This window comes from Emydura macquarii, unplaced genomic scaffold (assembly GCF_026122565.2).
Source record: "Emydura macquarii macquarii isolate MOO-44397 ecotype Brisbane River unplaced genomic scaffold, CSIRO-AGI_Emac_v2 contig_561, whole genome shotgun sequence".
NCBI classification, from domain to species: domain Eukaryota; kingdom Metazoa; phylum Chordata; order Testudines; family Chelidae; genus Emydura; species Emydura macquarii.
Genome location: NW_027130698.1, coordinates 3,380,005 through 3,439,347, shown reverse-complemented (window position 1 = coordinate 3,439,347; position 59,343 = coordinate 3,380,005). Strand labels below are relative to the sequence as shown.

General features: G+C 43.2%; 2 protein-coding genes across 4 annotated transcripts; one reads left to right on the top strand and one right to left on the bottom strand.

The window, feature by feature from the left end:
• Window positions 1-1,523: 1,523 nt before the first annotated feature.
• On the bottom strand, window positions 1,524-12,150 carry CEBPG (CCAAT enhancer binding protein gamma). Of its 3 annotated transcripts, none has more exons than XM_067540052.1 (2): window positions 12,068-12,150; window positions 1,524-3,926 (listed from the first exon to the last, which is right to left on the bottom strand). In XM_067540052.1, exon 2 carries the CDS (start codon window positions 3,810-3,812, stop codon window positions 3,360-3,362), a length of 453 nt encoding a protein of 150 aa, XP_067396153.1. In that variant the 5' UTR covers window positions 3,813-3,926; window positions 12,068-12,150; the 3' UTR covers window positions 1,524-3,359. The 3 variants fall into 3 exon arrangements, with proteins under 3 accessions (XP_067396153.1, XP_067396155.1, XP_067396154.1); XM_067540054.1 differs by lacking the exon at window positions 12,068-12,150 and adding an exon at window positions 11,219-11,285; XM_067540053.1 differs by lacking the exon at window positions 12,068-12,150 and adding an exon at window positions 4,818-4,831.
• Window positions 12,151-32,286: 20,136 nt separating this feature from the next.
• CEBPA (CCAAT enhancer binding protein alpha) lies at window positions 32,287-35,660 on the top strand. Its single transcript, XM_067540051.1, has one exon. The coding sequence runs from the start codon at window positions 33,044-33,046 to the stop codon at window positions 34,028-34,030; it is 987 nt and encodes a 328-aa protein (XP_067396152.1). The 5' UTR covers window positions 32,287-33,043; the 3' UTR covers window positions 34,031-35,660.
• The last annotated feature ends 23,683 nt before the right edge of the window (window positions 35,661-59,343 follow it).

The window sequence follows — 59,343 nt, the reverse complement described above, 5'->3', positions numbered from 1 at the left end:
ATGCTGCCTTACAGTGCCAGCGTGGCTTTATTGTAATTGAGAATCAGGCATCAGGTATTTAGAAGCTGGCCAAGAGAGTGCCACCAATTCTCTGTTGTTAAAGGAGACCCAATATGGAGCCTAAACAGGTCCAATCCTTTGGACTATTGCATTGCTGTTTAATGGGATGTTCCACAAATCAGCCATACCAATTGAGGCTGGCGGGAGTGCTTTGCTGCCTGACCCCATTTCTCAGCAAATACTACTAATGTGAATTACCTTCAGCATTTGTGGCTTTTCCATTGCATAGACACAAATAACCAGGAAATACTCCCACACCACATTCATCCCATTGATTTGTTTTCATAATAGCATTAAGACTCTGGTTGCAGTGCAGTTTCAGGGAATGTGGATGTTGAACTTAAAACTCTAGCAGCTTTTATAAGCGAAACTTCAGATCAAGTTTTTTACAGTTTCACATAAGAGTTTTTAATAGAAGATAGACAAGAAATGGGGACAGGCTCCCTGTGTCTCTTCATAAACCACTGCTAATGGCCAGTGGAGCACTGATGTTCTAAATATATCCCAGAAATAAGTCCAGCCCCCACTACAGCAGAGATCTCCAATGGCCTTCTAGCCACTTGTAGCAGCTTGAGTTGAACAACCCTCTTTGCTGTAAATCTCTACCATTCTATTCTTAGCTCAGGCTAATAATCCTACCATTCTTTCCAGAAGCACTAAGCCTCAGGGGGTCATGTGAAGTACAGGTGGTGGAAGCCAATGGGAATGCACATGGCACTTTTAAAAAAAAATCAGGCCCTTAGTCTCTCTACCTCACACTCCCCATTTGTAACCAAGGGATACATATCCCCATGTGTAAGAAGCTTTGGGATTCCCACATAAGCTCCATTCCAGACTCTTTCCAACTATGTATGTTATTTAAATGTAAAGCTATGAAAATAAGTTGCTGAGTTTCTTTATAAAAATACATTTAGGAAAAGACAATGTGGCTAAACTGTTCCAATGTAACCATAATGTGCAAACAAGGTTAGCTGTTTCTACTCAGACCATTTGTGGTCTAGTTTATTCACATAGGCAGTGATCCTCGTTTATGATATGCCAGGAAAGGATCCCAAGGAAGTCACTCGGGCCATGCCTATAGCTGACAGCAGCAAATTCGCTGCTGCCAGATCGATCTTTCTGGATCGATTGAGCGGTCAGTGTAGACCCGCTCAATCAATCAAGAAGTCGATGCTGGTAAACCACCCCCTCAAGAAGCATAGCGCTGCGTCGATGGGAACAGCAGCACAGTGTAGACAGCGCGCAGAAGGGAAGCAGAGCAGTCGACGTGAGTTACGCAAGCTACTCTGCATAATTTGCGTAACTCCCATCAACTGCCACTGAATCTCCAGGTAAGTGTAGACCAAGTGACAGACTCTGCATAGGCATAAGGTAGAGGGTCCCACTTGGGCCTTTGAGAAACCACACAAGCTGCAATATGCTTTTGCTTCTATTAAGCATGAGGGCAAAGAAGAAGCAGCACAAGCAAGGCAAAACATTTTTATTAGCTTCTGATATTTCAATGCAACCTAGTTTAAGCTGTGACTAGAACCAGAAAATTTCTCTCTGTAAAAGGACTTCCATAAACTAGGACAATCTGTAAAAGTCTTCCATGATTGATGACCTTTGCAGTAAAAGTTTAAATTCAAAATGGATTTTTTTTGAAAGTTTTATTTTCTAACTTAGCATCTTAACCAAGATTTTACCCAAGTTCTCCTCCTAAATACATACACAATAATACCCACAAGCGTACTAGAAAGTCAAGTATGGAAACAAATAGTGTGGGAGGGAAATTAAAACAAAGTAGTAGTTCACTAGCCGGACACACAGGTTATATGTAACATACCATAAATGGAATAATTAAAAATGAAAATAAATTAAGGTTACATCAAACTTCCTGCATCACTTTTCTAGTTTACCTCCTCAGTATAATACATACTGCTGTGTTATGGGTCATGGTAAGGGATCACCACATTTCAGGAAAAAACATTGTTTAGAAAGAAACTGTTGTGTCAAAATAAAACACAATTCAAGATATTCCCTCACATGGCTATGGTGTTTAGGAATCCTGCTGCATTAGTTATTCAAACTAGGGGCATTTCTTTTTTTAATTACTTTGGATTTCTGTATATCACTTGCTAAACTAAACAGCCCTATAACTGGTATTGTATGGGAGTAAGGAGCAAGTAGTCTATATATTGTGACTGAACATATGTTCTACATCTGCCCTTTCATAGCTTTAATCAATGCATGTACATTAGATTCTCTCTGATACCTGCACCTTGGCAGCAACTGATTCTGATGAGCAATTTATTTTACAGAACTTAAAACATTTTCAGAAAACCAAAACATGATGCTATTAACGACCCAAAGTCACCACATGAATAAACTAGCATGTTAAACGTAGGCTTAAAAGGGGTTATAAAAATACAATGTTGTTCTACTTTACCTCCTATACATGATGCTTCTGGATAGCCATTTACAGGTTGTGAGCCAATTTTCTGTGTATGTCAGTCATAATACATTACTATTTCTCACAAAAAATGTAGTAGTCTTTAGAAAACATTAGTAAGCACCCTGGCTCACCATTACTAGGCACTGTTAGTAGGCACTCCCCCTTGACTAAGAGATCTAAATTATCTTGGATAGGTAAAGCCCTGCAAATCTGCGGACTATGTTTGTGGATCGCAGATGGATGCGGATCCAAGTTTTATATCTAGAGCCCTGAAAATCTGCACATATCTATGGACCATGCTTGTGGATCGGATGCAGATACAAATTTTGTATCCATGCAGGGCTCTATGGTTCGGGCTTGTACTACACATTTGAAGTAGCCCATCAAATCAGAAAGCAAACTTCTGTCATGGCCTTTGAAGTTTTGTAATACACAATGTAGAAAACAGACTGCATAAGAAATACATTTTAAAGAGTATTTAACAGACATTTCATCCAATTATCAGTCAGCACAACAGTAAAGCCTCCCAGCTGTACTCCTTATAATATGCAAAATATAAAATGTACATTGCTGTAGAAATTCAATTTCACTGATATTAAGCTCCTGGTTTTGTCCATTTAGATCATTTTTACTTGTTTAGCCAAACCTTTTAGAGCAGAAAATATTTAACACTTTAAAACATATTAAAAACAGTTTACATTTGTATCAAACCTTCAGTGTTAAACTTAAGAGGAGAAAAAAATACCCACAAGATGATCATTAAAAAGTTAGAACAGAGTTCCTTCTCTGTTACTGAATGAATAGTGCAGAGAGGGATGCAACTCTAATGTTCAGTCCATGAGGTTGTGAAGTTTGGGAATCATGTCTACTGTCCAGTGTTATCTGGGTTTGTGGTGGTGTTTTCAGTGCCAATAGGTTGCACATTGTCTGCAAGATTGTGTGCATGCTCAAGAAACAAATCTTTAAGTACACTAAGCTCCTTTGTCAGGAGCTTAATTTTTGCCTCCAAACGTTCATTTTCTTCTTTAAGCTGGTTGACCCTTTGCAGAGTATCTTGTGCTTTCTGCTTGCTTTTTAATCGGCTCTTTTTCACTGCCATGTTGTTGCGCTCTCTGCGTTGGCGATATTCATCACTGTTTCTATCCACAGAGGAATTCTTTTTGCTCTGTTTGCTTGGAGGCACAGCTTTGCCTCCACCACCAGGACTAACTGGCACCAGCTGAGGAACTTGTTGCAAACCGCTTGTGTGTGCTTGTGTGTGAATCACACTTATTCCGTTTGCTTCTGTAGTGGTGTTCTGCTGTGATGTTTTGCTCATTTGGACAGACTCTTCTTTAACACCACAATATGATTTGTTATAGATGGTGAAAACTGTTAATAGTTTATATAATATGTTGCCAGCAAATCTTCGTGGATTCAGGGCACGTTGAACCTAACAGAAAAATAAATTCTATGAAACATTTAAAATGCCATGTTCAGCTACGATCTTACACCTCACTGGCATTAGCATACACCACTGATGATAACCCTGGCAGTAACAGCTTATGCTGGAAACAGAAAAACTGACATTGTTGAGAAATCTCAGAAGTCTCAGAGAATCATTTGGGTTGGAAGGGATTGTTAGTGGGTCATCTAGTCAGCCTCCTAGCATCATGCTTGGATTAATTCAGTTATTCCAAAGCCATCCCTGATGGATGGGTGTCTAGCCACCCTTGAATATCTCCAGTTTCACAACCCCTATCTTGGCAACTAGTTTTAGTGTCTAACTTTTCCTCCACTTGCATAGTTTCTCTTAATTTTCAGACTGAATTTCACTGCTGCAGCTTAAACTTATTAATAGTCTTGACTCTTGACCCAATAGTAATCATAGATCTTGACCTCTTTACACTATCCCTATACGTATGTGGAGACAAGTTTCACATTAGCCTCCGTTTCTCTAGGCTGAATATGTCTTACAGTATTTTCCAAATCTTTTATCTGCCCCCTTTTGAGCTTGTTTCACTTGGATCTGGTTTTTGTTTTTTAAAGATATGATGCCCCAACCTGAAATCAGTGTTCCAACTAAGGCCTAACAATGCTCGAGTGGAATAACTACTTCATTTAAGGTATTTAGGTAAATAAAAAATATTTACTATCTATTAAACTTACAAAGTTAATTACTGTTTGTTCTGTCTGAATGTATACTTTCCAATATGAGGCATTCCCATTTCAGTGCACAATACTATGACAAGATGAAGTAGCAGCCAAAATGATTAATGGGAAAGCGTTAGCTTAACATGCTAATTGTTCTTTAAGGAGATTAAATAGCCCTGCCAAGGAATACCTGCAATATATTTTGATCACAAACTGTCATCATGAAGGATATCAACATATTGGTTGTAGTTATGGTTGAGAAGGTCCAGAGCCCCTATTTTCAGACTCTCATAACTTTCCAAACAATTACCCTTTGAGCTAGAATTTCTCTGCTTGTCCTCAGACCAAAAGTGATTTTTTTCCTTCAATCATGTGGATAAATTTCACTGGTCAACCTATAATAAAACCATTTGTATATCAATAGGGAGGGAGTTCCTCATTTAAGAAATATGTAAGATGGTTTTTTAGCAATAAATCAAGTGACTCTATAAAGAAAGATGAAAAAGCCTTCAAGCTTGTTAATAACTTAGGACCCTGACCCTGCAAATAGTTATTAACAAGGTGCTTAAGTGTTTACACCATTAACTTCAAGGGGAGCAAAGTTAGACTAACAGAGCACTTTCGGAAATCTAACTCAAACTATCATAACGTTGTGTGTGTAACTGGAGCATCGCACATTGAAATACACAGCCGCACTTAGTTGAATGATTATGCATTCAAATAAATGCAAGAAGGGTTAAGGTGATAAAGGAGTCTGTACTGTGATGTCACCAGAAACTTAGACAGTATTAAAGTAGTAGTTTCCTAATCAATACTGTATATTTATTACAAGAATCCATTAAGAAAATTCTCTCTTACTTCCTCTTCTGACTTCCACTTTAGATAAAGAACTGCTTTCCTGCCATCCAAGAAGCTTAACAGATGCCTGAAAAATCTGTAAGTTGCCACATAAACAATCTCACACATCATTTACAAGCATTAGAAGACCTCATTCACCCTGTCTCTCTAATATCCTGGGACGGAGAGGGTTGTAACTACACTACGTTTTCAAGCATTGTTTTTTAAAATGCACACAGCAGCTCAGTATAAATTCCAAATGACTTCATCAAAACTCTATTCACATAAAAGTTGCATAATTTCTCTTATGTCCTCTACCCCCTTCATAAAGCAACCCAGGACTCATGAAGAGTGAAAGAAAGTAAGAAAGAAGTGTCACAATCAGTAGTGCCCACCAAAGAGGCCACATGTAAAGCAGATGTGTGAGAAATCGAGCCAAACAGATTGTGTACAAGATGCGCACACACCATGTGAAGGCTGTGACAGATAGTGACATTAACAGAACCACTTCAACTACAAATAAGTTGAGGCAAATGAGCCTGCAAACACAACCTGTGTAATTAAAAAGCATTTGATACCCACAAGTACTAATTAAGAGGTCACAAGCAGGAGGATTGGTTTCTCTTCATGTTGGATTAAGGGAAAATACATTATTTGCATAAAGTGATCCTGCACTGACAAGACCTGATTGAGTAGGGCCTCACACAATAGATGGATTATCTGACTCCTGCACACAGATAACAGATCAACACAGATGGTTGTAAATGAGACACTGGGCTTATTAATGTCTGCTGTAAGAGCAAAGACAAATGTGTATCTTCAGGGTTATGGTTAGTATATACAGAGGACAGTTCCCTGATTGTGCTGTCCCTGTTTTATCTTAGCTGGCTTAGTTCAGTCACTAGTAAGTCATGTATGTCAATTTTCACATAAGAAAATGAAGGGAATGTGCAACTTCACACTAAGATAAAAGGATTAATTTAAGAAATCCTTTTACTGACTAGGATAATAATTATAATATTTAGCTCTGGTACAGCTCTTTTCATCCATAGATCTCAAAGCACTTTATAATGTCAGTATTATCCCATTTCACAGGTGGGGAAACTCAGTCACAGAAAAGGGAAGTGACTTGCCTAAGGTCACCCAGTAAGCCAGTGGCAGAGCTAGGAACAGAACCCAGGTCTCTTAAGACCCAGTCCAGTGCTCTATCCACTATGCGGAGCTAAAAGTAAAATTATATTCTAAAAGTTGGTAGGGCCAAATGTTAGCCTACTCTACTGATTTGTTTAGCAGATGTTTAATGTATGTTAATGTTCCCTTCACCCAACACAAATGCTTCAATGCTCAAATAAATGCTACCAGCATCGCAAACCTATAATAATAAATCAATGGGTACACAACTAAAGCAGGGAAATGTCAATAAAAAAATCAGTTTCAGTTTCAAGTTTCTCAGGGGTCATTAAAGGGTTTTTTTAATTATGAAAAATACCCTGAAAATGTCATTAAGGGCTATACAGACAATTTCTATGCATAGTGGCCATTATCTTCTGCAAAGCTAATATTTTAATATAAATGTACTTTACAGTGCTAATTTTAGAACGCTTTCTAGGCAAGCTGCTAGATTTTCTTTCACAACTTGTGGGTGTAAGAGAGAGAGAGACTGTGGGTGCAACTGACAAGTAAAAATCAGAGTAAAGCTGAATAAGTCAGCAATGTCCGATCATTTGAGTGTTTCTCTCAAAACTTCTTCCATAATAAATATGCCTTTGCACACTGTCAAAGCTTCAGAGAGGAAATACTGAAAAGCAATTTCCTTCAAATGACAGACGTGCACTAATTATGGTGCATTTATCTGCTACCAAGAAATCTTTATAGTGAAAGTAGTATTTCAAGGCAGAAGGAGCTTATGTAAACTGGCCACCGTCTATTCAGCTGTATGTGCCATCTAGGCATTGTATTTAATATGTTCATAAATGCAGCTCTTAAAGCAACCTTTGGTAGTTCATGCTGTACTGAGCTCTTAAGTCCTGACTGCCCTAACTATGCACATGGACAGACTCGCAGCAAATCAGCTGCATGTGCAAGTACTACATTTGCATGAACTGCACATGGATGTTTATTGAAGTCAGGGTCATAGCATTTGTTTTTTCTTAATGTTTGGTTTGTGCCATTTACTATCCCACCCTCAGAATTGTATACCTCTCAAACAGAGCCCATGTGAATCTTCTAATTACACTCAATTTATTTCTTTTGTTATGTCGGAGACATAACTTCATTACATGAGGCCCCTCATTAACTATGTTTGGACAAGTCCAGTTAGATAACATTTAACAAAACTTACAGTAACTGCTTTTGGTACTTGACAGGACTCTGAAGAGGAGGTGGGACTTAGGACAGCCCCATGCCCAACAAGCACCACATCCAGAGTTTAACAAGTCTCTTCACATTGCCAAGTGTCATGTGTTGTACTGAAACTACAGTAAGTATTTAATGTGAATTTAACATTAGCTTAAGAAGGGGCAGGAAAAGACCAATTTTCCCCCTCTACTCAAATGGTTTTGCAAAAATTAATGTGACAACTGAAGGATCAAGGGGAATGTTCATAGAGTGTGGCACCTTCTGCCTCCAACTTCAGATAGCAATCATAGGTTGTTACCATCTAATGCTTGTTTGGAGTCCAGCTCTTCCTGGAGAGACATCCACATCACAAAAAACTCCACCTTAGTTAGCACCACTTGTCCTTTCAGCCCTTGACTTCTCTGCTGAAACTGTCAAACGAACTATTTTGTCCCATAAGATCATCTGTCCAGGTCAGAGTGCAGGGCTGTTGGCTGGGAAGTCTGCACTGATGCTGCCTGTACTGTACCTATTCTGGAACAGAGGACTTTAATTTCCCAGGCTGTCAGTCTACCATTTTCCACAAGCAGTAATTTCACAGGAAATAACTCTTTAATAAGCTATTCAAACAACAGTGTGGAGGATATGTAGTAACAACTCAGTGAGCATTGTTGTAGGTCCACAGCCATCAGCTAGTAAGCACCCAATTTCTGCAGAACCCTGAATGTTACCCAGTGGAGGCCACAATGCAAATACCTGCAAGTTTAAGCAACTATCATACCAGAATGTGAACATTGTTCTAGCTATCAGCACTGTATGTGAATGTGTATATTGCTGTAAATGTAAGATATTGTTTGTGAGGATGCAACTAACTCAGTGGTACTAAGGAGTACGTTACTGAATGTAACCGATTTAGGTTCTAAATATGCATTACCTTAAATCAGATAAAGAATACATTCAAAATCTGGAAAACAGACTTTTAAAAAAAAAAAAAATATATATGCTCACTCTAACTCCCAATGAGCATTCAACTAGAATACAAAGATATGACTTCTATGATCCTAGTCATATTAATTTCCTTAGAAGCAGAGGTAAAGGGGCAAATTATATTTGTCACAGTAAAGAATAAGGTCTATACAAAATATTCCTCCTCTAGCCTAAGCTTCTAAGATACTGTTATAAATAGCGGAGGGTAAAACATTAATCATTTCAAAGTTCTTAAGGATGTCCTTCTACTAAGTCAATATACTGTTTTGGAAGCTTCTGTTATGGGCTGTTTAGAATTTTGAGATTACAAATAAAATGTTCATTTGGCTCATTTCTTGAGTAACAATTCTTACCACTTGTTCAATAGTTTTATAAGCATTAGTTTTGGTCCTTACCTCTTTTCTGAGAGGTAACAGAGTTGGCTATGATCATCTAGATAGAATGCATTTACTGTATGATTTTAAGTCAACTGTCTTGTTTGTATTATCCAAAAAGTAACAAACTGAAAGGTGCTGAGTTTTTCTGACTTCCTTCTGACTTCAGTGGGACTGCTCACTGGAGCTAAAGCTGCAAGATTGTAGTCAGTGCAGATAATGGTATATAAATAACAGAATAAAGCTCCAAACCAACATTTGCTGCAGACCTCAGTAAAAACTCAATCCTGCAAGGTGCTGAGCACTCTCAACTAACAAGACCAATATGGTTCAAAACAGGACCCTAAATCCACTATCCATTAATGGTTGTCACAAAATAAATCCAAAGAAAATATTCCTCTTCCATGTTTTCGTATATACTATTTCCTATATATTGTATATACTGGTTTTTCTATATGTCATGGGAAAACAGTGTAATAAGAATCTAATCACCACCTTTAATTATAAAGAAACGTAACTAAGTAATTTAAATGTCTTAAATATAATAAAATAAAAATCAGACAGGAGCTGTCATGTAAGTTTTGTGGTGTAGGACAAGATACAGGAATCAGTCAGATTCTAAGATGTCATGGGAAAGGTACAGAATTTCAAACTTGCAAAGTAATTCCTACTCTGGTTTTAAAATGTTGATTACTTTAATATTTAACCAATTTAAACAAAGTTTTGTTTTAAAATATTTGACCAATTTTTTAAAATCATGTCAATAGTTGTTCCAATCAATGTGGAATAATTTTCCATTTAACAGTTTTAAGGAACTTTGATAAGGCATTTCCTGGTAGCTTCCAGAATTCAGTACCAAAAAGCAAAGTCAGGTATATTCAATACAAATAATTTATTTTTAAAAATATTTGTGTAGGGATATAAAGATTTGTCTGGGAACAGCAAGGGTTTTAAGAAGATAGTCAAAACTTCCTTGGAGAGTCCAAACTGCATTTATTTAATTCAAGATCAGTATTAGCCCCCTAAAATCTTGAAAAATCTGAACTGGAAATTTCTGGGGAGGAGGGGTTGAGTTTTCTTTTCAGCAGAGAGGAGGACATCAAAAGTACCACAAACAAAGGATAATGGCAAACGAAAATATTTACTCTTAACCAGCATCATAAGATTATTGAAATATTTTTAAAATTCAATTTACTTTTCAATATTTATACAATTACCTCTGGCTCAGACAATAGTCAATTTCATTTTCAATTATAGTCGGTTTCATTTTCAAGTTCCCAACATGCAAGTTTTAAAAAGTTCCCTCTATTGTTTACATCAACTCTTTAGTTTTCCACTGGAATTTTTTTAAATTCACAAAAACATTTGGAAAACTTTCTAATGATCTAAATATCTGCCTACATTTGAGTGAATTATGTTCCTGTAAAAATGTACAGAACTACCCTATTCTAACATTATATTGTATCCCTTTTGTTCATGTTACTTGTGATGTCAGTGAAGAGAAACCAGATGTCTGCAGCTCAGAATTCTCAGGACCTTAAGGAGGTAATTTTGCTGAAATACAGCAGTACACATTTCCAAACACCCATCTACAGGCTGTTTCCCCCTTTTATAATCTTGCAAAAAAAGTTTTAATCTTTTGACAAAACCATTGCTCTTCACCTTTAATAAATACCCAAATCTCTACTACCATTGTAAATTATGAAAACCTTAAAAACATGAATTTTAAAAAGTACCTTTTTTACACACAAAAAGGTACTTTAAAAAAAAATTCTTTTACATTTTTAAGGTTATGTGTGACTTCCCTGTTGCACTGCATAGTGTTGTTTACAACAATGGTTCCCACCAGGAAGTTAGACTGGTACAGCTCCCAACAGGAAAAGAGGGCTCCATGCTGAACCCTGAGGTTTATATTCTTATTCAGAATATATTTAGATCTAAGGTAGTAAAGGAAAGCGCCAATAATCGTTTAACACAGTAGCTAATGCATCAGGCTACGCATAAATAGGGACAGTCAATATTTTTTTATTCTTAACATGCTCTGCTCCTAGCCCACCTTGCTGACGTCTTTGAGGGACTGGATCTTCCATTTCCAAAGGCCAATAAAAGCTTGTGTACAGCAACTACAAATTTTACAAACAAACTTTCTGGAAAGATTATTCGACTTCGTGTCCAAGGCCCCAACCGTCCTCTTACTGTTGATCCCTATGGCAGTATTTACACTTCTCCTATCATGGGGGTGTATGTCTGTGAGTCGTCTCCACTCTCCCCGCCCTTCTCTTAGGGCTGCCCCGGGGGGGAGGGGAGTGGGGCGCTTGGTGTGTGTGTGTCCCTCTCCCGGCCGGAAGGAAGGTGTGGCTGGGGGCTCGGGGAGCAGAGGCTTGTCTCCCTCTCCCCGTCCGTGCCAAGCATGACTTCATCAGCCCGGCGGGGAGGAGAGTTGCCTGGAGATTGCATCATACGCTCTGCACGCGCAACAGCAACAACACAGCAGCGTAACCGTGAGGAAAGTCCCGGCCGGGCCGCGCGGCCCCCTACACTCGCCCTTCTCCAACAGCCTCTCTGGGGAGCGGACCCCCGCCACCGCACCCCCGCCAGGGCCCCGCCCCCCAGCCCCCGCCCCCACACCCCTCCCCCAGTTCTCCCCAGACCCCCCGTAACCTCCCACAACTCCCCTCGGGGGCCCCCTGCACCCCTCACCCTTCCTCCACAGCAGCCCCACAGCCTCCTCCTCCTCCCGCGCCGCCGCCTCGCTTCGGCCTGTGCCCGGTGTAATCTCCCCACCCACCCCGAGGGCACCGCGCTTGGCCGGCTCCTCTCTCCAAGTCCCGGGACCGTCACCGCACCGGAGGAGGAGGGGCTCGCGCGCGCTCGCTCTCTCTCCCCCCGGCCGCGCGCGCCTCACCTGGCCAGGGTATCGATGGGGGGGAGGGGGGCGCGGGCTGGGCCCGAGTCTCTGTCTTTAAAGAGGGAGAGTGACGGCGAGCGGCGGTTGCGAAACCTTCGGCCCAGCGGGCGGCGTCCTAGTCAACCAGGGGCCGGCCCGGCCTGCCGCAGGGATGATGCAATAGCCGCTCCGATTGGCAGTCCCCACAGCCAATCAGACACCCCGCTTCACTCTTAAAGAGAGAGGCCGGCGCTGTTTGGGGTTGGGAAATCCCCCTGGGCTGGGCAGGCTCGGCTGCCGCCCCTCCCCCAGCCCAAACCCCGGGAAAGCTTTTCCTCATGACGGGGAAGATCTGTTACCCCACTAGGCCCCCCCCCTCCCCGAGACTGGGGGGTAAAATCTGTTACTCCAATAGCCTCCCATTCACTGCCTGAGACTGGGGGGCTAGACCCTGTTACCCCACTAGCTTCCCACCCAGACAGTGCCTGAGACTGGGGGGTAAAATCTGTTACCCCAATAGCCCCCCCCACAGACACTCAAACATTGTCTGAGACTGGGGGAGGGGGTTAAAAACTGTTACTCCACTAGCTCCAGCATCTTTGTCGCACCCGTCCTGAAGTATTTGCATCATCTCCCAGGGCTACATGTCAGTTCCCATGCCCTGGCTGCAGTTAGGTAGATACATTGTAAGGTGTTAATTAAAGGCCTTGAGAACATTTCAGTCAATGTGAAACAAAAAACTTTACCTGCCCCTCCTACCCTCCCCCGCACACACCCCCAAGGAAATGAATTTTATGTTTTGGTGTGCATACCTTGTCTGCCTACATGCATATCTGCCACACTGCTTTCCTAAAAACAAACCAGGCTGGCCTCAGTCATGAGACATTTTAGTGGCAACACTGAAAGGAAACCCAGGTAACATTATTGCTCTTCTGAAAACTGGGCAACAGGTGAGCTCCCTCTTAGCATTGCATGGGAGGAACCTGGTTACTTCTCAAATGTAGATCGATTCTTATTATTGATCTGAAAGTGAAAACAGATCATCTAATGCCTCTCTGGAAATGTCCTTACTGCTAACACAGCCCCTTGTCTCAAAGGAAGATGGAGTTCTTACCCATGTTCCTACCAAAATGCCATGACCAAAGAGTGAGCATTCTTTTTAACCTCCACCACAATCTCAGGGAAAGGGTGGGGTCTATGGGATAAGCACTTCTACCCTCTCTTCCAATTCCAGGCAGTGTGGGTGAATAGAGGGAGACTGGGCTTTTAGCACCCTTCCCCCCTTTCCCCCCCACACACACACTGAGTCCCAGGCTGAGTGCGCAGGGTTATTGGAATAACAGATTTTATCACACACACCGCCAAGTCTCAGGCAGGGTGTGGGTGGGCTATTGGGATAACAGCTTTTACAGCCCCAGATACAGCCCAAATATCTTGAATTCTGTGCACACAAATGCACATGTAAAGATATGTACTTATTTGCATATCTAATTTGCATGTGCATTATTATGATTCTGGCTATTTGTATTAGTAGTCATAGGAAATGCATGCAGCAGTTTTGCAAACTTAGGCCTATAAATTAATTTTTTTAATGTAGCTTGCATGTATGAAGCATTAAGTTGTGACCAAATTTAGGTGTTCAAATTCATGCGTGAGCAAAGACCTATTCTTCATGCAAAAATCTGTAAGACAGTTTAGTGACCCTATACCTGCCTGCACAATATTTTTGTGTACACAAAGGAAATGTGATAATAATAGCATTTGTATGCACAGTTGCAATATTCAGTGGCACAAATATAATAATTTGGTGTTGCCAGATAAATAAAAGATTTTGGGCCTCTGGTCTTGTGTCTTTTTTTAAACCTTGTAGAAATAAAAACAGATCTTGAGGAAAATTCGGAGGATTAGTCTGGACAAATTATTTTACTCAATCCACTGCTACCTGGGACTATTTCCTCACCAATTGCCAAACATTTGTTTTAACATCTTTCACTTTAATTTTGTTATTTCCCAGTTGAAACTGATTGACGTTTTCTCTGATGGTATCTATAGCCTGCAGCTTTTCACTAGTATTTAATTCATATTACACCAATTGTATAAACAAAAATTCTGTAAATATGTAAATAAAGACTATGAATATGAAGCATTAGCCTCATAATACTTGAATAATGTGTGCTTCTAATAATGACTTCCTGGGAGCTCAATGCGCCTTAAATTTAGTAATCCTCACCTCAGATTTCCCTTATAAGTAAAATTTAAACTAAACTCATCATTTTAGGGCCTGATCCTGCAAACATTTACCCACATACATAACCTTATTCATATAACTAGTGTACAATGCTAACAACTCAATGGAACTACTTATGTGAATAAAATGATCTTGCAAACACTTAAGCACGCATGTAAACTCCTCACTTCAGTGAGAACCAGACTAGGTAGGCCTTCAGGAAAGAAAGAGAACTGAAAAAATCTACCATCTAATAGTGAAAGAAAAATGGATGAATGTTGTCTAGATATGCCCCTCCTTCTTAGTATAAGCGCAACATGCTTCAAGTGGCACGTGACCAGAATTCATCACCGAATTTGGTCTGCTGGTTGGATCATTAACATCCCCAGCTCAGGCTGGGTACTGATGGGGAGTGCAACGTGAACGCTGATCCATGCCACCCAAATATGACACTGATGTACACACCTTAACATCTTACTATCAGGTAACTAGTCCTTGTGCAATAATTCTTGAATTTAAGTGTCACCAAAACTGCCAAATCCTTGATAGGATAAAATCCGTTTCGATTTGTTTGGTTCTAGGTAGGATCCCATAGCAGTGTTCCAGTTATAATATTGTGCATATTGTAATAATCTATATAGTAATATTAAAGGGCAGTTGTCATTACTTAAACAGCCACACTCTCCCTTAAGCCTTACACATACTTTTAAGAAGGTTCACCACCTATCTCCTAAAGTGTGAAGTCCTTATTTTAATAATTTTGAGTTTTTTGTGTGGTCACAGTTTTATGCTCATTATTTGTACCTTCTTCTGCAAATGTTTTTTGTTCATAAATAAAAACAGTATATGCCTTCACTTTTCCTTATATTTTCAGATCTAATTAGTCTATATTTAGCAATTAGACTTTAGTCTTGCATGTTTCTGTTAAAGTTTACTTTCATGCTGGCTTTTTCATAAATAGAATGCTAACACCAGGTCACAAGATGCATATTTTTTCTGTAGAGGAACACACATTTTCTTGAGATGAGACAAGAATTGCAGTTAGGACACAAGTGATTTTTGATATTATTGTGAAATTTATTATATAAGGGTCAATATATTCAAACCTGTGTGGGTAAAGTTAGGCACTAATATATGGCCTGATTTTGTCAGGAATGCTAAGCACCCACAAATCCCGCTGACCTCAGCAGAGGCAGCAGATGCTCAAAACCTCTGAATACCAGGGAACTTATATTTAAACAACTGAATATTGATACAGGCATCTAATTTGAGGCACTCAACTTTGAAAAGTTTGGCTCAAGTTCCTCTGTATCCCTTTCTGTATTCTTTAAGGAGAACAGCTTGATCTGGAAGAAAGATATTTGTGAATCACATTGCTCATAGGTGACTAAATTTCTGTAGGCAACTCTCTGAGACAGCCTTATCTAAAGACAATATTGCCATGTTCTAGCAAGGTTTTAAACTGAATATTAAACTGTGGCTGCCTTTAAACTCTTTCCAGTTTTGCCTTAGATAACTAGGGGGTCAATTCTGCTCTATTAAAATAATTTGAAGTTTTGCTGTTGATTTCAGTGGGAACTGGGTCAAAGCCCTATCTAATCTAACCTCCATATTTGTAGTGTGCACTATGTTTAATATTAGGGTTTTTAGTTATGTAAGGCAAATGAAAAGGGTTTTTTCTAAAGGTGGCCAGGGATAAATAATAGGTTTCTCACTGCCATATGTCATGCTCTCATTCTTCCAATGTGACAGGAAAGGCGAGGCTGAAGAACTACACATGAGGAAAAAGGAAGTAGGTGCACAGCCTGAAAGAAAAATACTATGTATCACAGATATACTTGATTTAAATGGAACTCATTAGATCCAAAACAAGTCTGAACGAGAATAAGGGGCGGGCACATGGGAATAAAAGGTGAGTTCTCAAGTACCCAGGTTTAGTAACTGCCACACCTGTCCTATATTCCCAAAAGCACAAATGAGGCTTGCAAGGATTGAGATAGCTTAGCATTTGAATGCATAGGGCCATGGCTCTTTTCCAAGGAGTGATCAGCCACTGCAGGAAAATCCCCACCCATAATTACTAGGGCATTCATAATATTTTTCATGGGAAGTATTTTTATTGAAACATTTTGTCTGATTCAGATACAGCTGATATTAAACAGAGTTGATGATTTTAGGGATAAATCTCCAGTCAGTTGAAAAGCTTTTAGGTGGATCAGAACAACAACTTGAACAAGTTAGCTATAAAAACAGTAATGAAATATGAGAGGCCCTGTTTATTCTGGTTCAGTCCCTTGGTGTGGGAGGGACAAGGACAAATACTACTTAATTCTTGATTTCCATTCTCCATTCCATCAATGGTTTTATTGTACCCCTGCAATAGTCTTTAAAATAACACACAAATCCAATATGCAGCTGCTTGAAAAAAGAAACCACAATCTAGTCACTCCTGGGGGTAGCCTGCCTGATTGTTTAGCCCCCCTGAACAGCGAAATAAGTAGAAAATGAGTTATTTATACTTGAATGATATAAATTATACAGGAGGGAAATTTGAGAAAGTGTATTGTGAATAACAGAAAATCTGTCATTGGGCTCAGTCCTGTTGCTACTAAAGTCAACTGGGGTTTTGCTTTTGACTTCAGTGGGAGCAAGATCAGGACTTTTGTTAACCACATATGGTACATTTCCTCTCTGGCATAGAAATTATAAGTAACTCCTTATCTTTATGTAAAAATGAGAGCTAGCACAAGAGGTCAGCCCTGTTCTGACTAAAGTAAATATCAAAACTCATTGATTTAATTGGGAGGCAGGCCCCCATTTTTGATACTTTTGATATGGAAACAAGGCTAAAATGATTGCAGAATGCAACTACAGGTGGCTGTTTTAACTGTGTGCTTTCTGTCAGGACGTGGTTTTTCTCAGTAGAACGAGGATAGTACACTAACACATGCAGCAATTTGAATGTCTCTGTCCCCTATGATTACTCAGCTGTTTTTTCCTGCACATTATAGGTAGGTGCATAAGGAAGCAGGTGTTTTCTAGTCTGATTTTGTGGTCTGTAGCAGACACCAACTAATACCCTCATATTGTGCTTTAGCCAGGCATTTGACCAGGAATAAAAATGTGGCCGCTTTTGAAGGGGCTCCCTCCCCATGCACCCTGAGGAGCTGGCGCTGTTCCCCCCTTCCCCAGCCCCATGGCCCCCTCCCTCTTCCCCTCCCCGCCCCAGACAGCCAGAGCAACTGGCTCTCCCGGCCATAGGGCTGGTGGAGCTGGCTCTTCCTGCTGCAACTGAGGGGAGCTGGCTTTCCCCTTCTCCCTGCCCCCACTGTCCCCTAGTGGCTGGAGGTAGCTGTCATCTCCTGGTCTGGCCCGGGGTCAGTGGAGCTCTCTCTCCCGAAGGACCCCGGAGGAGGTCCGTCAAGGGGGGGGGGGTCATGCCCCTGATTGCCCCCCCCTTGCACACACCCCTGGCTTTACCTGTTAGAACACTGATCCATAAGCATTCAAGATAATTTTCTTCCAAGTTAACAGTGACTCAGAACAGGTAATGCCGTTTTTGACAGAAAGTGCCCCAGCTTCTTCCCTGTTGCCTGCTTAATCCTTCCTAAATAGGTTATGACTATTGATTTTAACATTTCAGTCATACAGATCATCTCACCAAGTTTCAGTAGTATCACCTAAAGATTGAATTATGATCATAAATGAGCAATTCTAGTTCCTCGTTTGTTACCCAGACTCCTGGCATTGGAGTATAGGTGATTCAAGAATTTCTTCTCTTCATATCCTTTAGTTCCTTGATTCATTTTGTTCTCTGCATCTCAATTCTGTGCTGAGTGCTCATATCTTTCCTCTTTTTATCCTCCCCTTTTTCTATTAGTTTAACTCCCTCCTGACTACTCTAGCCAGACTGTCCCCGAGGAGATCAATCTCCCCTTCTGCTGAGATGGAAGCCATTCAAACTAAACAGCTCTCTCTCCCCATGGAAAATGCCCAATGTTCCACAAAACCAAATCCTTCTACTTTACACCATTTACCAAGCCAGTGGTTCATTTCCAGAATCTTCTGCTTTTTTGTCTTCCTTTTCTCATGGGACAGCTCTCAGAGAATACTGCTTGCACATTCTTCTTCAGCATACTTCCGAGTTCCCTGAAGTCATCTACTATCTGTGATATAGCCTGGGGATGGGGGATGGAGACCTAAGCCCGAAGGTAAGTGGGGAAGAGGGACACCACAAGGAAGCAGAAGGAGGAGGGTGCAGCAGGGGAGGCCTCCCGATGCATACTGTGAAAGTAGGCCAATCGGCTACTTATCTCAAGTGCCTGTACACAAACGCAAGAAGCCTGGGAAACAAGCAGGAGGAACTGGAAGTCCTGGCACAGTCAAGAAACTACGACATGATTGGAATAACTGAGACTCGGTGGAGTAACTCGCATGACTGGAGCACTGTCATGGATGGGTGTAAGCTGTTCAGGAAGGACAGGCAGGGGCGAAAGGATGGAGGAGTTGCACTGTATGTAAGAGAGCACTATGATTGCTCTGAGCTCCAGTATGAAACTGGAGATGTCAGTTGAGTGTCTCTGGGTTAAGCTTAGAAGCAAGAACAATAAAGGTGATGTCGTGGTGGGTGTCTGTTATAGACCACCAAACCAGGATGAGGTAAATGAGGCTTTCTTTACTCAACTAGGGGAAGTTTCCAGTTCACAGGACCTGGTTCTCATGGGGGACTTCAATCACCCTGACATCTGCTGGAAGAGCAATACAGCAGAGCACAAACAATCCAGGAAGTTTTTGGAGAGTGTCGCTGACAATTTCCTGATGCAAGTGCTGGAGAAACCAACTCGGGGCCGTGCTTCTCTTGACCTGCTGCTCACAAACAGGGAAGATTTGGCAGGGGAAGTAGAAGTGGGTGGCAACCTAGGCAGCAGTGATCATGAGATGGTCGAGTTCAGGATCCTGACAAAAGGAAGAAAGGAGAACAGCAGGATATGGACCATGGACTTCAGAAAAGAAGACTTTGACTCCCTCAGGGAACTGATGGGCAGGATTCCCTGGGAGCCTAATATGAGGGGGAAAGGAATCCAAGAGAGTTGGCTGTAATTTAAAGAGACCTTATTGAGGGCACAGGAGCAAACCATCCCAATGTGCAGAAAGAATAGCAAATATGGTAGACATCCAGCTTGGCTTAACAAAGAAATCTTTGGTGAACTTAAACACAAAAAAGAAGCTTACAAGAAGTGGAAGCTTGGTCAGATGACTAGGGAGGATTATAAAAACACTGCTCGAACATGCAGGAATGAAACTGGAGTTGAAATTGGAGTTGCAGCTAGCAAAGGACGTGAAAAGGGAATAAGAAGGGTTTCTACAGGAATGTTGCCAACAAGAGTAAGATTAGGGAAAGTGTGGGCCCCTTAGAGAATGAGGGAGGTGACCTAGTGACAGAGGATGTGGAGAAAGCTGAGGTACTCAATGCCTTTTTTGCCTCTGTCTTCACAGACAAGATCAGCTCCCAGACTACTGTACTGGGTGGCACTGAATGGGAAGGAGGCGAACATCCCGCAGTGCTGAAGGAACAGGTCCAAGACTATTTAGAAGGATTGGACATACACAAGTCCATGGGGCCAGATGCAATGCACCTGAGGGTGCTGAGGGAATTGGCTGAGGTGATTTCAGAGCCATTGGCTATTATCTTTGAAAGCTCGTGGCAACAGGGGAGGTCCCTGAGGACTGGAAAAAAGCAAATATAGTGCCCATCTTCAAAAAAGGGAGGAAAGAGGATCCAGGGAACTACAGACCAGTCAGCCTCACTTCAATCCCTGGAAAAATCATGGAGCAGGTCCTTAAGAAATCCATTTTAAGGCACTTGGAAGAGAGGAAGGTGATCAGGAAGAGTCAACACAGATTCACCAAGGGAAAGTCATGCCTGACCAACCTGATTGCTTTCTATGATGAGGTGACTAGCTCTGTGGATGTAGGGAAAGTGGTGGATGTGATATACCTTGACTTTAGCAAAGCTTTTGATACTGTCTCTCACAGTATTCTTATCAGCAAGTTAAAGAAGTATGGGTTGGATGAATGGACTATAAAATGGATAGAGAACTGGCTAGAGCATAGGGCTCAACGAGTAGTGATCAATGGCTCCATGTCTAGCTGGCAACCGGTCACAAGCGGAGTGCCCCAGGGGTCGGTCCTGGGGCCGGTTTTGTTCAACATCTTCATTAATGATCTGGAGGATGGGGTAGATTGCACCCTCAGCAAGTTTGCGGATGACACTAAGCTGGGGGGAGTGGTAGATACCTGGAAGGTAGGGATAGGATACAGAAGGACCTAAACAAACTGGAGGATTGGGCCAAAAGAAATCTAATGAGGTTCAACAAAGAAAAGTGCAGAGTCCTCCACTTAGGAAGGAAGAATCCCATGCACAGCTATAGACTGGGGACCGATGAGCTAGGCAGCAGTTCTGCAGAAAAGGACCTGGGGGTAACCGAGGATAAAAAGCTGGATATGAGTCAGCAGTGTGCCCTGGTTGTCAAGAAGGCTAATAGCATATTGGGCTGCATTAGGAGAGGCATTGCTAGCAGGACGCGGGAAGTGATTATTCCCCTCTATTCAGCATTGGTGAGGCTGCATTTAGAGTATTGTGTCCAGTTTTGGGCCCCCCACTACAAAAAGGATGTTGACAAGTTGGAGAGAGTCCAGCGGAGGGCAACAAAAATGATCAGGGGGCTGGAGCACAGGACTTATGAGGAGAGGCTAAGGGAACTGGGCTTGTTTAGTCTGCAAAAGAGAAGAATGAGGAGGGATTTGATAGCGGCCTTTAAATACCTGAAAGGGGGTTCCAGGGAGGATGGGGCTAGGCTGTTCTCGGTGGTGGCAAATGACAGAACAAGGAGCAACGATCTCAAGTTGCAGTTGGGGAGGTCCAGGTTGGACATTAGGAAAAAGTTTTTCACTAGGAGGGTGGTGAAGCACTGGAATGGGTTACCTAGGGAGGTGGTGGAATTTCCATCTTTAGAGGTTTTTAAGCTGAGGCTTGACAAAGCCCTGTCTGGGATGATATAGCTGAGGTTAGTCCTGCTTTGAGCAGGGGTTTGGACTAGATGACCTCCTGAGGTCCCTTCCAACTCTAATATTCTATGATTCTATGACATAGTGTCATTAATGCCAATATGAAACATCACCAACGGTCCTTGCCCATCAACTTTAGATGCCTATTCAATATTCGAGTGACATCTTGTGTCTTGGATCCAGGAAGACAGTACACCCTTCTGTTGTCCTCCTGTCCCTTAAATAATGTTCTTTTGACTCTTCTGAGAATTGAGTCAACAACAAAGATCATCTGTCTTCCTTAGATGATTGGAGAACACTTTGTGGGAAAGCTTGATTTTCTTACAGGTTGGGCCAAGCTGCCATCCACATGTGTGTCCTAATTAATGTTGCTTCGTCATATTAAAGTGCATTTGATCAGAACCAGCAGTGCAATCACTATGGCCATCTATTCGCAAAAGGCTTTATTTCTAGGATTGATATTCTTAGCTGTATGGAATGCTCAGGAAGTGCTCAGATAAACCATACTATAGCAATATTGGTACCTGAGCTCTGGGAAAAGCTAAAGCATGTGTGTGAGAGTTGTAGATGCACTAAATTCCACACAATAGAAATTTTGAATGGATACCAGATCCTCACCATGGAAACTTTGGAAGATACCCCTCAAGATCCATGCAAATAACGGGGTTATTTTGTTTGTTTGTTTACTGACAGTTAAGAAATTTTGTGTTGACCCAAAATGAATATTTTTTAAATTTTTGGTGAACCAAAAAGTAAAAATATTTAATTCCCAACCCTGTGTAATTTTAGTTTGGGACATTTTTAAATGTTTTTTTAAAATAATCAAATTCAAGGAAATTTTGAAAAAAGTTATTTTGAATAAAAAAGGTACCCTAAACGTTCAATTTCAAAAATGTCAAAACTAAAAGTTTAGACTTTTTCAGAATTTTTTTCTTCTGACACAATTTGGCAAAAGGAACACACATTCACAAAATTTTTCGGTACTGCCAAATCTGCATTCTTCTCCTCCAAAAAGTTTTCGATTAAAGATTTCACCCAGCTCTATTCTTGGACTGGATAAATTCATTTCAAGATCAGAAACAGTTCAAGCAGTTCTACTGTAAAGTGAAATGCTTAGGGTGCATATTTGCACATCACTACGCAGAAGCCGCTTTCAGCTCAGAGTTGGTTCATTGAAGTGCAGCTGCATGACCTTTAGGACACAATACAAAGTTTGCACCCTGCTTGTGGCTATATGGAGTTATTTTCTGTGTTCCTTGAAAGCCAGTTTTGGGTTAGACTGCAACAACTTTTGCGTCATTCTTAAGTGTGGGTCAAAATCTGTAATAAATTGTTTTCCTTTAGGACAATAATATAATTATCTAATTACATGTTGTAAACGATTGTCATACCTGTATTAACACGCTGGGAACCCAGAGAAGTGTAAGGCTTGATTCTTTTCCAGGATACATGGGCACACGTTGCTTATCTAGTGAGCTTTCATAGGCATGCATGTGTGGCACCCATTGTTTTGAGATTCACAATGATGTGCACTTGCTTAACTAGGATTGGGAATCTTGGCCTCATGCTACATTATTATAGAAATTCCAAACTTGGTTAACCAAACATCAGTGTATTTATTTTTATTCATTCATAAATAATGGCATTCATTCCTATGTAATGGGACCAGAGAAGAGGGTCTGTGCATCATTTAAGTCCTAGTTAAGCCCTATCTTAACTATGTAAGTGAGACTTAAATGGTTCATAGGCCCTCTTATTATCCACATTAATGTTATTTATTAAGCATTTCTAAAAGGTATCTAGGCCACTGAATATGCATACATACTGGTTAGAATAACCAGTTTGGGAGGATAATATTTTTATTGTAAAAAAACAAAGTGGGAAAGCACATGCAACTTTTTAGCCTAAATACCAGCTGCATGGCTTATAGAAGATATGGCCATGGTAACTGGCAGGAATTATTACTCTACAGGAGTCAACGGATACTGATCACTGTCCTTTGACTGGGGTTCTTAACCTGTTGTGTCTCTGCTCTTTGTGCTGCAGAAACCAATGAATGCAATGAAACAGCACAGATTACAACAGAAATTCTATTTACAATCCAACAATACAAACTTTCCATCACATATGTGCTGTGGCATTCAGATTTGTGAGTCCTTTTAAAACCATTTTTCTTAATGAAATATAATGCAGTATTTTAAGATATGGCACACAATTTAAAACGTTACATTAATTCTTTATATAACAGTGAAGCTCAAACACTCATAATATTATATGTCTAGGAATTTTGCCTGCATAAGGAACACAGACTCAAACCCTACTATGCTTATTTGTCTAAGATTAAAAGTTAACTTTACTAAGGCCAAAAATTGTTTACACCTCTCAAATTCCCCATGAATTCAATGGAAGTTTTGGATGAGCAAAGCAAAGGATTTATGCTGATATTAATAACTATAAATAGTTTGCATAAATAAGTATTTGTGTCTGATTTAATTATTGATTACTGCTGGATAAACTATGAATAGTGAATAATTTAAGCTCTGATCCTGCAAAAACTTATGTACATGCTTAATTTCACTATGTGAGTAGAAGTTAAGCATGTATGTAAATTTTTGCAGGGTGGGGAACTTATTCTGTGAATTTAGCCTTTTTGACTTATAAACAGACTTTGATTTTTACAAATGTTTATTTGTTTAAAATTAAGAACATATTTCAGTTCATTAGCTCTCCATAAACTATTTGCTTCAGCTACGTATTTGGTTCTTCACGATTCGGCATGTGAATTAGTCACTTTACCTAATTCACATGTTAATAGTTCTACTCCTGGATTGGACAATTGAATCTTTTATTGGTGAGATTTCAGCATTGTTTTGTGAGCACTTCCAACATGAAACTTTATACAAACACATTAGTACACCAATTCACTAGATTTTTACTTTCTGAAACATTCTTGCAAGGAAAAAAAAGCTATTCATATATGCTCTTGGAAAACAAACGAAAAGGATTGTGAATTCCATCTAAACAAGTTCTCCATTTTTATCTAATGTGTGATGGAAAATACTTTTTTGAAGCATTCACTCAATTCTACTATTGACTACTAATAAAAAGTAAGAATTAATGGATATTCTCTGTTGATCCAAGTTACTCCATTTGATTTGTTAATTTATATTTTATAACAACATTTTGGAATTTCTTCTTTGTATCTCTGCTTTAGTTTCTGCACTTTTCTGGGACCCATGATTCATTCAGGAGAAATGAAGGGTCATCTGACTCAGCCTGGTTTGTGATTAACTGTTATTGCACGCAAAATAAGATAAAGATTTGGTGTAGTTAGAGCATAATATTCCAGTTCAAATAAAAAATGTAAATGTAAAGATTTTATGGACTTACACCTTGGATAGTAACATCTCTGTATTTTTATTAACAAAGGTCAATGCTGAACATTATTGTACATATTTAATATGCCTTTGAAGACTTGGAAAAAGGGGAGGAAGTCTTATCTCTGCAACTGAGGAGTGTCAGGTTAGTTTGTTATATGTTTTCTGACCTTTGGAATTTAAATTGAAAATGAAGGGGACTTTCGTATGTGACTAGAAAATGTTCTGTGGGAGGGGATGCTATCTCCTCCCTTGCTGTCTTGTTCCCTGGTCAATCTGGAGTGCAGTCATACTGTAGATGGAAATTTCAGCATGACGTTTAATGTAAGAACTGTGTTTCAGCAGCCTCATCAGTGTAAAAGTAAACTACTTAGTGTTTTACCTTTGTGCGGTGAATTATTTTGAAGGAGAAAGTCAAGGAAATTCTTTCCTCAAAAGTACCAGCATCTGTTGCTTAGCTCCGACTCTCCAATGGCTTTCAAGACAGAGAATGTATGTCCTCTTTTCTGCTTATGTATATATTACAACACACTATTTATTTGACCAGCAACATTTGGAATGTTTGTGTGGTTTCGTGTATACACACGCTAGGAGTTCCGGAAAACACCCTGGTGGCTTCTGTTTCCTCTGGATTCCTTGAAACTTTTCATTACACTTAGTGGGCCAAATCCTGCTTAGTTCATTCATGTTGGTAATCCCTTGGAAGTCGATGGGATAACTAGCCTAAGGTAAAGTAAGCAGAATTTGGTGAAACATTGAGGTTAAACTTTCAGATGCAAGATGTTGTCTAACTTTAACAATAATTTATTCTATAGTGGTTACTAGTATCTAGACTGGTTAAAACCTGATTTTTTTTTTAACTTTAGACAAGTTGGAGACTGATCTTGCTGCCACTGAAGTCAATGGCATACTTTTTATGGCTTTAATAGGAGCAAGATTAGACCATAGATGGAATTGTCTTTAACTTCCTGTGACTAAAAGTCAGATCATGGAAGTACTCTTAGCTATGGGAGAGTGCTAACATGCTACAATAAATAAGAAACACAATTTAACTTTAAAAAAATGCAATGCGATCACCTTCTTGGCCTGACAATATTATGGGTCTGATCCTCCAGTCCTCACTCAGCCAAAGCTCCCAGTGAAGTCAGCAGTCAGACCCACTGTGCCAGTGGAATGGTGGGAAAGGCATCCTGACCGGGGGCTTTGCAGTCTCTGAATCCCTATTATATCACTGGACTCTGACACTTGTGACTCCAATAACAACTTCCTCCCTGGAAAATGGATTACAGTGGGTATAGAGAGTAGAGTTTGGGCTGCATGTTAGGGAATATATTTTGTGGCAGAACGTACACATAATTAAGTAATTGCATGACCTTATTTTTGTAACCTTTATCTGTCCATCCTTCCATTTTCCTATCTGTTGCTATAGCTCTCACTTCTTGTGTTATGCCCACTATTTGATTGTTAATACTTTGGGACAAAGACTGTGCTATCCTATATCTCTGTACAGTGCCTAGCACATGTGGCTATATAAATAATAACAATAATAATTTGTTTTTGCAGATGCTGAAACATCAGGTCCAAGTGGATATTAAGTATAATTTTAACAGATAATAAATCCAGGGCCATATTATATTGTCTTTTTATGTTTTAGGTCCCCATTGACATCAATAAGAAGTTGTACCTAAATCAGTAATAGGCTCCTGGTTACTTACTGGGCCTTCCCAAAATGTACTTTAATCCATTTTTGTAAATATTCTTTTAAAAATATACAAAATTGTTTTGAGTTAGATTTATTCAATCCCAATGGGCTTCTGGTAATCTAACATCAATTTTATGGTTAGCCCAGTAGTCTAAATATTGTACTAAGACAGCAAATACAAATACCTCTGCTGCAGGCTTACTGCAAGAATATTTTTGTATAAAGCAAATAAAATGAAGAGATGCAGGGTTTTTTTCCAATTTTTTAATGCAATTTGATTTTATGTTGGAATGTGCACACATTTTGTATTAAGACATATTTATAACAAGTGTGGAGGTACTCCTTATTACTCCTGTTTACACTGTAAATTAATATTTATAAGGGAGCTGGTAATCATAAAATTCTCATAGTACCAGGGTAAATTATATATATAATTCAGGGGACACTATTTCTTTAACTAACTGGAATTTCTAAAACAGGAATGGGTAATGTGCAGCAGACCTATAGTCCCCTCAGATAGATTTAGAGTCCAGATTGTCTTTATCCATGACAGTGTCAGTCAAACATGTAACATTGTCAGAGAGTAACATTCTAGACTGCTTGCTTGCTGGATTTATTTGAAGGCTAAATAAATTTTGATGGACTAAATCTCAGGTGGCGCCACAAAATGCAGCCAATCAGGTATAAAAGGTTCTAGCCTTTGGACTGTGGGGGAGGAATGCTTTTGAGAGCAGAGTAAGACTCAGTGAGAAGTGTGCGTTCTCCTGCCTGTTGCTGTTCTGTTGTATTTATTATTGCTAGTGCTGTGATGCTATTTAGGGTCCAAATTTAGCACCTACTAAAGTCAATGAGAGTCTTCCCACTGACTTCAGTAGGGAGTGAATTGAACCATAGAAGAATAAAGTATATTTTCCTATATATTCTGTTAACCCATAAAGTGCCATAAAACACACAAGAAAGGAATGAAGTTTTCTATGGGAGTTCATTTAAAAGGAAATTTATTTTAAGATACGTCAATTTAACTTTTCTTTTGGGCTATTTGAATAGTTCAGGCAATAGACAGATGGTGTGGCTTTGGGGAAAAAGGGAGAGAAGAGGCTTTGAGAAGTTGTATCAATGCAATTGTTGAATGATCCAGTGGGGAAGGGAGAGGTTGGACTGTGCTGTAGTGGTGGCTAACCCCTATTGCTTCTGCAGAAGGGGTGGAAGATCTGTGCCTGGGCAGCCCTCAGAACATAGATCTGGGCCAGTACATTTACAATATCTTTAAAAAGGAGTGTCAGATCAATTACCCTTCCTATGGACTCCTGCTGTTGGGCCCTGTTACCACTTTCAAAGTCAAATGTCAGAGTATCTAAAACAAATATTACTGATCACAGCTAAAGTTTACCCAGTTAATAAAAAAATAGACATTATGTGCTTTGCAACACATCAAATAGTGGCTTGCTTTTTTACAATTTTCTTTAAATGTTTTTAAAATCTTAGCTCTGATCAAAATAATTAAATGTTAATAATTAAATGTTAAATGTCGTAGCTTAAAAATATACTTCTGTATTTAGGATTTCTGGTTAGCTCATCTGAAGATTTCCATCAGATGTTAAATACAGTAATATTAATGAAATGTGGGTGCTCTGTATTCAAATATGAAACACAGATTGATTAAGTATTTGCAGAAGCATCAAGATATGGGCTGATATAGCTTATATCTACTGCCTCATTATTCAGAACTATCCACTTCCCCCAGTTCATGTACACAATGACCATTAATGTCAACGGTAGTTGTGCATGCAAACATAGGGCATTCTGGCACCCTGTCAGTGGTGGTGAAATATCCTTATTTAACAATGTAACAAAATAAACATATTTAGCACAATGGGATCCTGGTCCATGGTTGGGGCTCCTGGGTGCTACCACAATACAAAATACAGAATAAGAATAAGCTTTACACTTTGTGTGCACTTTCATACTAGTGGAGCAGAATGAGGACTATTGTACTAGCCATGCAATACTGCAATGTACTAGCCATGCAATACATGCAATGTACTAGCCAGCTGGATCCTTATGCACAAGTAAAGGGAGTCTGGAAATCTGAAGTGACTGCAAGGGTATGTGTGGGAAAAGAGAAGACTTCAGTTTGCTTTGCTATCAAGCTGGCAACTTTAAGGGGCCACTAAACTCACCTTAAAGACAAACAAACAAAAAAACCCCAATGTATTTGTATTATCTAATGATTACAATTTGCTTTCTTTTCATTTCCCAAAGGAGTCCTCTCCTTACTAGCAGCAATCACAACTAATTTTGTCTAGTTACCTGATAATATTGTTTAAAATTCTAGGGCACTTTTCCTAATCATTCCTTAGCCTTACAGTTATCAGAGAGCAGGATCTTACTGTCAGATGGAAGAATAGCACCCTCAAGAGTTGACAGCAGTGCTGTTCTAGAGATCAGTGATGCAATAGGCATCCTTCCTCTTTTGGGCTGAATTCATTACCTCCTGAACACATTTAGCTGAGATCAATAGGCCTGGGGTCTGAAATCTGCTCTTGAAGGTGGGTCTTCCAATCATGCAAATGTGCAGCTATCCTGCCTCAAGTTTGGAAGTGAAAATATCTATTTATACCTTCCAGAGACGTTATCGGTTGGTAGGCTTTCTAGTTTATTAGTTTCCAGTTTCTTAGAAAAGTGAAGGACAAAAACCTGTACACAGTAAGAATAATCTCATTTGTGTAAGGTTGGTGAATTATAGGTTGAATTATATTCAAATCCATTGAAAATATGACTAGATCTCAGGAGGAACATGCTGGGCAAACCAGTCAAACTGCCTAATTGTGGGGACTTGTTTGCTTGTTTGTTTGTTTATGTGATAATGATAGTTAAGAATGGAATATGATCCCAAATTGTCAGCCTTTACTTTGAATTTCTTTTAAGATGTGGGTTCCAATCAAAACTTCAGAATTGTTATAAAATGTGGGTGTGTTTTAAGTGCAGTAGTAGATACTATTGTTTGATTGCAAACATTTTAGTTACAGATTGATGGTGCATACATAGTACAGCAATGACCATTCATTTTAAATATTTAGGGCCTATTCCTGTTGACTGACTTCAATGAAGGGATAAGGCCCTTAAAAACCTTGAGGTATAAATTAATCATCAACTGGTAGTGAGAGAGATATTTCCTCTGAACAGGGCAAAATCCTGGACTCAGACAAATAGTCTCTTTGTTGTGAATGGGATTACTTGTATAAAGCAAGCAGGACTTGGACACAGTATAGTAGAGAACAATTAGGTGCAGTATGGAGGTTTTATAATTTCATCTGAGTTATCCAGACCTGGTTTCTGTCAGAGACTAAGGGATTCATTCTGCATTTGCCCTTCAAAATTCCCATTAAAACAAGTGGAGTTTTGATTGTGCAGGAACTGCTAGATTGCATTCCACATGGACCATTGGCTTGTCCACTCAGACAACATTTATGTTCTGAAGTCAGTCCTGGTAATTTTTAGGAAGAATTATTTGTGTGTCCAGAAAAATCCAAGATGAACTTTACATTATTTTTAAAAATGTATATTGAAAATTGAGATGTACATTTCTAAATCCTGCAAATGAGCATCTTCTCCTGCTGTAATTACGAATCCATTCTCCAGTTTGGAGACTATAGTACAACACAGCCATTAGAACACAATGTTCTTACTCTTTCTAATCACAAAAGATAGGCAGAATATCAATTTAGATTCATAATATAGCATGCATCCAATATAAAAACTGTTAACTTCACATTCTAACTTTATTTTCTCTGCAAAACTTTCATTGTCAAATAGTATTAATGGCATAAAATTCAGCTCTCAGGTACTTTTTGAGCCAGCACATACCTACTATTTTAGGGCTTTATCTTACATCCCCTCTTACTCAGCGTGAATAAGAGTTTGCAGAACCGGATTTTTACTGACGACTTTCTAAAAAAATAAATGTCACATCTTTTTTTCTCCCAGACAGTTTGGTAAGGAGTGTCTGTTGTTTCTGGTTTCTTAGCTGGGACCGGGGAATTAAGCAGGTGGACTATAAAATATTTCTAATAGTAAAAGTGCTTTCCAACTATTTTTGGAAGGGGGGAGGAGAGAAGCTTTTTCATCCCATGTTCACCTCTCTTTCTGCAGCATGTAGCCACGTTAGACCTAGACCTGCTCCCATCGGCTCCAGTGGCCCTTAGGTTTCATCAAGGCAAGTCTCCACGCTGGCGGCGGGGAGAGCGGGGTGTGTGTGGCTAGGCTGCGCGGTCGCGTTCCGTCCTTTGGGAAGAGGCGACCCGTCTCCAAGTGGCCAGGGGAGGCCCGTGTACACACGGGCTGCCTTGCAAGAGAAGGAAATCGCGTACACCCTCACCCCGCCTAGTGTGACCGGACCAGGCGCTGGCTTTGCCAGGGAGGAGCCGCTGGCAGGACATGCTGCGCTGCCCCGGGCAAGAAGGCAAGTCACTGTGGCTGGGCCGGCCACGCTCCTCGGTTACCTGGTTACCGGCCGCGCGCGCCGCCCCGGAGCACCAGAGGGCGGGGCTCGGGAGGTGCAGCCCAGCTGAGCTGAGGGCCGGTCCGCGCCGAAGGCTGGTAGCCGGCTCGCGCCTGGTGCGGACCTGGCTGGCTGGGGTTTGCGTTTCGGAAATCTGTGGCTGCATTGATCTCCTGGGTTGGTGTTTTTCAAGAGGGGGAAAAGGGGGCGGGCCTGTCTCTCCGTGCATTGATCTGGCGGAAGTGCCCCGCGCAGCGCCCTTCCCCCTGGGGCCTGGGTCCCTGGTGCAGGCAGCCACCGCACGATTGGCGAAGTCCAGGAACTTCGACTCCCCTCCCCACGCCGTTCCGCGAGACATTCAGCCAGAGGTTGAGCAGGCCGGTTGTTACACTAGCCGGGCATGGAGGTGCTGGGCAGACCACACACACATAACCGCTCACACTCAGTGCGAGTCACGGGAAATCGTCCACCTCATTAACCCGTTAAAACACACGTGGCGGCGAAATTAGCACTGCCCGGTCGAGAGGCCACTGCTGGCTTTCGGGGGGTCGTTGAGCGGGTGGTTCAGCGGGACCCGCGTGTTTGGTTTGTGACATTTCTGCTTTCCACTCAAACCCGACGGGGCGCTAATACCTGTGACAGCTGATCAGCGCCCCAGATGTCTGGCTTTAGTGGTAGCAGGCGTGGGACGCAGCTGTGTCACAGGAGGCACTTTGTACGTTGTAAAGATAACACGGACCACGGAGGTCCCATTGCAACCCGCCTATAAAACTCAGCCGCTTTAATCCCTCATAAACCTTTGCCTACAGGTAGCCCAAGCGCGCCGCTTCAACAGTGAGTTACCGCAAGCCTGAGTCTAACAGTGGAGCTTTTTTATGTGCATTGCATTAAAAAAATACCCGTTCAGGTCGGACTCCCTTTGCCAGCTGCAGTCTGCAGAGAGAAGTGGAATTTCACCCCCTGCTTCCCTGAGGTCCCCGCCTCTCTCCAGCCAGATAAGAGGCGCCTGTGGTGGCTTTACTCTGGGTCCTAGTGCCCAAGTGGGTGGCTTTGGGTTTAAAGACTCCCGCTAGGATCTGCGCCCAGTGTCTGTGTCCGGGGCAGGTGTCGGGCTGGAAGCTGTGAGCCGCAGGGGACCGAATTAAAGGGGGATATTGGCAGGTGACAATCAGACTGCCGGGAACGGGCTCAAATGGGCTGCGCCTGAAACTTCCGGGAACGCAGCAGCTTGTTCCAGGACCAGCGTGTGGTTTAAAAACTGCCTTTGGCTACTCAGGCAAACGCCAGCCGGCTAACGTGGCTAATGGCTCTTCGTAAAAGGTGGCGATCCTGCAGGTTGAGACTTTGCTCTGTCCTTAAACTGGACTTACTAGGTCGAGGTTTTTAAGCAGGGACCCCGAGTGGAAGGGTTGAAGTGAGGGATGGAAATGCGGGGGTTTATTCTGCCCACTCAGAGGCCCGAGGGATGCAGGGCGCAGGGTGCCTTGGGCTGCCAGACACGTTTCACACGCTGCTCACCCAGACCCCCAGGTGCTGGGCCTTTCTCTAGCCTCCCCGCGCCGCGGGAGAAAATAACGCCTCGCGACTGCCAGGAGCATGTCGAGGCGGGCTTGGTCACGAGCCGTGCTCCGGCGGGGCGCGAGAACGCGAGCGGGCCGCCGAGTGGTGCTTCGCTCTGGCTCGCGGCGGCTCGTCACCCGGCCGAGGACGCCTGGGAGGTTTGGCCCCGGCACTAAGACCCAGCGCTGGCAGCTGCCCCGGTGGTCAAAGGTTCCCAGCAGGAGGTTGGACACCAGAGGGCGATCCCCAGCCCTGACGGGAGCGTGTCTATATATAGCAGGCAGAAGACCCAGTCAGCCCATTACCAGTCACTGAAGGTTAAGAGTGAGGGAGAGCGAAGGGAGGGACGCGCTCGGAGCAGGGGGAAGTGGCACAGGTTGTTTAAAGCGAGAGGGGGACGAGTGAGCGCGGCTCGCCTCGCAGCTGAAACGCCGCGTCCCGGGGCAGCGAGACCCTTGGCTGCTCGGAGAGCTGCGTTCAGCCGCCCGGGTCCCCTTCGCCCTCCCGCACCCTGGATTCCAGGAGCCCTTCACCATGCCCGGCAGAGTTTAGATACTCCATGGAGCAAGCCAACTTCTACGAGGTCGATTCCCGGCCGCCGATGAGCAGCAGCCGCAGCAGCCAGCACCACCTCCAGCCTCCCCAGCCCGGCAGCGCCTACAGCTACAGAGACCCTCCCTCGGCGGCGACCCCGGCTGCGGGCGGAGCGGAGCTGAGCGACATCTGCGAGAACGAGAACTCCATAGACATCAGCGCCTACATCGACCCGGCCGCCTTTAACGACGAGTTCCTGGCCGACCTCTTCCAGCACAGCAAGCAGCAGGAGAAAGCCAAGGCCAGCCTGGCCGGCGATTTCGACTTCCACGGCATGCACGGGGCCAGCGCAGCCGCCCTGGGCCAAGGGCCGGGGCACCAGCCGCAGCCGCAGCGCCACCTCCAGCAGTTCGGCTGCATGGCCGGCTACACGGACAGCGGCAAGCTGGACCCCCTGTACGAGCGCATCGCTGCCCCCGGCTTGCGGCCCCTGGTGATTAAACAGGAGCCCAGGGAGGAGGCGGAGGGCAAGCAGGCGGCTCTGGCCGCCCTGTACCCCCACCTCCCTCCGCAGCAGCACCCGTCCCATCTCCAGTACCAGATCGCCCACTGCGCGCAGACCACCATGCACCTCCAGCCTGGCCACCCCACGCCCCCTCCCACCCCCGTGCCCAGCCCGCACCACCAGCACCACCCGAGCAGCCTGCCCACCGCCGGCGCCCTCAAGATGATGCCCGCGGACCACCGGAGCAAATCGAAAAAGTCGGTGGACAAGAGCAGCAGCGAGTACCGGGTGCGCCGGGAGCGCAACAACATCGCGGTGCGCAAGAGCCGGGACAAGGCCAAGCAGCGCAACGTGGAGACGCAGCAGAAGGTGATGGAGCTCACCAATGACAATGACCGGCTGCGCAAGCGGGTGGAGCAGCTCACCAGGGAGCTGGAGACACTCAGGGGCATCTTCAGACAGCTGCCCGAGGGCTCCTTGGTCAAGGCCATGGGCAATTGCGCGTGAGACGCCCTGTCCCCGCCTGCCGCCCGTCTCCAAACGAACTGACTTTTGGCGAGCTCGCGGTGCCGTGCTCAGATCCCCGCCGGGTTGGAGAGCTGCGATTCAGGTTGTTTCAGGGGCCTTGTTTGGTTTGTGTAATGACGAATGACAAATAAAAGAAGCCAGGCAGCTGTAGTATTAAACGGTCCGTGCCTTAGGAACCACACGAATAAGCTGAAACGATTGTGCTATGAAAAGAAAAAAGCAAACGCCCACGTGCCTACAGGGTAAAGACAACTCACGCTGTGCCTTAAAGCTGGTTTCAAACGCGACGGGGGCTTCCTGTTCCCGGCAGCCTGGCGGGGGCATGAGCAAACGGGTTGCGGGGCATGCGCTCTTGGTGGGTTGGGGGCATCATTGGTACTGGATGGGGACACGTGTGTGCCTTCTTCCCCCGGGGGGTTCTGCCGGGGGGGTTCCCGGAAGTTCTGACAGGCAGACGGGCGGGTTGAGACACTGCACGCAGCTTGGGGAGAATGGATGGGCCCGGTGTGGAGCTCATTGCTCAGCTGGTGTGAGTGAAAGCTGAGTGCAATCAAGACTCCGGCCCTGTCGTGGCTGCCGCCTTTCAGCTGAATCTCTCCCCGTTCCTTTTTATGTGAGGGAAGGTTTGGTGGACTCCGGGGGCAATGCAAGCAGATTGTTCCCCCCCCCCCCCCCCGCCCCCATCGCGAGAGGAGACCTGTTGGACAGGAATCCAGGATTGAAAGGGAACGACATGTAGCGAAGGAGTCCTTAATATTCTCCTTCGATCCAAACGAAGAGCAGCAATGTCTGTACTGTATGTCCCGACATGGCGAAGCACAAACCCATAAATACCTACCGATGCGGGTATTTACAACGAACTTTCCGTGTATTTTACTTTGGTCGAGGACATTAAGCCCCTCTCCAAGTCTGTCTCTTCTGTCCAAGCTGTGCCTCGTGTAATGTGACACCCTTCTGTGTATACTAGCCACACTTTATTTTATTGTATTGCTTAGATCCTTGCCATCGTGACTTCCTTATTGGGTGACAGCGAGATCATGCCCTTGTGCTGCAGTATATTTGGTTATGGCTTCCTTAGGGGGCAGGATGCCTCTTAATAACCCCAAAGCCTTCAGCTCCGGGGTGTCTCGGGTTTGATTACCTTGGGAGGAGGGGAGGAGTATGTCACATCCAGTGTACCTGGGATTTCATTCCCTTAGGGATGGGGGAAAGAAGGTGCTGCCATTTAACTGCAGCCCCCTGGACTCTCTGGATCCTCCCAAGGCAGAGGGAAACAATAAAATTCCCCTGCTAGCGAGCACTTTTAACCAGCCGTGCTTTTCCTTATCACGAGAGAGAGAGAGTAAAATAAGAGTCAATTTCAAATATTCGTTATTGGAGTAAAGTGCAAGGTGAAGGACAGTGACTGCAGGTGTGATATCTGGAAAGCTATGTTACCTGTGTGTGTGTGTGTGTAGATATATATCGATATAGATATCAATACATATATATAATTTAGATATATATCTATACACACACGGTGCATTATGAACCCGAAAAAACTACATATAAAGTTTGTCGAACTCCTGCTTACATTCATAAATAAACAATATATATTCTACCATAATCATCTTCGTGTGTGTTTTCCATTTTCTCTGTGGCTGCACATGAAGCAAAATGTTTCCCTTCCACTGAAAAATGAATCTTCCTCTCCCCACCCACCCCTCATATTCCCATACTACTAATGGTAATTTTAATGTATACCTTAATCTTAAAATAATCATTTAGCCCCAGAGAAATAAATACATTCTTGAGCTTTAAGAAAGTGGCAGTATCATTACTGTTTATAATTTTTAAATGTGCATTAATTAATTACTCCCAAATCTGGTCGGTCGTTTTAATTGTGTGTAGAGTGACACAGATAGTTTTTGTTTTGTTATGTTTTAAGGATGTCCAGACTGTAATGGATCTATTACAGCTTGCCACTGGGGTCATCCTTTCCCCTATGTTTAACCGTTTAAATTATTGAACTGAAGAAGAAGACCAAAATGATGTGAAGAAGGCCAATTTCCATGGGTGTAAGATCAATTCCACCCTTGATTATCTCTTGCCTAGCAAAGAAGGATGACCTGCCCCTTGGCATGCATTGACATTGAACTGACTGGCTCTTGTGGGTTAGTAACATTTGGGCAGCTGGGGGCATTTATCATGATTAGCTCAAAACAACCACACTGACAGCGACTTGTTCAGTGCTGCTTTTCAGGCCTGGAGAAAACGCTGTTTGGAGCGTGGGAGGCAGAACCCCAGAACTTCTGGGATTGAAACGCTATTTGAAAATCACTTCTGTCCTAGTTCTGTCACCCCATACTCCTTTTCTTGGGAGAGGCTGGGATTCGTAGGGAGGCAGGTCTGGGCTCTCCTCTGGTTGCATCTCTCAAGCTTAAAGGCAATAATAATGTTGCATTTAAGCAATGAAAATAGATACAGGCCTGAGTGCTCTTCCAAAACGCACAAAGTGGGTAATTCCCAGTGCCCGTGCCAGTGCCCTTTGACCTATGTAGGTCAGTTAAAAACAATCTTGAAACCTGTGGCTGAGACACTGACAATCTGGAGAAGCTGCAGAATGAGGACAGCGCTGGCCTGTGGTGATAAAGCAGAGGCAAGCCTTGAGACCAAAGGGTGGGAGGGAATTGGTCAGGCGATCTAGTGTTAAAGACAGGAGAACTAGCTATATCATCAAGAGTGGCCACTTTGAGATTACTAGTCCGGGGAACGTGGTGGGGGGCGGGGGGTGCATTAAAGTCTAACCGATCTGGGTGTGAACGCTCCCTTTTGTCGCTCCATTAATTTGCACATTGAGGGCCCGACCCTGTTTCCAAAGGAAGTTTTGCCTGAGTAGGATCGGGCCCCAGACAAGGACCAGCTGCTCTTCAGTGGGCTGCGGGAGTCGTTGCAGCAAAGGCAGAAACCTGCAGAGCCCGTCACCGAGCCCAGACTGTCCGAAAAGGGAACTCGGGGCAGCGGGGAACTCACTCCGGCGCGCCTGGCGGCTGGCTCGTCTAGGTGGGGTCACTCGGGGAAGGACCCCGGCCCCTCGGCCTGGACACACCCGCCCCGTTTGCAGTCCTTTAAAGTGCGGGGCAGAAGGGGGGCGCGTCGCTCGGTGGGAGGCTGCGCGCCGGCCTGGCCATAAAACCCATTTGCCAAGCCCCGGCCAGCAGCAGCCATCCAGGCCCAGCCCGGCGAGCTTCTTCCGGCCGAGCACGGCTCTGGTGGGCCGCTGGCTGCGGGACCAGCCGGGCGTAGGTGTTCCCGTCCCGTCCCGTCCCGTCCCCAGCCGCCCCGCCGTTCGCCGAGCTCGGTCCCTTCCCTTCCCGCGGGGCGGGGCGGGGCGGCAGCTCGCCCGAAGCGAAGCGAACCTCCCCCTGCATTGGCGGCGGGTCACGCCCTGCCCCGCCTTTGTTTGAACAGCCCCATCCGCCCAGGAGCCCCCGGCCCTGCTGCGCAGCGGAGCGCGGACTCCACCGTCCTTAGCCACGGGCCGAGCCACGAGTTCCCTGCCGCGGCCAGAGCCGGGACCCGACGGGGCGTTTCGCGCAGGATCGGGCCCTGCGCTCGAGCGCTCAGCAGCTGGTGGCGTTTCGGCGCTCAGCGGCCCCGCCCTGCCTCACTCCCCTTGTGCGGAGTCTAAACCCGAGCCGAGCTGCAGCCGCCCCTCTCCCGGCTCTTCGCTCGGGGCAGCGGAGGGGAAGCTTCCCCCGGCACCCGCTCCTACAAGAGAAACCCAAAGCTTGGTACTAGTTGCGCGCGGCTGCGCCCTGGACAGGTGCAGGGACAGGGCTGTTTCTTCCGGCCCCAGGCGGCTGGGTCTTCTCGGGGGGAGGGTGGGAGCAGAGCAGGGCTGGCTGAGCTGTGCTCGACATCCAGGGCCAGCTTCCGCTACAGAAACTGCTCACTCCCGTGGGGAAGAGAAAACCGGCCCCGCTCGTGTGTACAATCCCGCCGTATTTGGAGCAATCAGTAATTAATTCCACGGGGCGGGGGAGGGGGCGCTCACCAACCGCCTCCCACTTCATTTGCACCATCCTTGTGTTTTTAAAAAAGAGGCGCAGGTGATCTCCCGTCCCAGCCACTTGGAGCTGAAGGGAAGGCTCTGCCCTGCCAAAAGCAGGGACGTTTGTCCTATTTAGGAGCCGGGGAGAAAGCACGCAGCACCCAAGCGAGGTGTGGCCCGCCCAGCTGCACGTGGTGTCCCATTATCTGCTCTCACAGACACACCGCAGCCAAGTCACGGGAACTGGGAGTGGGGGCGACAATAAAAATGTGGGGGTTGTGTTTGTTGCTCACGTCGGAAGACGAGTAGAAGGAAAGTCAGGCATGATGGCAAAGTAATAGGAGCAAAAGAAACACGTAGCAAGGAGGGGGAACCAAAGGGATAGTCTAGTGTTTGGAGCATCGGGCCTGGCCCTAGACCAAATATCACCCCAGTCTAGGTGCATCCTCTGTGACCCCCAGCCTCTTATTTTTCATTGCAGTTGTAGTCCATTTCAGGATTTTGATGCACGATTTGCATGCATGATTTATCCTTGTCATATAAGATGATAAATTTGCATGCTAGGATCTGTAAATCTATTTATTCATGCCATATATAAGCATATAAAAATTTGTTTCCTCTAAGCTTATAGAAACTTTCTAATTTTAAGAATAACTGAAATGTACTAACATCAAGAAATTGAATTGTAAACTGACATCTAGTGGCCCAGTATTACATAGTGGTACAGTAGGTGACAGCCTGAGAATATTAACCCAAGCCTGGCACCTCCCCAAGCCTGGCATCCCAGGTGGTCGCCTGCCCCTAAATCCAGCCCTGGAGAGTATTATACAAAAATAAATCTGGACATGCAGACAGTAACTCCCTGCCAGAAAAAAAAAACAAAAACTTTTGCTCAAGGAAAAAGTATTCCAAGCTTAATTAAAATCAGGCAAAGAACTACTTGCCTTACCTAGACAACAGAAAATAAGGTAAAAATCAGAGTGTCACAATAAAATACCCCCAAAGCTAAGTGAATCCACAGCCCTAATTCTGTGCCATGCTGTAAATTGAAATCCCTAACATTCAAGAAACACTTCTGAACTCAAAATGCTAAAATTCTGGAAATAAGGAGCATTTCATCTTTCCTGCGTGTGGTTTTCTTTCCGGTTGGAGTGGTTTTCATCTTGACCATGTGCCTCTCTGATATTGTAGATGAGGTAGACACTAGTTCATCATCATAATATCCCTTCAGTAATTCAGAGCATTTAAATGGCCATGTGGGACACTTTAAAAATGGCACAGGATCTCAAAACAATCCATGTCTTGTGGGGTATTTAAAGGATGGTTCTAAATAGTTTAGCTGTCATTATGTTTTCGCTTGTGAAGACTGGGACACAGCAGGTTTGTAGATTATTGTATCTGTTATAATTTAAGAAGTACAGTGAGGGTACAAAATAGAATGGAATTTGGCATCACAGAGCAGCGTTCATACCCAAGCAATTCCAAAGTACTTCACTAAATGAAGAGTTGTGAGCTGTACTGACAGATCTAGAACCATTCAGGCCAATATGATGGCCATTCCTCACTCAGCAATAATTTACGCCCAGCTTTTGTCATCAGAATCAATTTCAGCAGGTGGAGGAAGGAATATTGACCAAGATACCAGAATTGTTGCTGCTTTTTTCAAAAAGTGCCATGGGACCTTGAACATTCATTTGGCCAGCAACTCCAGCTAAGCAGAAAGGACCTCAGGTTAATATCCCATGTGAAGAACATGCCAGTATTAAGGGCAACATACCCCACCCTCCATTTGCCTGGACCCCCCAGCTGGGTAGTCCTGTGTTACCCCCCATCTACACTTTTACCACACTAGCTGGAGCAGAGCTAGCCCATGGCTGTCTGTCACACTGGCTGGATTGGGGGGGGGGGGGAGGGGGAGGCATTTATTACATTATTTAACACCAATATGTCAAAATCATAGTAATTCATGTGAGATATGCCATGCCAGGTACTGTTAGAAAGGCTATAATGTGCTAAGTAGGATGATAATGTTTATATTCATGTGTTATATGTGTAATGGAAGTTATGGATATGTTTGTTATATCTGTATTTCAAATTGTGCCACACCCCAGACAGGATGGCTGCAGAACAATAGCCTGCTTAATGGCCCATTAAGAGATCCACAGGTACAAGGGGCCAGGGATATACCTGACGAGTCACCAGGACTTATTCATGTGACGCTGGACTCCATTTTGGTTCCTGTAAAATTCCACAAGCAGCACGGCACAGACCAAAGGACATAAAAGGCAGCTGCCCAGGATCCATTTGGTCTTCAGTCACCAGTTGTTAGTCTGTCTTTCAGTCTTTCAGTGATCACTTACTTCTGAATCAACTCATCTACTGAAGCTGTGAAACAAAGGACTGAGACCCATCCAGGTACTGGATGCATACCAGAGGGATTATACAAGCCTGCAAATTCCACAATTCTACTAGAAACCTGATATATATGGACTTTCAAATCAATTGTATGTATCTGATTGCTTTAATCCTTTAACATTTCTCTTATAATTTGTTTCTTTCTTTTTATAATAAACCTTTAGTTTTAGTTACTAAAGGATTGGCTGTCAGCATGGTATTTTGGGTACGATCCAAACTTATATTGACCTGGTACTGTGGCTGACCCTTTGGGGTCAGGAGAAACCTTTTTGGTAAAGAGCATAGAGTTTAAATAACTGGTCTCTTTACTGGACCTAGTGGCTGATTGGGAGCCGGAGACGGAAATGCAGTAAAGGGGGCTGTGTGTGTTTTTATTTTAGCTTCTTGATGACTAGTGTGGGGAATCAGAAGCACTGTTTGTGGCTGGTTCAGAAGTCTGACTTCAGTGTCACCCACCAGTGCTGGGAGAATCTGCTCGCGTTTTGCAGCCTGCCCTGACCTTGGCATTTTCAGGTGGCTACCCTAGGCACGGAAGGGTCACACTGTCTACCCCAGTTGAGAAGCAAGCCTCTCATTGCAGCGTAGACTTACCCCTTAGAAAAACATTCAGTCTTGATTTTAAAATGTCCAGTGATGGAGACTCCCCAACAGCTCGAGGTAAATTGTTCCAATGGTTAAGTATCCTCGCTGATAAAAGTAATTAATTAGCCCCTTAACTTGTGAGGTGCTGAATGCCCTCCACTCTCATTGATAATGTTCTGTGGGATCAGGCTCTTAATATACTAATCAGTTACAAAGATATTTTCTTTTCTCCTGCTGAGATTAAAAAACGCATACAAGTAATAATGTAATTGAGCCTCACTTCCATTTTTAAGGCGGTCAGTCTGCATACACAGTTACTTGGGGTGAATTTAAAGATGACTGTGGATCAGCATTAAAAGAAGTATGGTTTTAAGTAAAATTTAAACCTGAGACTTGGGGAAACAATTATTTTCTCCAAAGAGAAATAAATTGAGGGCTCAAGTCCTAATGATGTCAGGCAAAAATAATCGCTTTTACGCCAATTCCCTCTCCTACTTTAAAATTCTCTCATCCCGTACCATATGTTTTTCATTACTTACCAGCACTGTCTAACATGCAAAGTAGAGAAATTCTGCCATCATTTTAGTGAAGATTGCTGCGGGGTATATGTGTGAGGGACTGGAATCTAGTGGTTCGAGTATGGCAATGCAAGTCTGAGCACTCGGGTTCAGTTCTAAACTGTGACTCACTCGATAGTTTGAGCAAAACAATTAGGGCCTGAGTCAAAAATCAATTTTTCCATTGACTTCAGGGGCTCCACATCAAGACTCTGTAGCCTAATCTCCCCTTTATCAAAGGCAATGTCATTGACGTCACTGGGGACAAGATTGAGTCCTTAAACTTTCCAGAACTCAAATCATCAAGCCATAAAATGGGTATAATAATACTTACACATACCCTACCAAGGAGTGGGGTACAGATTAACTGATTAATAATTGGAAGGTGTTTGGAGATACTCGCCCAAAACACAGAAGCAGTTACAACAGTAGCAGTTCCAAAGTGCGCTGACTACAGAACTCCTATGCCAGGTTCCTAACCCCCTCTAGGAGAGAAATCACATACATGGCTCAGAAGGGAAAAGAGACACACATACCAGCTCTATCATAATGACTATCTGAGACAGGTGGTCAGCTGTGGTAATATGTCCTTGATCCTCACTTCCTGGAGCTTGATAAATGTCTTAAATTATTTCTTTGATAGAAGTGTAATCCAAGCATGACTAATGAAGAGGACATGAAATTTCATTAAACCAGGTTTGATGCCTTTAAAATAAATGCCCTATTCCTATTTTAAAGGTGACCTGGAAAGTGATAAAAGAATCTTTGTCAGTGTTATTTCCTTTAATAGCGGAATACCTTGTGTGACCTGATCTTTGTCATTGTAGCAGTATACAAGATTATTTCATTAACACTTAGTAGTGGGCAATAAATAGCTAGATAAATGGAAAGATTCCTTCCCTCTACCCTCAAATAATTAGCACAAAATGGAATCCAGCCCATGACTTCTCAAGGGGAGAGAAAGACCCTGCCGTCACTGTGATGCTGTGTATAAGAAAAGTAACCATTTTTATATCACAGTTATTACCACTGTTACACAGTTTCCATAAATCTTGTACAATGTATGTCATGCAAGGTATCAACAGAAAAGTTATGCATTGCTAAGTATGATTATCCTGTGCATATGCATGTAACATCTTTGTATCTGAAGTTATGAATATTGACTATGTATCTGTATATCAAACATGTGTTGTATTCCTGGGTGACACCCTCAGATAGTTTTACATCAGGGCTAGCCAGCGATGTGTTGATGGCCCAGTAAGGATACTCCACTCTCACAATGGCCATTGAAGAAACTCATTCTGCCCAATAGGCTGTTCCTGTGAATGCTTCAGACAACGAGGCCAATGACCAAACCCTGTGATTCAGCAAAACATTTAGGAGCATGTGATATACTCATGTGACCCTGAACTCCATCTTGGGCGGGCCAGTAATGTTCCATACACAGGAGCTGTGGGCTTTGTTTGGGATAGTAAATTTCCACGCACATGGCAACGGAAAGACATCTGAAACATCTCAGTTTTGCCTCTTTCCTGCTCCAATTCTCTGAACTGTGGATTTACAACTAAAAGGAATATCTGAGCTACGTACTGAGGACCTTCCAATCTTTTGGGAAGTTACTAGAGAGACTAGAGAGAGACAAGTCTATTCCATCACTGCTACAAACCTCATGTAAGGTCTTTGCCATCATTTGTATGTATATGATCTATTAACTGTTTATAACTCTCTTCTTTTCTTTGATTAATAATGCTTTAGTTAGTTTACTAAGGATTGGCTGACAGCATGATATTTGGGTAAGATCTGAGCTACGTTTTGACCTGGAGATAAGTGTCTGATCCTTTGTGATTAGTAGAACCTCACATATGATGAATTGGCTTTTCAGAAACCTCTCACTATATTAGATCTGTTTGTTTGGATAGGAGCCAAGGGCTGGAATACCTAAGGGGGACCATATCTGGCTTCTGTTTAACCAGTGTGGAACTGTAGAAGCTCTTTTGTTACTGGCTTAGTAAATCTAATTCTAGAATAAACCACCAGTTTAGGGGGATTGTCTGCCTTATTTCTTGCAGTCTGGCCTGAGTGTGGCATTATCAGTGTGGTCCATTCCAGGCACCCAGTTACAGTCCTACAATAGGTCGGAAAGGCAGCAGACCCTGTGGTTTGACTGTGCCGATGGGGCAGGCCTGGCATAAAATATTCCAGCCCTGTAGCCCTGCACAGAGATCCCCTGTGTAAAGTCTATTGACTCCAGCTGTGGCAAGGGCTAATAGACTAGAATGCAGACCTAGAATGGACAAGATGCTGGGTGACTGAAAGCGGGTGTGTTGTTAGCCTGATGCCTGTAACAAAGACAAGATGGCTGAGGTAATATCTTTTATTGGACCAACTTCTGTTGGTGAGAGAGACCAGCTTTCAAACTTACACATAGCACTTCTTCAGGTCTGGGAAATTTCCTCAGAGTGTATGGTCTACACTGCAATTAGAAACCCATAGCTGGCCCGTGCCAGTTGACTTGGGGTTGCAGGGCTTGGGCTAAGAGGTTGTTTAATTGCAATGTAGACATTCAGGCTCCGGCTGCAGCTCAAGCTCTGGAACCATCCCACCTCGCAGGGTCCTAGAGCCCAGGCTCCAGTCCGAGGCCTGACAGCTACATCGCAATTAAACAACCCCTTAGCCTGAACCCTGTGAGCCTGCATCAGCTGGCATGGGCCAGCCACAAGTTTTTAATTGCAATGTAGACACACCCAGAGTACAAGATGGAACAGATTGTTTAGCATAAGTAGTTAACACATATTTCAAGGGAAAGTGTAACAAAGTCATTCAACAGATAGCAAGGAGGAAAAAATGTGGAGGTTGTTCAGTGATTTTCTTCTCTGTCTTCAGCAGATGAATTAACTTCAAGAAGCTGGCCTTGTTCATCCACTTCAGACTGTTGCAAGTTTGAAAATGTTTGTTTGTTGCCATGCAGTACACTCTGAGTTTGACAATGCAAAGAGGGCATGGGATCTTTGCAAGGCTGTTTGGAGTCAGGAGAAATAAATACATATTTGGCAGTTGCTCACACTGGATCTGATATAGCACCCCTTTAAAGCAATGGCAAAACTCCCATTGACTTCAATAGTGAAGGATCAGGCTCACTATTCCTATTTCCTTCCCTGGAGAATATTTTAGACCCTAATAGGATGTATAACTTGACATCGCTGATTCTGGGCCTCTATTTCTCACCACAATCATCAAATCTTTATATATCTCACAGGTAAGCAATTAACTTTATATTAGATGCATGTGTTTGAATGTGACTTGCTATATCTGATGTATTTTATTATAAATCAAATCCTGTATTGCATGACATTAATCGTATAATAAAAGAGCCTTAAAAGATTAAATCTGTGCAAATAATGCTTTGCAGTCTACAGTTTACAGGACCAAATTATTATTTATTTATCATACATTATTATATATTTGTATTGTGGTAATGAGTAGGAGCTCCAGACTTGGAGCAGGATCCCCTGGTGCTAGGTGCTGTACAAACATGGTAAAATCAGACAGTCCTTACCCCCAAAGAACTTACAATGGCACTGAACATTCATCACATGCCTCTTATTTATTTGAGCACTTGTAAATAATCTGTGCATTCGGTACGGCATAATTCTGTGTGAGTAACTAAAGGAAAAGTTAACCAGCTGTAAATGTAAAAGAGTGTTGTTAATTCCATTGTTTTCTCTGCTTAGGAGGAATCTCCCCATATTGGGCGGGTGGTAACACAATACTGCCACATGGCAGGCTGTAGAGCCAGGTGGTGCTCAGGAGGAAACCCTTTGGCCAATGCAAAGGGTGCACTCAAAGTCCTGTGGGGAGTATGTGCATCCCCTCATCTGGTTCTGGAAGGGAAGCCTCACAATGTAATGCTCTGAGAGCTGGAGGGAGGGAGGCAAGTAGAGGAAATTAGTTGGGATCCCTAAGAAACAGAGATCTAATTCATTCAACCTAAATATTTCAGTGGGATTTACCTAGTCATATCAAGCAGCTTTGTCAGGTTATTAAATCTAACTTCTCAAATGTAGCAGCTAACCACTGAGAGAGACAGGTATGGTGGGTGGAAATCTGGCACTGTATCATCCCAGGAGTCATGTACCTGCTGAGAACCAACCAAGTATCAAACAATGGCTTTGTGCCCAAAACATGTCAAAAAATAGATGTGTATCTCCCTTTACATTAAGTAGATAGAAAGCCTGGTGTGGTTGCCACCGAAGTGGATTGCAATCCTGCCACTGACATCAGTAGGAGCAGAACTGGGCTCACAATGTCACAAAACTGGCCAGTGATGCCTGCACTGGCTGTATTTTTTTTCTGCGAGGCAGAGGTTATTTTTCATTTTACCAACGTTCCCAGTCTACAGAGACAGATTCCACATGACTGTCTGTAGCTTTAGCTTTATCCACTACTCCTTGATTAGTTTTATTGGATTAATTTCTTATTCAAGTAGTTAGGATCCTGCGTGCTGACAACGTGGCCTTTTCTGACAGCAATTTACAATGAATGACTGTAAAACACAGATTAGCACTTCTTAATCTCTGGTCAGGGACTCTGCATTTTCTAATCATTCACATGATATAGTTAAACCGGAGTTAGAAGCCAAACCTGCACTCCTACTCAGGCAAACTCCCACAGAAGACAGTGGGCATTTTGCTGAATAATGACAGCGGAAAAGTTTCAGAATATTTTTTAGCTTCTCCCATCCCAGTTCTCCTATCCATACTTTTTTGTGCATGTGGCTGGGGAGCTGTGTGATAAAATAATTAAAGCATGGGTTACCGTTACATATTGGGCCTTTTACGTGATTTACAGCAAGACATATGAAATCTCCCAGAAAGTGGAAATGGCATTGATAAATGTTGGACTAGCCAATAGCTGTTATACTGGGGTTCATAATAGGAACAGAATCCAGCTGTTTGTAAGGTTTGGTGGATGGGAAATGTAATCTAGTGACTTTTTTAGTTGTTTTCATGCTTATGTTGATGCACCAGTCCAGTGAGCAACAGATTCCTATCTGTTACTAATATTTTTCTAGGTCACAAATGCAGAGCTGCGAATCAACATCTGTACATTCCATAAAGTGATATTAACTACAGAAGGCTGTGGGCAAAGCTTTCATGCTCTACTCTCCTAAGTAATTCCACTGACTTCATTGGAACTCACGTCTGAGTAAGGAGAACAGGACTGACATGGTTTTCACACCAACCATTCCTTGATTTACTTTACTACGTTACTACTACCGGATACTGAATGGCCCTAATCCAAAACCTATTGAAGTCACAATTGCTTTGCCACTGACTACAACAGGACCATGACATGACTCTCCCCTCATATACAGTAATGCTCAAAACTCCATTGTAGTATTAGGCATGCAAAGAATGTTTACATATTTCTGTTAGAATATATGAAAGACTGGACTAAGTCCAATGGCAACATTTATCACAAAACATCACTGTGAGATTACCACATAAAACACACAGCTCTGACTTTAAATTAACATGTAGGTAATGCAAACTTTTAAAAAAAGCTTTATGTTGTTTTATGTTTGCATTGTGGGCAATGCTACTTGCAAATATTACAATAAAAATTCTCTGGATTAGTAACCCAAGAAATAAAAAAAATAGATTAACGCCATTGTTAAATCAAATCACAAGTGTGTCTTTTGTGTGTCCTAGACTATGCTATGTATGGTATATTTTACCTTTTTAATCTACTGTGTTATTTATTCTGATAGTTAGCATTTGAAAAAAGTCAATCTATAATTTTTTAATTAATTAACCCTTTTTCAGATTAATTATTTGTACATAGCTGTTTTCCTTAATGTTTTAAACAGTGACCAATGTTTGCTGCAATAGCTGGTACCTGCATTTTTTTATCAGTGTCTCAACATATACTCCAGCGTACATATTGACTCATACACACATACACTGTTTATTGTATCCAGCCACTGGGTAAAATTTAGTTTAAACATTTTAGTACTCAATGGAAACAGGGTTCAAATAGGGAAAATATTATGGGTCTTACCTGAATTTACATTGGAATTTTTATTTATTTGTAAATAACTGAGTAATGGCTTTTTAAAATTACATATTGTGTGCCCTGGGGGCTTGTCCTATGATTATTATGGTTAATGGGAATCCTTTCCTTGACTTCACAGGGCATTGACTTAGAACATTAGTTAACTCCAAGATAGTGGCCCTAGAAGGACATTAACTTGTATCTAATCTTTCTCTCGCAGCTATGCTGCTGCCGTATAGAAAGTGAATGTATGAATTCTATCTGTTTTTCAGCAGGGCTACTTTCCTGTGATAAATCATACAGTTGCCAGTGACGTAATCTAAATCAGTGTCTCCAATCTGTCATGATTTAGCAGAAGTTCTTGCTTGAGCCCTGGCAGACTGAAAGCACTGTACATTGAAATAGCTGAAACAGCAGCAATGAACAGCTGAGCAAATGAGCACACCAAGAATCCCATCTTATTCCAGAATTGGCAGTTCTAGTGCTGCCACATCATGTCACATTTATCCCAACTTCATATAGAGATGTAGACATAAACGTCACCCTGTTGGAGTCCATCAGTGTAAAGGAACCGCAGCACTGGCGGGTGTGTGCCAATATAGACATATGGTGAAACTCAAATGAGTAGCATCCTAAACAAGGATGTGAGAGAATATTTGAATTTTGAGGAAAGTGAGCCAGAGAGTGAGGGAAAAGAGAAGGTGAATGAGGACAGAGGGAGGACTCTGAGGCAAAAAGAGAGAAGTGAGTCATTTAGGGCTTGATCTGGATCCTACTGAAGCCAGTGGTAAAACTCCCATTGATTTTAATGGGATCAGAATCAAATCTTTAGAGAAAGAGCACACGAGGAAGAGAGAGAATGGGGCATGACTAGAGGGAGAGAGAGCTGCCAAAGACCAATGCTGGAGGGTCCAACACTAGGAGAGCTGTCCAGCCAAATCTGGAAAATAAGCTTTATTTTTTTTTTTTTTATTTTATACGCTATGATATCATCTATTTATTTAGAAAAGCACATTTTTGCAGAAGTCTGAATCATTTCCCATGAAACGCAAAGTGCTCTTGTTGGAGAATTGCTGGGGTTTGTGAAATAGGAGAATCATCTGAAAAGTTTCAGAATATTTTTGAGCTCAGGAGACCTTTCCCCCCACATTTCTCCCATCCTAGGTGGCTCTAATTCCCAATGCATGTAGTGGGAACTGTGAAAGGAAACAATTCAAGCTTGGGCTGCTAATACATCTTGGGCCCCCTCACATGATTTACACTAACAAGTATCAAATCCCATAGCAAGAGGAAATAGCATTATTAACTGTTGGACCAGCCAGTAGCTGATGTACTAGGATTTAATGCAAAACTGGAAATAAATTCTGATAAAAAGCCTGTTGGTTATAACCTGATTGCTACGACAAATCCATGGGGTTTAAGTTTCAAAAACAACCTGTAATTTTGCAATCTCACAATTGCAAATTTTCACCTGTAAATATTTGTGAGGTCAAATATGATTGCAATTGTATGGCTAATTAGGACATATGAATACTGTAATTTCATATGAAAATGGTTTTTGCTGGCATTCAGTTGCATTTATTATGCATACAACTTAATCACTTAGTTACACCTGCAGTTTTTAATTCAAATTTGCACATCTACAGGCCTTAAATGTTCCCTATGATTTGTACATCCAAACAATGTTTTCTCTGCAAATTATGCATTTTAATAATAGAGCCAAATTTTCAGAAGAGTCTCAAACCAAAGCTCTGATTTTATACCCACAATTTTTTGGGACTTTCTCAAACTCTGCTAGTGCATAACCAGCTGGCAGTTATATTTTCCAACCTTTATTATTTATATATACTCCAATAAGTGGCTGTAAAGAATAAATGTCACATTTTCAAATCAGTCCACTTTTTAGAAGAACACCGTACTTTGTGTTAACTGTGCACTTTAGTTTTCTTTGAGAAGTTATGTCAGTATATTTGAGGAGGAGAGTCAATCCAGGGATTGGAAATGGAATATAGAATCTTTTCCTTCTAGGAGACTGGTTCAGATCTAGCCCAGGTCACTAGTAACTGAAAGATATCACAGTCTGGTGATTGTTGAATGGTTTGTTTAATTATCATAACTATTATTGTCATACCAGTCAGCACAGTAGCTTGGTGCTGGTTTATGTGAAATGGTATTCTCAGTCCATTTCTCAGAGGAAAAGTAATTTCCCCTAATTGGCACCTTTATTAAAGTCATCCCAGGGGAGACACCAAAGCACTATTGAAACAGGCACATGAAGTCATATTGCCAACCCCAAACATTTACAAATCATGACACAGGACCTCCCCAAAGTCATAAGATTGGCTTAAAGAGCTAGAGATTTTTTTTTTAAAACCCACAATAAATGTTGGGTTCTTTTCCTTTGCTGTCTGGTATTTGAGCCTTAGGGTGCTGTGGTGGGGTGTTTACCCCACATAGTTGCTGAAAGGATTAATGTGGGCCTGAGAGGCCAATTAACATACTTAGTGTCATCTGAAGGGTGGCCAGGCCAAATTAAAGATGAAGCCCAGCAAGGGAGAAGCTGGATGGTGTCTGTAAAGAGAGGAAACCCAGAGCATAAGGGGGCTGCAGACAGAGAGGGGGAAAGACCTCTGCAGTCCTTCTCTAAAGGGTATGGCTACACTTAAACCATTATAGTGGCACAGCTGCAGTGCTTCTGTGAAGATGCCACCTACACAGATGGGAGGGATTCTCCCATCAGCATAGGTACTTCACCTCCTCAAGGGGCAGTAGCTAGGTCGACAGAAGACTTCTTCTATTGACCTGGCGCTGGCTACACCTCTAAGAGACACAGCTATGCCAGTGTAAGTTCCCAGTGTAGCCTAGCCCTGACTAGTAGATAGCAGAACCTGGAGAGACACAGAGACACCTCTGGAGTGGAGCATGCTCCAGCGGTCAGACTGGACAAAAGAGCAGGATCTGGCTCTCCAGGGAAGAAACACAGGAAGGCATTCAGTCAAAAAGGGACACCAGGAGGGAGTTTATACCTGGGAAAGATGGGATGGGAGAAGGAAGTAGTGATGAAGGAGACTTCTGGAGTAGGCTTGAGAGAAGGCCAACCAATGGGTAGATGGTCATAGGGATAAATGGGAGTGAAGGATCCTGAGCAGAGACCAGACTCCAGGGAGGTAATTCCTGAGAGTCAGGTATCTGCAGGCGAACAGAGACCTGTGGATAGAGGACCCAGGCTAGGTTAAAAGTTAAGCCCAAGGGAGCTTTTGTTGTGGATTGTATTCTGCTTATGAATTTGATTGAAGGAGAGGGAGGAGGGAAGACCTGACTAGTCTGACAGAAAAATGGAATGGAAGAGGACCCCTGGAAGGGCAGACGACATTGTGTCAATGATCAATGTTCAAGTGGGACGCCGTCCATGTGGGATGTTTATACCAAGGAAAGCAAAAGACTTTACAGTGACCTGGCCAAAGGGCTGAGTCACAGGAAGAGAGACCACTCCAGGGCCGGAGCGTCTGTCAGCAGGGAGCGCTAAAAGAGGAATGAGCTGCTACGCCATGACCAGCCATGAAGAGGTATGGCACCGATGAGTCCACACTTCCACAGGTGTACGTGAGTCACATTGTCAAGCTTTTCTCTGCCACCATCAGGAATAGAAACTTCCTTTTTTTTAAAGGAAGTTGAAATTCTCACATAAGCATTAGTTTTTCAGGAGCTGGGGTTTTAAGGAAAACATCATATATATAGTGAGTATCAGGATCAAGGCACATCTGTGTTTGTACAGCACCTAACACAGTGGGGTCCTGGGCCATGACTAGGGCCCTTAGGCACAACCACAAAACAAATAGTAAATAATAATAGTAAGAGTTGGCGACACTGGAGACTAAACTGTTATCTCATTCCTGTAGGCTTCCCCACGAGGTCAGGGCTGCTGTATATGAGCTGGGTAGTGCAAAGCCACTTGCATGCCCATGTTGTGGATAACTAGAGGCCTTCAGTCTCCAATAGGGTCAATCTGGCATCATTCATAAGCATTGATTTCACCCCAATACAATATAAAATAAATCCACAGGAGGAAGCCAGCATTGTGCTTCTAATTCTTTTCTTGTTTTATATTATTTCATGGCAGCAAGTAACAGTGCATATGTGCCAGATATGATCCAATGTACCACTAGCTGGTAATAAGCCTGGACTACCTTAAATGCTACAGAATGACTCAGCTGTTTCTGCACAGATTTCAGTTTCAGCAGAATATTTTTTCCACTTTGCTGACAGCTTTTTCCACCCACATATTGCAAACGTGGCTGTGTGCCACACTGAGGTATTTCAAGACTTTCCATTTTAATGGATGGTGTAAATGTTGTTTGCCAAAAGTTGCGTGTGGGGCCCCAGAAGATCTGCTCTCCACTTGTCAGGAGGATCTGAAAATCCCATTTCTGGGGATGGGGCACAGGGTTAGTATACTCTATCATTACATTTTTCCCCCCATTACACTGGCGGCACTCAATAATGCCCTGTGTCCACCTGTCTACTGTAAGGATATATTCACACTGAAATCCCCATAAAGCATTTAACATTGTTTTTATTGTGGAACTATTTTATTCATTCACATACGCAGCCTGCAATGCTCCCTTTGTACAGCTCTCCTTGTAAGGCATTACAAAACAATCATGATGTATAAATTGTTTCAGAGAGACTCACAGAGAATGTAACCTAATAAAATATAGTGGTTTCCTCAACTGTCAGATGCAGTGCAATATTCAGTGAGTTACTGTATCCAATTAAAGATGAAATTGTCTGGTGTGTGCTTGCAGTACTAGTTCAGTACACGGAGCTACTGCTACTGCATGCTAGCGCATACAACCTGCTTTGTGCAAAATAGACAGTCCATTTGTCAGTCCTTTATAGAAGATTATAATCCATATTGTAGTTTATGACTATTCCAGATCAGAGCAAAAAATTCATTTTTTGTGGAAAAAAATCAGCTTGTGGAAATTCAAAGAAGGACTGGGTTCTTAAGAGAAAGAAATGAATGAGCCAGTGTTTGGTGTTACATTTACACAGACAAACACTACCCTGAAGTTCAAAGTTTTGTTCTGTTGTCGGAACTGTTCTATGCCACAAATGCTGAAGTAGCAAAGTCTTTTGCTGGAGGATCAGGCGCTTCACCACACCATTTGACCGGAGAAGAAGAAGAGCCTAAATCTGGGGAAGTCATGCTAGTAACCAATAACCACTCCATAACAGATTGCTATTGTGAAGCAGGCAAGGACATTGCTTCTCTTGACTCAGTGCCAGCTAAAGAAGCAGTAATTTATTTCTGATGGTGACAGCCGCTACATGGCTTTCTTTGTTATTTGGATGTGGGGGGTTTGTTTTGTTTTTTGGCTTTTATGAAGTTATTTCCAAAGCAAGATATAATACAAAATAACAGTACATATCAGGCATGAAAGCAGCACTGCCCTCTGGGTGCTCTCTGAGAGGAAAGAACAGAGCCACTGAAATTCAACCGCATCCACCCCAGCCAGGGCCCACAGGCAGGTCAACAAATCTCCATGGCCTATGCTGGGGCTAGAAGCTAGATCTAAGAGAATCAGCAGGGACAAGCAACCATCGGAACTAGCTGAGAACTTTATGGGACACTCAGGCTGAAAGGGGTCCAGGAAATCAGTGCTTTCAGTGGCCTTGCACCCACTACAGCAGCTCTGAATTTGGTCCTGTGTATTGATTATATGTTGGCTTCTGTTACAGCTGGGCCATATATTTTCCTTCATTGTTTTATTTGTTGGGGTTGAAAAGAGGGGAAAAAGCAACCATTCTCTATAGGCAACGCTCAGTAGTTCGGGCTGCTTTTGGGGAAATTCAGCGGCTGTGAACCAAAAGAAGCAGGAGGTTTGCATGAATGCCCTGTGCACTGGCGCTGCTTAGTCTAACAAAAAACAAAGACCCAGATAAGTGCCTAACTCCCACTGAAATCATTGGTCCAAGGGGAGTTAGGTGCCATAAACTAGGCCAAGTGTCTCTGAAAAAAATCCTTTCAAGAGGTGATGATGGGCATTTCCAGCCAAAATCCAGTTCACAAGCTATGAGGCGTTTCAGCCAGCAGATGCTTGTCCTGGGTGCTTCAGAAAATTAGGGAGGCTTTTAATTTAATCCGTTTTCCTTACTTCAAATGGCTGTGTTCAAACTCCCCAGCTGTTATTTAGTCAACTCATCCTATTTTCATTGCCCAACATTTTCAAACCTGAGTGCCAAAAGTTAGGTGCCTAAATCCATTTTCAGGCTCCTAAATATCAGTGGCTGAGCACTCACAAAGCTCACTGAAGCCAATGGGAGCTACCACTGCTCAGCACCTCTGACAATTAAGCCGCTTTTGTGTAGAGGCCTAAATATGGATTTAGGAGCTTAACTTTAGGCATCAAGGTTTGCTGATTTTGGACCTTTTATTTGTAGGTTGCCCCAAACCACAAAGCCAGAATGAGAGACACATTTCTTCCAAAAGTCAGGGAGGTTCAGCGCAGAGGTGGGATTCCAGTCCAGCCCCATTTGTACCTGGTGTGAGGTGATACGTTGTAATGTGGTAAGGAGGTCGAAACAAGCTGAACTGTTATTTAATACATAGGACAGCTTTATAAAGCGGGTCTTAAAGGTTAGTGCTGATTTTTCTAATGTGGCGGTCTTCATTTGAAGAATGGCCATAAACAGGTGTGAGAAACAGGGTGACGGGGCAGATTCTGCTGCCAATGCACCAAAAGGGGAGTTTTGTCATTGACTTGGAATGGGAGCAAGAGGGAGTCCATAACAAAGCGCAGAAACCAATAGCATGTCTATTCTTTTCACCAACTTCCTGCCTATGCTACTTCTCTACAAACAATTGAACACAGTGCATATTTTTACACTGCTACCTTCTTCTGCTATTTCTATTTGCAGCACATTGCTAGACTGTCATGTCCAGGCCAATCCAAAAAATCTTCCGAAACTCCCCTACACAAACAGCCATGTGAAAGCAGAACTCTGTAGTGGCTGCACAGCAGCGACAGCAAGAATCTAACTTGAACAAGGTCAGTCACTCTAGCCTTTTGAGATCCACGAAAACTGAAATGTCAGCTGCTAACAGGAGTAACTTGCTGCAATTTTATTGCACTGCTCGCTTCCCTGAGACAAGCATTCACTGAAAATATACCGTATGGATCGACCAGCTATAAGTCTGAAACTCACACTTTCATAGCTTTGTCTTATGCTGATAGTTCATTTTCCTGTTATTATTGTTGTAAGGCAGCATGTAAGGCTGTAAAAAGCGAGGCACCTTCAACCCGAAGGAACAGAATTTAGTCAGTGCTCTTAAAGGAAGTTCTACTACAGTATGAAAAATGTCAAGTCTTTCATTCTCCCCTTCCTTGCATGGAGAAAATAAGCAACTTTTAAAAAATGGCTATTCCATTCAGAAGCTAAAAAGAAGTGAAAACAACATCCACTGAAGCTCGCTCACTCACTAGACAAAAGATCTATACATTTTCAGCCAGGCCGCATCCTCTGACACAAAAGAGTATAGGTAAAATGAAAAATTCTTGTACTAATAGCAAACATTGCCACAGAGTGTATAGGACGTAGCACTGCTAAGTGATGCCTTTAATCCGCTGAAGGCCCAAACCAGTTGCTTAGCTACCTGTGTGTTGCTGTCCTCTCCATGCTTGCAGGCAGTGGAGGATCAGCCAGACTCTTCACGGTGGCTCTGATACACATTTTCAGGTTTTACAAAAAGCAATGTGTGATGTACTGCAGGGGAGACAGTCACTTCAGGGCTATCGTGTGCAAGCACATGAGCTTTACCATCCAATTTGGCAAGATTTTCCCTTTGTTGATTAAAATGGTTATTGCAAGATCTTATGATTACTCCTGTGAGGACATTGGGTGAGATGCCAAGCAACTGCATCTGCTGTAACTGCAGTGGGAATTGCAGGTGGTCAGAACCTCTCAGGAGCTAAGGTTCCATACTGATCTCTATTATTAGCACTGCTAATTTAGGGCCATGTTCTGCTAGCCTCACTCGGGCTGAATGTACTTTGTTCCATAAGCAGGTCCACTAGTTTCAGTGAGACTATTTACAGGATAAGGTACAACTTGATGTGCAGGTGTCAGAATCTGATCCATACTTGTAACATACAGCACAGTGAATAGATCTTTATAGACTAAGAGGCTGAGAGGTATATTATCTATTTTATAGGGATCAATCCTTCAAGGTGTTGAGTGCCCTCAACTTCCACTGACTTCATTGGACTAGGCTCTGACTTGCCAGGATCACATCTATAGTGCTGTAGGTGTTGCAGGGCACCGCCAGTGTAGCAGTTCTGCTGCTGTAAGTGTGCCTGCTGATGACAAAACCAGCCTGCTGGTCTTGTTGCTGTCAGTATCTTTACTGTTCTATTCAACTGATATTGACAATGAACAGAATATAGTTTTCTGTAATTCTTACTAGGCAGACTCCCAAGTTCCTGCACTGGTCAGACATCTCAGTGACATTAGCGTTCCCATGCTTGTTGGGACAGCTGACCATAAAAGGGAATGTGGGTGAACGTTAGAACAAAACAAAATAGAGTAAAATGGGGAAATGCGGTCGTCCTTTAATCCTTGTCTTGATGTTACCATCTCTTGCAGAAAACAGGAGCTGATGATGACAAAGGTGGGAGAGAAAGGAGGAAATGAAACACCAAGCATATTTACTGGAGGCAGCACGAGTTATATGTGAGGAGACATGCACAGGAGACAGTTGTGTCCTATTTGGGATTAGTCTGTGGGTAGTCAACAATTTACCCTCTGTTTCCTTTATGGGTATGCGGTACAGTAAAGGGGCCTGATGCAAAGTCCACAGAAGTCCCACTGAATGGGAAAGACTCCCCTTGCCTTCAGTGGGCTTTGGATCAGGGCCCTGGAGATTTGCTGAGAGACCACTAGACAATAGGGCTGCATTTCAGAAAACTTCCACTGTATGAAGTTCATTTAGGGACAACCCTTCTCCCCTGGGTGCTAATCCTAGTCATCTTGCTCATTTGTCATTCTAACAGACTCCACAGATTTCCCTCATAGAGTTAACTCAACGGCTTCACCAAATATCCAACAATATTTGCTTTTACCCAAATCCCTTGAAGCCTGAGGGGATGGAGACAGCACCAGCCCAAGCTGAGCTGCCAAGAAAAGTAAATTATCCTTGGGTCAAGTGAACATTCATTTGGAGTGGCCACAGACAGCAAAGATGTTGATGAATCAGCAGTTCCACAGACCTCTGCCCATTCAGAGAAAAATGCATATAAACAAACATGAAGCTATACAGTGCCACAGAGCCAGGCTGCTCCCTTAGCATTGCTGAGGGGTCCTTCCTAAGCACCACTGTATGCAGAGTGTTCATGAGGACTCCTCCCACTGGGCCCAATCTGGGAACTGCTTGGGCCCGGCTGTAACTTTTAGCCCCTGCCCTGCAGTGAGTGCAGCATGGAGTAATACCTCTCCTTCACTGTGGCCAACACCATCCCTTCTATAAGTGATCTGTCAGGATGCAGAGCGCGCTCCTTTAAACTTTCCTGGGCGCGAAGACAGTGACTGTGGTTGTTCTTTGCATAGGGCATGCAAAGCTCTTTGTGCTTTGGTTCCTGGCTTCACACAGCTGCATGACAGATAGAGACAATGTAGTCCTTAAAAAGGCATCTTTCCTGCCCATCTTGATCAAGCTAATTGCATGATAGGGCTGCATGTTCCCATGTAGCACACACTGGGGAGCAAGGCAAACCATCCCACAGTATGGCAAGCCCCACAACCACCAGACACACGTCAGAACCATAAAAGGGGGGCCTACCCTCCACGTGATGTCATAGAGTAGAGAATAATGCATCTGGCCGTGCACAGAGGGTGTCTGGGTAATAAAAGAGACGGCGAATGACAAAGGCAGAGACTGTTGTTCTATTGGTTTACTTGTGTGAGTAGAGGCAGTGCAGGAGCCATTGATGTGTAGTGACACCATCACAGCACAGCACAAAATGTTCCAAAATAATGGCACGTTGGGCTGCCTGAGGCAGCAATAACTTGGCCTCAGAGAGCAGCATGCATTGTTGGAAATGGAGCCAATGGACAGTGTAATCCATTATTATTTTAAATTATTTGTATTGTTACTGGTGTGGTGGCACCAGCGTGTTGTTTGTCCAGAAGCAGCTGTGCATTTGGTGCTGGACAGGAAAGAAGGCAGTGTGCCTCTACTAGAAGGTAGTCTGCCTTTTTAAGGCCTGGGGCTGCTAGCTCCACCCTGTCACATCTGGCCAGGGTGCAGGACTTAAAAGGAAGACAGTCCAAGAGCAGGGGGCGTCAGGCAAAGAGTGTGGATTGACTGGTTTCTCGGGGGGGGGGGGGCAAGAAGCCTGGCTGAGGGCAGGAACTGAGTGTGGCTGCTCACAGCTCTTTGTAGAGAGCTGGCTGAGGAGGAGGGCAGGGAGTCAGTCCATTGCAGGCCTGGAGGAAAGTGTGGCTGCGAGTTCTCTTTTAGCAAATGCCTGGGGAAGAAGCGTGCACAAGTCTGTGGCCAGAAATCTGGGCAAGGGCCAGGATTTGTCTGGGCCTACTGTAGACCCCGGGAGCTAAGTGGGAGGGAAGAGGCCTGTTCATGCACTCTAGTGAGCAGGCTGCTGCAGCCATGGGGAAGAAGGACTGTGGTGTGCCTGGATATAGGAGTGGAAGAAGCATTTACAGGTCTTAGTGCAAAGCTTGTGGGTGTTGTTACCCTGGACGGGTCAAGACTCAATGTGACTTAGCTGGAGGGCTTAGTCACTGACGTGACCCAGGAGGTTTTGGCAGCTGAAGTCATAGAAGACTGAGGAGAAACTGAGGCAAAGCTGCTGCAATGTTCAAATATGTTGTGAGGGTGTGCTTTGCGACAGTGAGTATAGTATAGCCTGTCCCACAGGGTAGCAGCAAGAAGGCAGTGCACTTGTCTGCAGGACCTGCAATCTAAGCAGGCAGTGTATAGACAAAGGAGAGGAGATGGGATGCCATAGAAGCAAAATGATGATGTAGTTCTACTGTTTTGTCTGTGCCTTGTTAGTTGTATTTGTGAGCAGCCAGGGCAAGCAGGGCGTCAAACACACCATGGCGTGGGATCCCCTGTTAATCTGCAGCAGGAGAGGTGACAGCAGGGGGCAAGGCAGAGGTGGCAGTCAAAGGGGTCCCAGTACTTAGCTCAGCAGCTGGGGTGTTTCTGCTTGGAGCTAGGCCTATTACACTGTTCTTCTGTCACACGCAGGGCCCTCTACTGGTGTGGTGTTCACAAGTCCCCCTTCCCCAGTACTTCAGTTGCTACTGGTGCTCCACTGAGGTGCATAGGGCAGTTCATCCCCCTCAGAGCTGTTACTGCAGGCTCAGGCAGGCCCCACTGCATCAAATGCTCTCTGTTCATGTTTCTAAACTTCTCTTTGCCAGACACTTGCTCTTAGAAAAGAGACCTGCTATTGTCAGGCAGTCTTATGACTCCAGGAGGGCCTAGGCCTCAGTCCAGCTCTGTGTGAGGTTCTCTCTGGATACAGCATTGACCTCCTCTGTGGTTCTGCAAAGCACTGTAGGCATGACTGGTTGGTTTGGCTGTCTCATTATCGCCCTCCTGCTTGTTGTGGAGTCATCCCAGT

Coding starts and splice junctions, on each gene's coding strand:
- CEBPG (XM_067540052.1), bottom strand. CDS start 3,812: ATGAGCAAAACATCACAGCAGAACACCACTACAGAAGCAAACGGAATA.
- CEBPA (XM_067540051.1), top strand. CDS start 33,044: ATGGAGCAAGCCAACTTCTACGAGGTCGATTCCCGGCCGCCGATGAGC.